The 72,089-nt window shown below is 35.7% G+C and overlaps 2 protein-coding genes across 2 annotated transcripts; one reads left to right on the plus strand and one right to left on the minus strand.

Moving 5' to 3' along the window:
• The first annotated feature begins 5,912 nt into the window (after positions 1 to 5,912).
• On the plus strand, positions 5,913 to 52,335 carry CRISPLD1 (cysteine rich secretory protein LCCL domain containing 1). The gene is made up of 15 exons (XM_005563573.4): positions 5,913 to 6,329; positions 7,339 to 7,658; positions 30,108 to 30,226; positions 30,553 to 30,685; positions 31,661 to 31,776; positions 32,496 to 32,596; positions 34,295 to 34,435; positions 34,610 to 34,670; positions 34,780 to 34,846; positions 35,042 to 35,172; positions 37,590 to 37,633; positions 37,727 to 37,799; positions 43,201 to 43,276; positions 47,067 to 47,197; positions 49,987 to 52,335. Exons 2-15 carry the CDS (start codon positions 7,401 to 7,403, stop codon positions 50,036 to 50,038), a joined length of 1,503 nt encoding a protein of 500 aa, XP_005563630.3. The 5' UTR covers positions 5,913 to 6,329; positions 7,339 to 7,400; the 3' UTR covers positions 50,039 to 52,335.
• Positions 52,336 to 53,799: 1,464 nt separating this feature from the next.
• Positions 53,800 to 54,321, minus strand: LOC102123991 (ubiquitin-ribosomal protein eS31 fusion protein-like). Its single transcript, XM_045398404.3, has one exon. It carries the CDS (start codon positions 54,286 to 54,288, stop codon positions 53,818 to 53,820), a length of 471 nt encoding a protein of 156 aa, XP_045254339.1. The 5' UTR covers positions 54,289 to 54,321; the 3' UTR covers positions 53,800 to 53,817.
• Positions 54,322 to 72,089: the final 17,768 nt, after the last annotated feature.

Genomic DNA, 72,089 nt, shown 5'->3' on the forward strand with positions numbered 1-72,089 from the left:
GAATATTTGAGTCCTCTCTCTAGAAAACATTTTCCTGTGGATGTTAAGAAGAGTATATTGAAAAGGGTGAATGGTCTAGAAATGGATTGTATTTCCCTCTCTCCTTCTTTAAAAGAAATATTTACATATATACATTTGAATCTCAGTGAATGGCTGGTGCAGTACTTCTTAACTGCTTACTGAAAAGCCGTTCATGGTAGTGGCTCTGCAGATACTGTAGGGAGCAATTATACTATGTCTGGTATAGCCGGGGACATGTGTGTACTTTTCTAAGAAATAATAAATATTCCAAAATTCCAAATTTATTTGTTCATTAAACACACATGGCAAGAAATACAAAGATCATATCATCATAATCTCTTTTCGCAAGGACATTTTAGCATTGTGGGAGAAAAACAACAAGTATATGAATAGCTACAATTTATAGAATAGAAAGTGATTAGATTTAGAGAAATGAGAAGTACCAGAAAAAAAAATGGCTGACTAGAACAATTAACATCTTTGCAATGGGGATGGTAAGGGTGTGCATACTCAGAAAAAATACATGGAAGAGATTTCAAGCTGTGAAAACAGTGTCAAGAAAAGCACAGAAACACATAGAGAAATTACTGACATTTCTTTCAGATGCACAGAGGACAGTAAAACTGCAGAAGAAAATTAAAAATGAATTATTACGTTTAGTGATTGAAGATCAGTCAAACTTCAAAGAACAGATGACAGAGTGGGTGTGCAAATGTAAAAATAAGCTTAAAATTATTACTTTCCACAATCAAGAAATAAGGAATTTTTGGATTATGGCATTAGTATAGGCCTCAGCAGTAATACACTTTTTTCTTCTTAAAAATTTTATAGATTTAGGGGACACGAGTGCAGTTTTGTTACATGGATATATTGTGTAGTGGTGAAGTCATCCGGATAGTGAACATTGTACCCAATAGGTAATTTTCCATCCCTGACCCTCCTCCCACCCTCCCACCTTTCTGAGTCTCCAGTGTCTATTATTCCACTCTGTATCTCCATGTGTCACCACTTGCTGTCTCCGTCTTATAAGTGAGGACATGTAGTATTTGACTTTCCATTTCTGAGCTATTTCACTTAGGATAATGGCCTCCAGTTTCATCCATGTTTCAGCAGTTATATTTTTAAATAATCCAGTTGAAACATCATAATAATTCTAGATTTAAAGAATGATGGCATTTTTTCTGTCTCTTATTTCTGGAACTTGAATGTTCTCCAGAACAAATTCATGAATTTTTTTAATAGTGATGACAAGAAATGTAAGCTTTACATATAATCATTGTAATCTTAAATTATTCCTTCTTCACATAATAACACAAAAACCTATTTCAGACAGATCAAAGATCTAACTGTAAACTGTAAAATAATAATGCTAGAAGATAACACAGGAGACTTTTCTTCATGATTCTAGGATAAACACATATTTCTCTAAAGGTCCTACAGAGCACTAGCCATAAAGGAAAAGACTGTTAAACTGGACTTCATTAAAATTAGGACATTCTGTTCATCAGCAGATAGGATTAAGAAACTGAAAAGGCAAAGCAAGGAGAGGAATAATAAATGTATGATATACTTTATGTCTAAAAAGGACATATACCAAAAACAAAAAAAATCTTACAAATTAATAATAAGAAGGTATACAACCTAGTTTATCTACTTGAGTTGTACAGAAGCATACCTTAGGTCCCAGTAGTTCTACTCTAAACTACATAGCCAATTTTTCAAAAAGTGTAAATATGTGCACAAAAAGACATGTATGAGATTGTTCTTAGCAGTACTATTTTTAATAATCCTAAACTGAAAGCAATCCTAATATTCAATAACAGAACGGACAAATAAATTGTAGTATGTTCAACAAAGAAAAAGCACAGAAGTACATATAGAAATTACTGACTTTTTTTCCAGCTGCATAGACCGAAGCAAGGGTAGTGGAAAAAAAAAAACACACACACACAAAAATGAAATTTTAAAGTTGTTTTTATTTATTTATTTTTTATTTAAAAAATTTTTTTTTTGAGATGGAGTCTTCCTCTGTCACCCAGGTTGGAGTGCAATGGCACAATCTCAGCTCACTGCAACCTGTACCTCTCAGGTTCAAGTGATTCTCCTGCCTCAGCCTCCCAAGTAGCTGGGATTACAGGAGCCCGCCACCACGCCTGGCTCTTTTTTTAATTTTTAATTTTAATTTTTTATTTTTAGTAGAGGTTGAGCTTCACTACGTTGACCAGGCGGGTCACGAACTCCTGACCTCAAATTATCCACCCGCCTCAATCTCCCAAAGTGCTGAGATTACAGTCATGAACCACTGTACCTTGCCAAATTTTTTTTTTTTAAATTGGCCATGTAGTTATTGCATATACAGCTACATACAACAACAGGAATAAATCTCACAAACATATTGAAATAAAAGAAAACAGACAAAAAAGAAGCCAGACAATGGGATTATTATAGACCACAGACTCTTTGGCTTCCAATATAATGAAAGTTAATACGGGCCAAACAGATTTCCCAGACAAGGCTTTTATTTGGGGCTAGTGCTTGAGTGTAAGGGAGACAGCAGAATCAAAAGAATCCTCCAGTTGACTCCCTGAAAAAGCTGGTATGGATTTTTTAAATTAGGCAGATCAAGGGAATTGACATCATGTGTAAGAAGTTATGCAGGCTAGGTTGGGCAAACCTTGTGAGGGGTACCGGATGCAGGTCAGCATCTGTGGTTGCGATGGTTATCTTGAATAATGGGGCCATCTGGAGGTCTGGCCAGAGGCAACAAGGATGCAAATCAATTTTTCAGCATTCCTTCCTGAGATGGGACACTCCACAACCTTGATTCCGTATTTGGGTCTTCTAAGGCCAGTTTCTGGACTTAAATAACATTTACCCTATTCAAGTACTTTCTACTTACTGTTATGTTTTAAGTGCTTTCGTGCATTAACTCACCTTAATACAAAAGTAACAGATGAGATAGCTACTATTATTTCCCTTTAAAGAGAAAGGATCCAGGGCCGTACAAAGTCCAATGACTAATGGCACTTCATGAATCTAATTTAGGCAGCTTAATTTAAATTCCATGTTTTAAAACATTGTCCTACACTGATTCTATCTCCTAACGCAACAGGAATTCTATTCTTACACCTCCCCAATAGAGGATGTACTTAACGAAAAAAGTGGTGATAGAACAGACATGGAGTCATGAAATTATACAGTGAACAAAATGTCTCTATATACCCACTTTTGCAAGTTCCGGGATAGGAAAACACATAAGAATAGATTTAAAGATAACTATGCACATAAGCAGAAAATAATAGCCACATGGAGAAAATACGATATTGACAGAAAAATGTATCTCTTTGTAGAAATGTATCTGTTAGAACGCTTTGTGGTGCACACAACCGAATACCCAAGTCACTGTGATTTAAACATTCGTTATTTATTTTAGCAAGAAAAATGGAAGATAGGTGTTGCGGTGATTGGTCAATGGCAGGGGAGTCAGGCACAGTTGTCTTTCTGTTTGGCCAGGGTAACGGGTTTCTGCCCTCAGGCTTGTCTGTCTTCTTTGCAAAGTAAGAGCTGCATCTTTCCGTTTCACAGACTTACACATTGGTACCTAAAGAGACATTTTCTCTTTTTGCATCTCTTTTTATCACAGAAGAAAACCTTTGCCAACCCTCCTCCTTACCCCCAAGTTTCCCTTTCAACAGCTAGGGTTGCATGACACGCCCATGCTAAATCAGTCACTGGTGGCAGGGATAGATTGTGATGCCTGGCTTTGACTAATCAACATTCGCCTCCTGAAGATGCCAGTTTGACAGCATGTGAGAGGGTGGATACCCCCAGTAAATTGGAGGCTATGGGCTTGGAAGGAAGAAAGGGGTGGAAGGCTGGTTGTTGGTTAGGCAACCACCAGTGTTTGCCACAAGAAAGTAGTAATGCTAAAAACAACCAGGGCTTTACAAGTAACAGCCTTAGCCGCAAACCAAAGTGCCACTTTTACATGAATTCTGTGTGAAGAAGACATTTTCTTATGTCTACACACAGATTTCTCAACAACAAATAAAAAATCTGAACAGTATCATCTTTGAGTATTCAAGAATATTGTGTTTGATTTTACTGTTCAAAATGGCATTTCCGACATATATACTCAATCAGGAATGACAAGATGTATTATTGAAAGGCTAAAGTTAACATGATGAATGTTTAAATCACCTGCAGTACCCAAACTGGAAGCCAAAAGAAATGCTGAGTCAAAGGATAATTTTTTCTCCTTGTTTAGAGAAAGATTTGGAATTAAAGCCTTAAAACAATTTTTATTTTCTTTAATGTAAGCCTTTAGGGTGTTGGATTTATCATACATCGTGTAAGAATGTTTATAACAAATATTCAAGGGTTACAAATTCATTTAACTTCACTTCCCTATCATTTTAATTCCCTTCTTCCTAATTTGAATTCTCTTTGCAAAAGTTTCAAGTAATATTATTACTTTCAATGGCTCTTTATTCAACATTCAGTATACTTTTCAATGCCACATGAAGATTGTAGTATAAAAACATAGTTTTCATCTGCTGTAACAAATGATAGTTATTTTAGTCTAAACTTTGGCGGTTTTCTATCAGTTTCTAGGAGGGAAAGCCAGTTTTCTCAACCCTGTGCATGGAAATTATGAATAGCTACTAGAAAAATACAAAGTTAAGAACTTTTCGTACTTAAAACTGCTATAAAATTGCAGAATTACACTTCTATAAAAGTCTTATGTGCATCAAAACTTTTCACCTTCTGCATCTCTCTAATAAGTGATGCTTCCCTTGTCTGTGACAGGAAGCTAGGTCTCACCTTCAGCTGAGGCTTACATTTGAGTTTTTAGGTTTGATAGACACGGTGTAGTTGAATGGTGGAAAGAGACAGGCAACAGCTTGGGATGATTTGAGTTATGACCACAATGTTGTACTCGATTTGATCATATGCTAGATACTCTAGCATTTAGAAAGAATGAAAATTGAGATTATGATTCACCACATTAGGGAAGCAAACATAGATGGATTAAAATAATTAAAAATAAAAATAAAAAACAGCTCCACACTCGGTAGGGTAAGCTGTTGTGAATTTAAAATTAGCAATTTTCTTACTCCAGATTACAACATGAACAAAGGAACGGCCTCTCTTTTCACTACCTATTCTGGCGTTTCAATTCTTGTCAACAATCCCTGATAAATTAACCAATGGCATCCTTTATATCAACTCCTTAAATGTATACATCATAAGAAAACAAAGTGCTATGGCCACCTTGAGAAGACAGTGCCTCATATTTTATGAATAAAGAGGGTGTCTCAACTGTCAGGCCATTCTGAGTCACATATTGACCCCAAATTCTATTGAACATCTTCCCCGCTTGGATCTCATCAAGGATGCGGACCCCTGGGAAAAATAAAAGGAAAAGACTTTCTTTCTCCATTTCGTCCCCTATTTCCCCCTTTTGTGCCTCCAAGATTGAAGGTGTTAACCCCATCCCCCACCCACTCCATGCTCTCTGGGGCAGCCCCTTCCTCTGTAAGGACCCTGAAAGGCATTTCAACGTATCAGCAGAACGGAACTGAGTGGGAGGAGGATCTTTGCATGCAGGGGAGCTGGCGGGGTTGACGGGGGTTGGGGCCCTCCTTGCACATATCTCCCACGGGGGGACCAGACCTTCCGGGCTCAGGTATTGGGAGCCCAAAGCACGCCTACAAAGGCCGAGCGCCCTGGCTTCGCAGCGTCCCAGAGAAGCAGGGCGGGCTGCTTCTGGCGGCTCTGGCGGGCCTCTGGCCAAGGCAGGCTGGAGGTGGGGGTGGGCGAGGAGGGGCGCTGAAGTCACGTGCCCGCGCTGGGGCCGCAATAAATGCTCTGGAGCGCGAGGGAGCGACGAAAGCGCTCGGCGCCTGGTTCTGCGCGCACCGGCTGCACCCAGCAAGAGCAAGAGGTCGCCTCCAGCCTCCGCAGCCGAGCCTTGCTGGTGTCCCCGCCCGTCGCTCCTGCAGATAATGCTCAGAGACTCTGGGGCGCCCACCCTGGCAAACTAACGAAGCAGCTCCCTTCTCACCCTAACTGCAGGTCTAATTTTGGACGCTTTGCCTGCCACTTCTTCAAGGTTGAGGGAGCCAGAGAGGCGGAGGCTCGCGTATTCCTGCAGTCAGAGCCCACGTTGCCCCCCTGACGCGCGGTGCTCGGGCCCTTCCCGAGCGGGGCTCTCGGTCTGCGGTCCCGTGTGAAGGCTCTGGGCGGCTGCAGAGGCCGGCCGTCCGGTTTGGCTCAGCTCTGCCAGGAAACTTCACACTGGAGAGGTAAGGCCGATTCTAAAACGCATCGCTGGGTCGTCAAGCTGCCACCCTTTCCTATCTCCCTTTTCCTTCTTAAACTGTACTTAAAAAAAAAAAAAAAAAAAAAAAAAAAAAGCCTACTGGTACAGAGTGGTTAGGCTCGAGGGGTGGGTGGGCTACTCGGAAAGCAGCGACGATAGAGATTAGCGGGAGCTCCAGTTCTTGTAAGTGACTTTGTTGGTTTCACCTCCTTTCTCTGTCGCGCTTTCCATTTGAATTCAGAGAACTGTGTGTGCCTTCACACTCGAGAGGAAAAGCTCTCAAGTTGCCGGGGAGCTGCTGACTTCTTCGGGTGCAGGCCACAGATTAGTCACAAACTTTCCAGGAAATACTGAGTTCTTGACCTGAGCCTGAGTAAGAAGAGACTTACCCCAGGGACCCAAACCGTTCATTTGCAGTAGTTCACGGGGCCCCCTAGATGTACCCTTGGATGCATATATGAATAGCCTTTTGTATTTCTTTGAAACATTCACTCTCAATTTTAGAATGCTGTGGACATTTTGAGTGTCTGTGCAACAGAGATGTGCCACTGGAATAATACCAAATAAAATACTAACACCTTAAAACTCTTCATAGAGAAACATGAACCTCTAGATTGAAGTCAAACATTCTAGGTGTATATAACATCTTTTGCAGAATATGTGTAATGTGTAGCCACTTAAAGTCTTGCAATTCACATAGTATTTTCAAGCTTTGACTCTTCTAGGCTACTTTTGCCATTTACGTTTGGCCTCAGGGGTATTATCTTGGACAATACAGTTTTCTATTTTGTGGAAACTGCATTGTGAAAAGTCCTCTGGAAGAAAAAAAAATGGGTTGGAGATAAGTTATTTCAAAATATGAGTGTCCATTTTCTGTTGTTAAATAGATAGATCAAACTGACACACTTCCTTTGTAACTTGTTTTGCTCGTGTTATTAGAAAATTCATATCTGCCGGTATTTTCATCTTAATCACATGACATGTCGTTATAGCCAAAAGGAGTGGAAGAGCCTGTCTTGGAGATTTTCCTGGGGAAATCCTGAGGTCATTCATTATGAAGTGTACCGCGCGGGAGTGGCTCAGAGTAACCACAGTGCTGTTCATGGCTAGAGCAATTCCAGCCATGGTGGTTCCTAATGCCACTTTATTGGAGAAACTTTTGGAAAAGTACATGGATGAGGATGGTGAGTGGTGGACAGCCAAACAGCGAGGGAAAAGGGCCATCACAGACAATGACATGCAGAGTATTTTGGACCTTCATAATAAATTACGAAGTCAGGTGTATCCAACAGCCTCTAATATGGAGTATATGGTAAGGACGTTTTTCAAGTGGTATGTACAAAAGAAATGTTTATTCATGCTTTCAGTCAGCAGTCCTCATGCTGTTCTTTACTCTTTAGTCATTTGTTTTATATGAATATTTTATATGTTTTAAGAAAAGATTTTCTTTCAGGGTATTTTCCTCTACGTATTCATTTATTAATAATGTTCCTCTTGTTTCTAAGAGCTCTTGACATTTCAGAGTAGGACTAAATGCCTTTAGAAACAATGTTCCTACTAAGTGCTGTAAATTCTACTCTTACCAGGAAGGTTAATATAGTGAAAATGGAAAACAGCTGGTATATTTGCTGTTAATTGACTTAACTGAAAATTTACTTCCTAATTCCTGATAGAACCTTTTTATGAATGGTGGATCTGAAAATGGACTAATAATTGGAAGAAATAATTGCTGGATTGCTGGTATATATAGTTTCTAATGGGTCTTTGTTTCTTATAAACATGTAAATGACATTGTAAAAGATACATTTTTATGGTTGCTTTATGTTAAACAGTGCTTTGGCAATGGCTTTTTTTCTTCCCTTGGATTTATTATTTGTGAACTTGAAGCATGAAAATAAGCCTGGGCAAAGGATTAATTTAAAATATGCAACTTATCCTTAACAACCTTATGTTTACTCTGAGTAAATTTGCAACTTTAAGGGACAGAATTACTTCTTTAAGACTACTAGCATGTAACTTATGAGTATACTGCCATTTCATACCCTAAACATTTAGAAAACTTCAAAAATCAGTTATTATATTCCTTCTATGAATGAGGAATGCACTAGCAAAGCCTGATAATAAATAGTTGTTGGTGATGGCAAAACTTACTTAACAAATGTTGGAAATGGCATTTTCATTGCAGTTAATTTTCATACATTAGTTTTTTTCTGCATTTACCTTAGTTTTGGTGGATATTCTTTATTTGGATAATTTTCATGAAGCATGGAAGTTCTGAGTTCCTATCACCCATTATAAAGTATGGCATTACACTATTTTAACTTTTACCAGAAAAAAATTATTTTACCCTAAAGAAAGTAGGTGGCACTCAAGAGAACTAATCAGGGATTAAGAATTGAGACTCAGGAATGAGGCTGTCTGGATTAAACTTCTGGCACTGACACCCTCTAGCTATGTGACATTGGGCATTTGCTAATTTCTCTCTACTTCAGTTTCCTGGTGCCTAGCATTATATACTCACCTCAAAGGATTATTGGGAAGATAAAAGGAGATAACCTGGACACAGTTTAGCTCATTATCAAACATACTTCAAGATCTCAGTAAATGTTACCAAGACATGTATAACTAATTTTATGTTTCCTTATATGGTTTAAATATAATATCTAAGGAAATTGCCAGCTCTTCTCAAAATACTGTGCAGGACATGACATCTGTCATGTCTTATATTTCTGCCTCTTGCATAGTGTTTGTCTAAAGTGAAAAATTCTATGACTTCTTCATCAATGAGACTTCAAACAGAGTGGCCAGTTCTGGAGCCTTTCCAACTAGGCTACTGAATGCTTATTCCACGTGAATAGGTATTCAGCTACTTTTTACTTAAGGAAGAACTTGGGAGTTCAAACCCACAAAATGCAATCTGAGAATATTTGTGTGTGTTTTCAGTAATATGGAAATCATGGAAGAACAGTTCTGTGATTCGTTCTCATGTCTGGCTTCCAATAATAATAATAATAATAATAACTGCCTATTGTATGATATCTGGTCTGGGATGTTTATATGAGTTTCTTTTTAGTTTCACTGGTTTCAGTCTGTCCTTGAAATGTAGATTCAGAAACCAGCCAGGGTTTATGTTGTGTTGCCCTTAGATACTATTAGCACTGGAACTGTGTCTTGGCCATTAACTGGTCTGCAGAGAAGTGCATTGCCCAACTGTAATACACATTTTCTAGAGTACACATTTAAGGTGAAGTCTAAAATACTATTTTATTTGAAATACTGTTGATTTAGGCATTTTATAACAATGTAAATGAGATGTAGATCATTCTTGTGAAAATCCAATTCCTGGGCGACAGAGCGAGACTCCGTCTCAAAAAAAAAAAAAAAAAAAAAAAAATTTATTTATTCTGAGAAAACAAACCTTTAAACTGGCTAAAGGGCTATTTCCTATAAAATCTGCAATGTCCTATGATAAGTACTACTGGTTTTGGCCCCTTCTACCCTATGTGTCTGTCATTTCATGTTAAATGTTTGAATAACCACTTACCTTATTTATACTTGGTGCATATTTTAGGTAACTCTTTGTCCTTAAACCTATGGGAGCCAGGCCGTATCCGGACATTATTAATGTTACATTTCTACCCCTACTCTTTTACTCATTTAACTTTTAGGGTTAAAAATTGAGTCTGGGCTGGGTGCAGTGGTTCATGCCTGTAATTCCAACACTTGGGGGCAGAGGTGGGAGGATCACCTGAGTTCAGGAGTTCTAGACCAGCCTGGCCAACATGGTGAAACCCCATCTCTACTAAAAATACAAAAAATTAGCCAAGCATGGTGGCATGCACCGGTAATTCCAGCCACTGGAGAGGTTGAGGCACCGGAAACGCTTGAACCCGGGAGGGGAACATTGTAGTGAGCTGAGATCACGCCACTGCACTCCAGCCTGGGTGACAGAGTAAGACACTGCCTTAAAACAAACAAGCAAGCAAGCAAACAAACAAACAAACAAAAAACTTGAGTCTGGAAAGCTTATTTTCTTTTAAAGAGCTTTAGGTGTTGATTGAGAATAAAGAAATAGACTCATTTGAAAATTTGCTTGTTAGCAAGGACACAGAATTCTTTGTTCACATCTGTGAGTAATGCCAGAGGAGCACAGAACAAATGGAACATTTCTAATTTTGAGTGCTAATCAGTGGATGAGATGAGGTATATATTGTTTCTGAAGGTGGTCAGAAACGTGAATCGTAGGAAAGAGTTGGGGGTATATGTCAATTAGAGGAAGTGGAAGAGAAAAATGCAGGGTGGCAGGAATTGGCAGGCTGGTTGTAGGGAACTGGAAGCAGATTAAGTTCATGGAAGCAGATTAGTTGATGAAAGCACAGACCTTGTGGCAGAGTCAGGATGAGGAGAAATAAGTTATTGGTGATAGAAACCAGTAATCCTAAGGAAGGAGATTACCTACATTTAATTTGGGGTAAATGGAGAAACTGGAACTTTTAGGGCATTCAGTGATACTGTTGCTGAAGTGGCAGTGGGTTTTGGAGGAAAAAGTATTGGCTTTGGACCTAGATTTCAGCAGGTTCACATTTTGCTTCTGCTGCTTATTGGCACGTGAACCCTGATAGTCAGCAAACATTCTAGGCGTTGTTCTTCTCATTGGCAAAATAAATGAAGGAATATAAACCTTATATGTTTATTGGCCATTTTTATGTTTTTGTTTTTTTTTTTGAAAAATGTCTGTTCATGTCCTTTGCACACTTTTTAGTGGGGTTGTTTTTTTCTCATTGAGTTCCTTGTAGATTCCATATACCAGTCCTTTGTCAGATACATAGTTTACAAATATTCTCTTCCATTCTGTAGGTTGTCTGTTTACTCTGTGGTTATTTCTTGCTGTGCAGAAGCTTTTTCGTTTTAGCACCATTGGTCTATTTTTGTGTTAGTTGCATTTGCTTTTGAGGTGTTTTTCATAAATTCTTTGCCTAGGCCAATGTCTAGAAGAGTTTTCCCTGGGTTTTCTTGTATAGTTTTTATAGTTTCAGGTCTTACATGTAAATATTTAATTCATAAATCATGCAATATCACTCAGCCATAAAAAAGAATGAAATCATGTCTTTTGCAGCAATGTGAATGGGACTGGAGATCATTATCTTAAGTGAAATAACTCAGAAACAGAAAGTCAAATCCCGTATGTTCTCACTTACATGTGGGAGTTTAAATACTATGTGCACATGGATATAGGAAGTGAATTAATAAACGCTGGAGACTTGGAGAGGTGGCAAGGGTGGCAAGAGATGAGAAATTATGTAATGTGTATATTACATTATGTAATATATGTAATCATGTAATGTGTATATTGTACACTATTTGGGTGGTAGTTACACCTAAAGTGCAGACTTCATCACTACACAATATATCAATGTAACAAAACTGCACTTACACTCCTTAAGTCTATTAAAAAAAAAAAAAGAATACAAACCTGACAGGTTGTAATGAGATAAGCCATTTGCTACTGTGGAACAGCTTTGCTTTCTTTAAGCGTTTGCATTATGTGTTTTAAGACTGCATTGCTTGGTTCTTCCATGTCCCCATGCTCTTGTTTCCCACACATCTCTGAAAAGTTTGTTTCCCAAGTTTTCACTTCTGTCCTTTTCCCTTTCTACAGGGACTTCTGTACTCCTCTGACTTTAAATATCCTGTATTTGTGGCTCCATATTCTGTATCTCCAGCTGACAGCGCTGTCTTTGAGCTTCATTTGAGCTTCATTTTTGTATTTCCTACTGCCTATTGGACCATCTCCATGTAATGTTACTCCACAGACATAATACTGCACACTGCAAGTGTCAAAAAAAAAAACCCAAAAAAACCTGCCTTATCCTTTTCCTCTACCCTCACCTGCCAGCCTCTTTGTTGATGATGAATATCACTAACATCTTCTCAGTACTTTCTAAGAAACATACAAAAAAAAAAAAAAAAACCAGAAAATTGGTCACATCCTTAACTTTTTACCACACATTTCCGTATATCATACACACACGAACATCAATACACCATTACTTGCCAAATTGTGTAGCTTCTGTCTCAAATGTCTTTTGAATCCCTCTCTTCTATTGCATTCTAATCTTTGCTCTTTTCATACCTACACTGGTACCACAGCTTCCCACCTAGCAGACTATACCAGTCTGTTCTGTTCCTCCTTTCTTTTTTTTTCCTTTTTTTTTCTTTTTTGAGACTAAATCTCGCTCTCTCTGCCAGACTGAAGGGCAGTGGCACAATCTCAGCTCAGTGCAAACTCTGCCTCCAAAGTGTAAGTGATTCTCCTGCTTCAGCCTCCCAGGTAGCTAAGATTACAGGTGCACGTCACCATCCCCAGCTAATTTTTATACTTTTAATAGAGATGGAGTTTCACCATGTTGGGCAGGCTGGTCTGAAACTCCTAGTCTAAAGTGATCTGCCCGCCTTGGCCTCCAACAGTGCTGGCATTACAGGCATGAGCCACCATGCCGGTCTTTGTACCTACTTTATTTCTAATTTACCTCACTCTCCTCACCATTAGTGAAGGTGACTTTTCCTTCAAACCAGTCTGTGCTGGTTGCTTAGTTGCACAACAGTTCTGTTGACTTCTGGCTGCTCACAATTTAAAGCCCACCATGATTAGCTTATAAATGGAAGCATGTTGTCCAATCTGCCCCAGAGTGGTCAACTCCCTTGTGTTTATTTGAACCTGTGTTCCCATTGAATTACTCAGTGTTCTTGAAGATGGGCATACCTCCTCATGCCCTCGTGCTGGGCTGGAGTGTAGTGGCACTGTCTTGGCTTATTGCATGTCCGCCTCCCAGGCTCAAGAGATTCTCCTGCCTCAGCCTCCCCAGTAGCTGGGATTGCGGGCGTGTGTCACTTCGCCTGGCTAATTTTTGTGTTTTTAGTAAAGATGGGGTTTCACTATGTTGGCTAGGCTGGTCTCGAACTCGTGACCTCAGGTGATCCACCCGCCTCAACCTCCCAAACTGCTGGACAAGTGTGAGCCACTGGGCACGGCCACAGACTCTTACTTTTCCCTCAAAACAGCTTAAACTTTGTCTTTCCTATAAAGCTCCCTCTGCTCTCGCCATTCCACTGCTGCATTCCTATTTATTTAAGCCTATTTATAGTATTAAAGCCTATTTTTTTGCAGTGAAATATCATACTTGTTTTCCTTTCTAAGACTGAATTACTAGAAGGATAAGTATCATACATTATTTATCTTTATAACTAAGCTTGGTGAATAGAAGGGCTACTCAGTAAACATTTGTTGATAGAATATTGTTGCTCAATAAATACTTGTTGAATAAGGGGATGGATGGATGAATAGGTAAGATTATATGAAACAAATATGGAGGACAGGTAAGACAGAGAAATTAAAATAATAAAAGTTCTGGAAGGTAGAATATCACCAAAACCAGGGATATTGATGTGGGAAATTAGAAACACTTGAGAAAAAAGTGTAAATGCTTCAAATAATTCAGGATTTTTTCCCTAGTTTTTCAAATTTTCATGAGCTGCTAAAAAATGTCGTATAACATAGAGCTACTAAACTGTTAGTAAATGTATTGAAATGTTGTGGAATTTAAATAATAAAACAGATTAATGAGTCTTTACCCCTTATTGCATATTTTTAACATAGTCTGTAAAATATTATAGATAAAGTTCAAAATAGTTTGTTACTATACAAAGTGTACCTAAGTGTAGAATGTACTTTAGCAACCAGGGAGGGCAGGTGACCTAAAAAGGACATGTGGGTCAACTGTGTAAACTGTTTCTTGCTGTTATTACTGTTTCCCTGTTTTTTTTTGAGAAGTGTTGGCAGACATTCTGCTGGGGAGTTGATTGCTATGCATGCCTCCTCTCCCCACATGTATTGGAGAGGCTATGGGCAGAACCTTCACATGAATGACACTTTTCTAACTGTAAAATGAAACACATCTGGTTTCGCTAGGGAACCAGAACCCAAGGGCCAAATAACTGGTGGTACTTTCAGTCCTGGGTGTATGTTGATGCAAACAATGTCTTGGTTTCAATTGGTTACTTATGTTCTTTCTAAGGCCATGCTTAAAATTAGAAATTATGTTTTGTTTTTTTCCTTCTGTGCTTCAGTACAGAAGATAACTCCAGAAACTGGACATGGGACAATCTAGTTTGTTGAACAGGGTAATGCTAATCTAGAATATGCAAAAGTGATCTTTAGCTTGTGAATTGCTTCATTTACTCTCATAAATTCACATTTTCTAACATTATTTGCTATCAGTGATATATGTCCAGAATAAATGTAGATAAAGAAATGATGGCCTTATGACTTCCTTACCCATAGCTTGTGTCCTGATCTTGGTACAAGTGCCAAGAATTCATTGCAATAAATATTTTATTGCAATTAAGGTTTAATGGCAATTAAGGTTACTGCAATTCTTAACTCCTAAAATAATAGTTTTCTCTCTGTATACTGTTGCTTGACTGGTCATTTTCAAAAATGAAATATTTTTATATCTTTGACATACGGTATCCACATACACCTAAAGGTATATGAAATTTCTGTTTATTTAAAGAATATCATTATTACTTAAAATTACTAAAGTTCCCTTATTCTGAATTTAAAATAGCTTATTTAATTTTCCTAAAGTGTTTTTGCTTTAATAGTAGTATTGAGATACAATAAAGTTGTTTTAAGTATCATTTTCTACAGAATTTTAAAGTTTACAAAACTTTATTTTGAATATTTTTAAGACTTCGACCTTTAAAGTGAGTGTATTTTTCTTTTTGAAGATTGCACCATAGATGGCAATACCTATAGAAAGAAAAGTGACATTACAACCCAGTTCTATTCTCCCTTAAATATTAGCAACATATCTATGGGTTTAGAAAGACAAGAGAAGAAAAGTAGTTTCAATAGGAGAATGGAACATCCAGAGCCTGAGATATGCCACAAAATTTTGGAATTGTGCTTTTATTCATTCCTTTATTCAGCAAGTATTGGGAGTTTACTAAATCCCAGGCACTATCTAGGCTCCTAGTAGAAACAGAACAAACATTCTTCCTTGCATGGAATAGACGCGAGTCTCCAGACAGCCAGGGTGCCCATGTGGCAGACAGACGGAGTATGAGAAGTGTGGTAGGAGATGAGGTTACAGGTTTAATTGGGGAAGAGATGCAGATCATCGTAAAAACTCTTTCTTTTAGCTGAGTTTATGATAAGAAGCCATTTGAGGCATTTCGACATATGAATAGCATGACCTTCCCTACATTTATTCAGAATCATTCTGGCTTTGTTGAGAACATACTTTAGGCGGTGCGAAGAGGAGCACAGCTGTGAACAGGAAGACAAGGCAATTGCAGTAATCGTACAATAGTTGATGGTGGCTAGGAGTGGGGTGACAGCCATGAAGGTAGTAAGAAATGGAAAGAGTATGAATATAAATCCCTATGTGATCATAAAATTCATCTTGGAAAATTAAAGGAGGCCTTGTTGCAAGATGAATGAAATTGACTTGGCTGGCCAGCCAGCCAGTAGGCTGGGATTTCCTGCATTTGATGCAAGATCTAAATCCATCCAAGCCTTGGCTGCCGTGTTTTGAAAACTGATGGCAGTTTCCCCTCTGGTTTGAATATCAGTGGAGAAGATTCTGGATCCTTCAACTTGCAAGGACTTCTGGAATGGTTGCAGAGATTCCAGAAATCACTGGTTACCCATTTTACCCACACAATTTCAAGAGATTAGAGGAGGAGGAACGCAACCTCTGTCTCCTCCCTTTCTGGGATAGATTTGCCTGCTGTTTCCTCACCTAGTCTGCCTTCCCTCTCAAAACTCAGTCTCCTTCCTCCCTCCATAAAAACAGAAGATGAGAACTTTTGCATGAGAAGTAGAACAGGAAATTGTCCAGTTTCTGCCCAGCAATCACTATTAATTGCACTGTCATGGGAATGTCTTTGGGATTTTATTTCATTTTGGCAGACTTATTTGGCATATGGGGTATAGCTGTACAGTTTGCGCCATTAGATCTTGGAAGCGTGGTAGTTGTTATTTTTTCTAAGATGGGGAAGAATATGGATAGACCAGTTTTAGGTAGAGAAAGTTGGGGCTCAGTTTGAGACATATTCAAATTGAGATTTAGCTTAGATATCGAAATGAATGTGTCAAGTATGCCATTAGATACAAAGCAGTTAATATATGGAGGCAAATCTTGAACATGAAATTAGGACTCACCATCATTTAGATGGTATTTAAACTCATGAGGAGAGATGAGGTCGTCAAGGGAATGAGTATACATACAGATGGTCAAGACATGAGTTCTTGACACACTTTAAAGTGTAGAGGTAGGGAAGATGAGAAGGAAAAACACAAAGAAAATTGAGAATTAGGAAGAAAACCAGAAGAACATGATGGCCTGGAATTCAAATGAAGAAAAGCAGAAAGAGTGATCAGCTCTGTCAAATGCTGCTTATAAAGCTCAAGTAAAATGCAGATATGACAATTTTACAACATATTTGACAATATAGAGGCTACTGAAATCTGATAATACAGTTTGGATGAAGTCATAGTGGTCTAAGACTAGTTCAAGAATGGGATCAGAAATATTATTCATTACCTATTTATCGAACATGCAATATCTCCTGTGGGTCAGGTGGTACCCACAGTCTTTTGTTTTGAGTCAGGGTCTCTGTCCCCTAGGCTGGAGTGCAGTGGCACAATCACAGCACACTGCAGCCTTGACCTCCAGGGCTCAAGCCATCCTTCCACTTCAGCCTCCTGAGTAGCTGAGACTACAGCAATGTGTCACCAGGCCCAGCTAATACACAGTCTTAACTCTCTTCCAGCCTAAAGTTTTCAACTTAGTTTTAGAATAGATAATTCAATCTGGGAATGTATCTCAAATTTTATGACAATAAATAGGAAAATGTAATTTATTTGCATAATTTTTGCACTTTACTGAATGCCTTTATTTAAATATGAAAATGTAATAATCATATAGTCACACTTAAGAGTTACATTTAGTTCAGGAAAATTCTCTCTTTGCTATTGTTCAGGCTGTGCTCTCTCACATATTCCTTACGGGAATTTATACACCAAATCATTGCACATGGCTTTAAAATTTTATTTGTAGTGATTTTTACTAAATCAAAGCCAAGTCTTTATAAAAATGGCTTTATAAAAATGGCTTTATAAAAATGGCTAATTGCTTTATTTATATATGCATAAATATACATATGTTATATTTATACACGCACATACATCATGGAGGATATTTATACATGTATGCACATATAATACATTTATATGTATGATATTTAGTTTACAGGAAGAAAAATGTGAAAATTCAAGTGGTAATGAATTATCTGGTGAAGATATTACAGTATGTCTAACCATGTTCTTATTTTCCTAAATATTTGTTGCCTTCATAATTTTAAAAAGCTACTTGTAAGGCTTTTATAATTGATTACAGTGATTTGTTATTATTGATAAATTTACGTTTAAAAAGGCATTTAAATCAGCAAATATTGACTGAGCACTTATGTGACAGGCACTGTTCTTAATGCTGAGGAATGCATTAGTTTATAAGGCGTTTGACCAGTTAATGAAAATAAGCAGAGTGAGGTGATAGAGAATGAGGGAGGTGGAGCTAATCCTATTGGGTAGTTGGAGAAGGCTTTTCTGAATTGGTGAATTACAAGGAGTCAGCTAAGGAAAGATACAGAGACCCATCATTCTAGGCAGGAGAAATACTAGGCACAAAGTCTTCAAGTCAGGAATAAGGTTGGAATTTAACAAAGAAGGACTGTGGGACTGAATTTTATTCCATAACAGGGTAAGTATTAGAAAATAAGGTAGACATAAAAACATGGACCAGAATCCTTTTTTTTTTTTTTTTTTTTTGAGACAACGTCTTGCTCTGTCACCCAGGCTGTAGTGCAATGGCACAGTCATGACTCACTGCATCATCAAACTCCTGGGCCCAAGCCGTCCTCCTCCTCAGCCTCCTGAGTAGCTGAGACTACGGGCACATACCACCACACCCAGCTAATTTTTAAATTTTTTGTAGAGATTGGTCTTGCCGTGTTTCCCAGGCTGGTCTTGAACTCCTGGGCTTAAGTCATCTTCCTGCCTCGGCCTCCTGAAGTGCAGGGATTATAGGCGAGAGCCACAGTGCCTGGTCCCAGAATCCTTTTTGGCCTTTTAGGTGAATAAAAATTTCTGTTTTATTTTGAATTTTTTTTGAGATGGAGCCAGTGTGGTGGCTCATGCCTGTAATCCCAGCACTTTGGTTGCTGAGGTGGGTGGATCATCTGAGGTCAGGAGTTCGAGACCAGTCAGATCAACATGGTGAAATGCCATCTCTATCAAAAATAGAAAAATTAGCCAGGTGTGATGATGCATGCCTGTAGTCTCAGCTAATGGGAAAGCTGAGGCAGGAGAATCGCTTGAACCTGGGAGATGGAGATTTTAGTGAGCCGAGATCGTGCCACTGCACTCCAGCCTGGGTGACAGAGAGACTCCATCTCAAAAAAAAAACAAAAACAAAAAACAGTAAAGTTCAGAGATTTAATAGCAGCGAAGAAGTTTACTATATTATTTCAAGGTATTGACAAGAATCAGAGATTTAAAGTAATAATTTCTTCTCTGATTTGCCATTGGTCACACCACTCTATCACACCACTGTATGTGGTGTCACCTGCTTTCCCTTTGGAGACATTTGACTAGGCAACATCTGGAGATTAGAAAGAGATAATCAAAGACATGTTAGTAATGGATTAATTTTTTAAGTACTCAGATATTAGATAATATGGATCTAGTACAGATACATACCAGATAGCTTGTTTGGGGTTCATATTGCAATTGAATGCTAAATACATATGGTTGTACAGGAATCTAAATTATGAAAATTATGGAACTGTTGACCCAAATATGTTACTTGGATTACCGGGTTATTAAACTGGCTAAAAATAAGAAGCTGAAACTGATCTGGCGAAGCTTACTTTTTTCTTCTTTTGACTTGTTAACAGAATCAGTAAGGTGTGATTAAGTCAACTACTTACACATACATGCTAATTGGGAAAAAGACAGCAGATTTTCTATATTGGCAGCTCATAAACCTCAAAGGCAAACATTTGAAAAAGGACACAGTCTATTTAGTAAGCCATGCTTTATATTTTAATTTTTAAGCCAAAACATGTTATGAAAATAGCAGAATATTAAAGATAGAAAGCATATTTTTGTCATGGCAAAGCAAGTAGGTATGATTTTGGGGGTAGAAATAAGGGGTGCTTTTGTCTAATAGTACTCAAACTTTAATGTGCATATGAATCCCCTGGGAATCTTGTTAAAATATATATTTCGATTCAATAGGTCTGGGAACCCCAATATTCTGCATTTCTAACAAACCCCCAGGTGATGTGGTGGCCGCTGTTCTAGCAACCTCATTTTAAGTAGAAGGCTTTATCCTTCCTGGAGGAAGTGAGGTTTAAATTGGGACATGAATAATTATAAAATACAGGTTCTTTATTTTCTCCCTCTTCAACTATCACATTCTCCTCCCTTTTTTCTTTATATAAGGTAGTGACTGTAACTGTTAAGGCAGGAAAATGGAATTTCTTTTTCATTTTTTTTTTTTACAAAGTACTTATAATGCATAATGTTGGAGAAGTTTGAACAATAAGATTCTCTCCTCTAAGGCCTAATGTTGAAGTCAGTCTAATTGGAGGAGAAATGGGAAATGAATCTCAAAGTTAGTTAATGGCACAATTCTGCTGGATAGTGAAAAGTGAAATACAGCCACTGACGGAATAAACCTTAAAGGCCATATGAGTAAGAAGGGAGGAAGTAGAATTTCAGTTGGGTAAGTATGAGGGGTTGGAGGGCAGCAACTAGATAAAAGGATAATGAGCTATTAGGCAAGACTGAGAGTGAACACGGGACTTAGTGTTTCTAGAATGTCCCCTGTATGTTGTTGCAAGTCAAACAATACAAAGTAACCACCAAAATGCTGGACAGTCTGGTAAAGGGGCTGCTGGTAATAAAACGTAAAACTGTATCTTATACTTGCTCAAGACATATTAAATCCGTATCTGAAATAATGAATGAGATCAGATGTTGTCCAGAGAAGGAAAATCAAAATGAAAAAAAGTGTTGAGGGAGGGGCAGCTCTTGAATGAAGATGGAATAAGAACATGGGAACTCCTGTGTGGAAAGAAAAGGCCAAGAGGTCTGCTAAATCAAGGGTACTGTGAATAAGTGAGTACAACCTGAACAAATACAAAGCAGTGCTATTTCACGTGAACATCTACCGTGTTATTACATGTGCCTTGAGATTTTTTATGCTAAACAGATCTCGCCAAGCCTGCTCCCCTTTGCAGACAGTGAGAATGCCTATCGCCCTCCTTGTTTTCTTTGTAATGAATTTCTACTTCCTTTAAGATTCACTTAGGGCCTAACCTGCTTTTGTCTAAACCCTCCATACAGAATTAGGTGCCCCCCAGACCCAGTTCCCTGGCTTCCATAGCCTCCTTTACATGCCGCTGCTTGCAGTGTTTACATCCTTGTCTCTTTCTCTAGCCTCACATTCCTTTGTAGGAAGGGACTGTGCCATGGTAATCTTTGCATTCCCCGGTTGTGTGGCTGACACATGCCCTAAGCTCAGTTTGTGTTAGCCGGAAGGAAAACAAAATGGGATGAATGAAAAAAATGAAAAGATGACAAGATTTTCAACAACAATTTAAAGTAGACAGAATGAAAAGGATTTAATTCTGTCTTGACAAAATAGTTTTATTAGAAAATTGCAAAAACATTCTTTTTAGTGAAAGCTTTTCACTAAAATGTTTTACATAATTACATATCATTGCAAGCTTGACATGATATGTAAATATTGTTTTACATATCCTGATGTACTCTATTGAAAAATATAAAATTATGTAAAATGTAATAAAAAATAAAGTTAGGTAAAACCATTTTATATATTTTAAACATGAATTTATGCAAACAATTTTACATAAAACAATTTTATATAAAACAAAATTTTATGTTTTTAAGTAGAATAGTTTTTGGCTTAGGGCAAACTCATTCATTTTGGGTTAGTGCAAACTCATTTAGTAAACATGACAGGTGGCTAAATTATCACTGGATTTCAGTGACTTTCTGAGTTGCACTGGGTTTCTGACATCTCTGTCTCACGATCTGGGGATGGTCAGAAGCCCTCTGAAGTTCACGATAGGATCTTCCAGGAGATACAGTGATCAGAATGCCAAAACTCTTGATGAACTGTTTTCAAGATGTAAGTCACAGTATGGTAAGAAGTACAAATTAATATATTTTACACTGCATATAAATCATGAAGAATTTCAGAATAAAGCAGTGACGAGTAAAGCCTCTTAGAAGAGGTATGTTTTGAAATAGTATTTGGTAGAGGTTACCATCATTGTGTGGAAGGGAATATGGTGAGACCCTCATCAGTAAGGGATTGTGGTGAAAATATGTGTCCAGCTGATTCAATGGGGAGGAAATGGCTGTCACAATCTGTGTGAATTGATTTAAGCCTCAATTATGGAGATATTTAGGCTTGGTCAGATTTTCCCAAATGGTGGAAACAACCTTGTTCTGTCAAGTGTGAATCATGGCAGACTTGAGCAGCACAGCCCTGTTCCATTGTCTTATCTGCTTCTTATGATGAAACATTTTATTTGAGGTAATATGACAGTATTAGTCTGACCTTTTAAAGTGAAACTTTATTACAAATTATTTACAAACTTTGAGTTTCTTGAGCTTTCTTGACCTAAAAAATGTTTTTTATATATAATGTATGTATATGTTAGTGTCACCTGAACTTCAGGGATACTTGGAGACTTCAGTTGGAAATGAATCTCAGAAAGATTTCTTTTTAACTAAGGTCTTAAATTAGTTAATTGTTAAGAATTTGCAGCAAAGCTAGGAGTAACTTACTCCAACCTTTGTTTTGTAATTCATGTTGTCTTAAACATGAATTATAAGATTGTTTACTCTCTCGTTGGAACTTTAGATAGCAGTGATTATCTTATTTTTCAATCATTCAAAATTTTGAATTTTAATTTCTCTCTTACTCATATAAATACCAGTAGTGTTCTAAATTACTGGTAATGTTCCAAATTACTGGAAGAGACGGGCTATGTTAATTACAGCAAATCAAACAGATTCTCATAGGAACAGGGGAAGAAGAGAGCATTCATTAAGATCTAGTATGTGTCAGGTAACAGGTTGTTAGGCAGTTTGCTAATCAAAATTCTGTGAAAGGTTTTCATTTTCAAATATTTGTTTCTCAACAGGAAACAAATGCCACAATAACTAGGGTTCAACAGTAAAAAAAAAAAATAATAATAATAATAATGAAGGGCCTATACGCAGAGTTGTGGGCAGGATTAAGGCGAGCCATGGGGTGTGGCAGGGTGCCCAGGCTTTTGTGGTCCTGACACAGGCTGGTGAAGACAGGTGCCTGGAAGCAGGGTCATGTGAGAGGACCCGGTCACCATTGCAGTGAGGCCTAGAGGACTCAGAGGGGCAACGCATTCTGAAATTCACCTCCCACCCTCGGAATTCCTGTTTGTGTGTTTTGTTGGCCAAATCTAACCAGAAGCCGGGGGCAGGAGAGCCTGAGGTAACTCAGTATGTGGAGCTATATTGTGAAGACACTGAACTTGGCAGTAAGGGACTGAGCTGACTGTGTGGGGTAAATGAATATTTAGCACTATCTTCTTTCTCAGAGTTTTAAATAAGGACTTTTGAAAACCATTCTTTAAAAAATCATCCTTTTAGTCATTGTTTTAATATTGAGGAAAATAATGCTATAGTCATATTCCTGAGGAATGTCTAAAAATCTGATTGAGGATGCTATGGTTCCTAAACCAGCTTTGAGCTTCGTGGCATTCAAGGAAAACGGGAAACTATGTTGTTTGTAGCTCTCACTGCCTGTTTGCAGGCACAGCAATTTATCATTCTTGAGGCAGGAATTATTAGTGGAAACTTATCGCAGAATTCTTAATATAGCAATATAGAGACACCAAGCAATGTAACATAGTCGTTTCATTAAAAGTATGTAAATATACATTTGAATGTTTCTTATAGTAGTCATCTTTGGTTTAAATTGAAGTTTGGATGTCAAATTGTAGATTTCAGTTTCTATGTCTCCATAAACTGTCTTCTTTTGTCCAAGAAGTTTTTCACTTGTTAGATCTTTTTTTATTTCATTTTGAAAATTTGATGTTCCCACATAAATACACAAAAGCAATTATTTTTTATTTACTTTCAAAACCTAAGTTATGGTTATTTTGATATTTGAATATGAAACATAAACTAATTCATAAGTAGATACTGCGGAGGGATTTTTTAATGAGTTTTCCTATCATGCATTTTTATAGACTTGACTTTTAGATCAATCCTGCATCTATATAAAATTTACTGGGTTATGAATAAACTGAACACATGTTTATTCTTATAAAATGGCATCATGTCTATAGATGAAGACTTAAAGATCAAGAAGTAAAGAATATGTATAGATCAGGACTTAAAGTACCATCAATTATATGAGACATTTGCAATTACTAAAGGATTTTCTTGATAAGCGAGGTAGGTAAGGTATGGTCAAACTTGGGGAGGGGGACCTTGACACTGAGATGAGATGAGCTTAATCAGTAGAAATTCTATGGAAAATGTAAGGACTGTAATTCTGTAGAAAATTAATGGCTTTGCTGTCCCACAAAGACTGTAAGCCCTATGTCATGCATCTGATGTAATATTCAATATGATATCTGTATATATTGATACAGTGGGTTTAATTGAAATAATCTTGTGAGTGTATCTGCATATTAAGTTTCCATTACAAAAGGTATTTTAATTTTAATAAAATATAGAGGAGTTTTCTAAATTGTTAGGGTGCTATTTTTTTAAGGTTTTAAGCCTTTGTTTTAGATTTTAAGTGAAACATTGCCACTCATGCCTCACATCTCTCAATTTGCAGGAGACCCTAATTTGTGCATTGCCTTAAGGTAATGCTTCTTTCTCAGTAGTTGGCAAAGTCACTGTGCCCTGTAACATAAGTGTTTCCTTTGAAATCTGAGCCTCGTGCATTTTCCCTATAACTACAAAGTCTATTCAGAATGGGTGAAGCACAACACTTAAAATACCTGAAGTAATTGAATTGTAAGGAGTGCAATACAGCTGCTTGCCATAGTGCATTTAATACCAGATGATTTAGTCACAAAAGCATCTCACACTCTTCCCGCACAGATTTATTTACTTATTTATTTCATTGATGTCTGGGAGAAAATTACATAGCTTTACAGATGTTATAATGAGTCATTATATTTGGAATTTGAATCTGATGTATTCTGAACTGTCCAATGTGTTATTTTCATAGAATAACGAACTATTGGGGTATCTTGGAAGTTAGGTTATTGCTGTAGTTAGGATCACATTGACAACTTACTCTATCAGATTCTTGGATTGTAGTTTCTGATTTAAAAAGGAAAACAAAAGATTTGGGGAGGGATTGAATTAAGATGGATGATTTACAAACCTGTTTTATTTCAGAAGTGGTAGCATAGCAAGAATTATATTTTAAAGCAGTATTTCTAAAAAGATAATTCTGTATGCCTTTGATTTTCTCAAATCACTTCTGCATTCATGAGCTGCTTGAAAAATTCTGGTATTCCTGATAGCTGTGCAAAAAATTATATTTAGAAGTCTGTGCTTTATTTCAAATATTTTACCATCATATTTTCAGTACTAAACTGAAGAAAGGCCTGGTTTTAAATTTTTATTAAGGTTATCTTCTTATTCAACTAAATGCAAAGTTTTATTAAGGTTCTCTGTTGCATTTATCTGTTATGAACAATATTAAAACAAATACTTCGAAACAATTGAGCTCTGCTGTCATGGGCTCGTAATTAGGAAATCTGAAATCTCCTTGGTTATCACAAAACCGCTTCTCAAACGGCTGTTTGAAAACAGCTTTTGCTTCTTAGGTAATAGAGATGCTCTTCGTTGTCATCTTAATTGTCATCAGATGCCTTTGTCACCAGAAATAGTATTTTACAGCTGATTCTTATGGGATACTACCAGCAATACAGGATGTCATCTAAGAGACCGTGATGTACAGACAATGGAATTGGAAAGCTGAGTCTTTTCCATTGAATTACAAAAGAATTTGGAAAGACTTATTTCAGCTCTGTAATGTTAGAGATAAGGAAAGAGAAACCAAACGATGTAATCAAAGATATAAGTTTGGAAATAACAATTTAAATGGGAAAGAGAACTCTTCCAGGGTGTTCCATGTATTTTATGGTTTGAGTCATTTGAACAATGCAAACTTTTGTCTCTGTCTGTATAATAAAAGAAGAAGAAAATTGATCACGAATGCCCTTGACTTATATAGGTCCAGAACACACAGCACTGAAGAAGGGGTATTTTCAGCACCATTGGAAACTAAAGCGTAATTCTGTCATTACTTCTGTCAGCCCCTGACTGCACAGAACTGGGATAGGTAGGGTTGGAGATATTGGAGTGCTTTTCTGAGTTAAGCATGTACACTTATGTGTCTCAAAAGAAGGATGTTTGGGGAATTTATTGTTCAAAACTTATTGCAAATGCTAAGAGACAGTTTTAAAAATAATTCTATCATTATTTTCAGCTTTCACTAGTGGAAAGGTAAGACTTGAGAGCCTCCAGCCTAGATCTGGACTTCCAGCATAACTGCCTTTGCAATGCTCTAAGAAGGAACAACTTTCAGATGTAGTTGGGAAATAGAGTTGTTTTCATTTTGGCACACCTCACGTGTATAGAAATGGGTACCCAACTACTCATTTTATAGAGAAATGGTAATTGTAGTGTGGTTTGACTTTAAATTAGTGCTGGGTGAATAGTTCAGAGGAAGAAAAAAAGAAGCTCTTTAGGCTATCTTGGTTTAATTTGCACATCTGATTTTAAATAGAAATGTATAGAGACTAACCTACATTTAATGGGGTGGGTATAACTTATTGGCAGTTTTAAAACATGAACTATGTTGTAGCTTTAAAAAATATGTACCATGCTTATTGTTAAGTCATGGTAGGATTTCTTTCAATAAGTTTTTAAGACTTGATTTGTATTCTTGAACTTGACCTAAACAGCTATGCTTTATTCGATTCTATGAATAGATAATTACTTTTCGTCACTAATTAATATTAATATTGATAAAGAACTAAATTTTGGTTGCATGCCCCTCTGCTTCAGCACTTATGTTAAAAATGTATGCCCTTATTTTAGCAATAGTATAGTTTATTCAGTATGCTTTTCCCACTATTTTTAATGGATTAAATAAAATCATAAGTCATACCTTAAATACAGCTTATGCATTGTATATATTCAACATTGAATTTTAGTCCTCAAAGTGATCTGAGTTGCCTTCTATTTCAGCTAACAAATTTACAAATAAGAACAATTAGCTCAAAGTATTTGAATGATATGTTTTACATTTTATTCTGATTTCTATACAACAGAAATATAAGCAAACTTGAAACACTTAGATACACTGTAGTGTATTAAACTAGTGTGGAACTAGTTGTATATCTTTTCTAAAAATGATCCATTTTCAATTTCATAGGGAAAACTGACACCTAAGATTGTAGAATCATATGTGAAACAAGAGTAAATTGAACTTGAGTAGAGGCCATAAGGATTGTTTTAAGAGCTCAGCTGAATGGTCCTCACTTGAGGTGTCTCACAATTGCCCTGACTTGCGTTGCCATCATCTGAGGGCTCGCAAACTCACAGGTCACATGCCTTGGCTAGAAAAACTCACATCTCTGGAGTATCATCTGCATCTCTCTCTGTGGTCTCTCCATATTTTCTTTCCAGCTACCTAGTCATGGTAACTGGACTCCTAATTCATTGGCTTAGGTCTATCATGATGTGTCTTAACAGGAAAAACAAACAAACAAAAACAGAAGCCTTCTTTCCTAACCTAGCTACCCAAAGTCTCCCAGCCTCTTTCTGTTTATTAGAATTGAGTCACTATTTAGCTCAAATTCAAGGGGAGAGTGGGGAATTCAACTCCACCTTTAGTGGAAAGGGCATTTTAAAACCATCGCAATTGTTTCAAAGCAATTATTTTTAGCCTTCTAGGAACTGTTTCTGTTTTTCCTATTTTCTGGCTACTCTTTGAATATGAGATTGATATATTAAAAAAAAAAACAAAACAAAACCCTTACAGGTAAGTGTAGTTATATCGTGCGTATAACTAGAGAACTCTGCAAGAATCTGATTTCCTGGATTGCAGATAATAATTTGTCCCTTAAAGACAACCTATGTCTTTAGGGAACTCCACCTGGAAACCTGCTTGCTTTTGAGAGACGATTACTTCTCCAACTTTCTAGATACAAAAGGAAATCAACATTTTGCTCATTTTCTGGGACTTTAGCCAAATTCATTGTTTCTTACCTAATTCTTCTTTGGACAAATAGTGACCACAACTTGAATTATACTTTTGTATAATAAACTTTATGTATAATTATAAAATTAGGTCAAAGATAAATGGTAAAGTTTAATAATATGCCCATAATTGGCAAATAAAGTGCTTACCTGATAATATTTGTTTACAGCATTTGTTTCTGATGTCCATATCTTAAAACCAGTCATCTTGAATATTTGACACTAATTGAAAGTAAAATTAAAACTTTTATGGAAAGCAACGACTCTTGCTGCTCTTATATTTTTAGTTGCATATAAATACACTATTTTTGTATTTTGCTAGAAAATTAAGATACGCTAATGATAAACTTATTCTAATTTTGTATAAATTTTCCTTTGTGATTTGATCTGTATTTCAGTACCACAATGGAATGGGGAGGAATGTTCACCTATGAAAAATTATATGAATGAATTAGGAATCTTCTTCTCCTCAAACATATATTTCTTTTTCCATGCATCTTTGTCCCTAGGGTGTTTTCCTTTTGGCGTATTGATGTGACTAGATTTCCTGTATCCTTTAAAAATCAAAGCAAGTGAACAAGTTCTCCCTAGACTCTGGCATCTCATCTATAGCTTCTGCCACATCTCTCTTCCTATCTAAAGTATTGAGAAAGTAGCTCACATTTGTTTTCCATACTTTCTCTTCACTTATTAATGCTCTGTGTTCTGATTTCTTCACCCATCATTAATCTGAAGTTGCTTTTAGTCATGAATTAGTACTTAGGAAATCTTGGTTTTCTGTGTTATTCAAACTTGTTACCCATTCTCTACTCCCAAAGTATCTTTTCTCTCTCATTACTTCTATAATTTCATATTAATTAGTTTTTCTTTAACCTCTTTTATTCTGTCTCACCTGGCTTCTTTTGTTATCTTGTTGGAGTTTTCTCCCTTTAGATTTTGACAACCCCAGAATTTTCTTTTTATTTTATTCCTCTTCTCATTCTATATCATATTCCCAAATAAATTTATCTCTGGTTGAATAACTTCACGATTCATATCTTCAGAGCACATTTTTTCCTCTGGATCCCCAGTCATATAGTTCTACTCTCTACTTGGCATATGTGCCCTCATACGTCACCCTTGAAATATGCATGGAAATACCTAGACACACACTTCTATTACAACCATCTGTTTCTCTCTCCCTATTTCCTTTCTTCCAATTTGGTAGTATCGTCAGTGTTCACCTTTTCTTTCCCTTACCGCCTACTCCAGCCATTTATCAAGTTGTAGGAATTTAAATTCCTAAACATCATTTCGCTGTCTACTCTTTTCACTGTCACTTAAGTTGTGTCCTCAGTTTCCATTCCCAGATTTGTTTTCCCATCTTCATAACATGTCCAGAGTCCTGTAATTGTAGTGCTAAGATTGAACCCAGGTCTACCTAACTCGGTGTTTTTACCACCACGATACTATACTGCATATTTTTCAAATTAATAACTTGAATACTAAGCCCAGAACTTGCAAAATTATTTCAGTAATCATTTCACTAAAATAACTTAGTGATTTGAATTCTTTTTAAATTATTTTTAAAAATGAATTATTTAATTTTATGTATATATTTTTATGAGAATTAGATTTGTTATTCATGTATTTAAGAAGCATTTATTAATCACCTTGTCCAGATGATAGACACTAGAAAATAGACCAAGGATACCAGCAGCACTGCCCCGTTCAATTTACAGTCTCATGAAAGAGATAGATATGTAAGCAAATACTAATATTACAATGTAATAAGTGCTAAACAAAGAAATGTAACAAAGCCTTAAGAGTCCCAAAGGAGTAGCTTACATCTAAGAAAATTGATATGATGTCACAGAAAAAGTATTTTATAAAGCTGGATTGTGAAGGAAGAGTAGGGACCTGTCTGACAAATAACTGGGAGAAGAATGCTTAGGCAGAGGAAACAATGTCAGCAAGAGCAAGGACTTGTATGCTTTATGATAGGGAAGAATGGGATCCCGGATCTTGGACTTTATGTGTATGGGGATTTGTTTTATGTGTTTAGACAGAGGAATCACTTCAGCATATTCGTGTTCACTTAAGTAATTCTAAGCATGTGTGGGGCAATTTGGAGGGTTAAGAGATAGAGACATGGAGATTGATTTGGAGGCCAGCACAAAAATTTAGATGACTTTTGAGTCTGATGAGAATCCAAACTATGATGTTGACTTTGTAAAGAAAGAAAGGAGGAAATGTAAGAACTGCTCAACGCTATATTCTGAAGAAGTGTCCAAATACTACATGTGCACATTTTGCTTTTGTTTTAAACTGTAGACATGGGATGTAGAGCTGGAAAGATCTGCAGAATCCTGGGCTGAATCTTGCTTGTGGGAACATGGACCTGCAAGCTTGCTTCCATCAATTGGACAGAATTTGGGAGCACACTGGGGAAGGTATCTTAAAGCACAACTTTTTGTTTCTGAAAACATTAGTGTTTAAAATGAAATCCTTATTAATTCATCAGTGCAGTTTTTCAAAGACTTGAAAGAAAAATCATCACAAAACAAGTAACAAAAAATAAATATCATACCAGAACAATCAGCATTTTTTTAGACTTTAAATCATCAATTTATTAGTAATGTAATGGGCATAAATATTTAAGTTTAATAATTTACACCAAAGTATCTTACTACCAAATTATACCAATGTATTTTGCAATATTTAGTTTTGTATTTTCTGCAACTTTGCTTGCCCTCTGTGACTGTTTTCTCTCTAATAGATATAGGCCCCCGACGTTTCATGTACAAGCATGGTATGATGAAGTGAAAGATTTTAGCTACCCATATGAACATGAATGCAACCCATATTGTCCATTCAGGTGTTCTGGTCCCGTATGTACACATTATACACAGGTATGTTTAGGGGGTATTATACTTAATTCCCCAAATTGAGTTAATGTAACTATGAAAGAAATTAGGCTAGTGAACTTGTCTTTTTTATATCATTTAATATGGTTATTAAAAAAATTATATGAATATTGATTATGTTGAATTGGCTTACAAATTTCTATAAACAATGAAAATAATTATCACACAAAAAAGTCCAAGCATCTACTTAAAAAGACATTATTTCAGTGATTTTGCATATCAAACATTTTTAATATGGCCCCAGTAATATGGGGAGAAATTTACCATCTTCAGTGTCAAAGTTTTATCTCAAGGAATAAAAATACAGTTTTATTTACCAATGACATTCAATATTTACATGTGCAACATGTATATATATATATTTATATTTCATGTTCACAATTGGTATGTTCTAAGTTTCCAAATCAAACAACTAAAGGCAGATTGAACTAGATAAAGCTCACTGCTGATCAGACTTATTATCAGTGAATATAAAGCAGATTAATTGTTCTGTATGCTTTTGCATGTGACAAGACTGACCAGCATCAAACTACCTGATAACCTGTGGCATGATGGAAAGATCATGTTGTATAAGAAATCTGGACATGTAAATTTTTGCTCCAGTGTTTGCTGTTTAGGATGTGATTTTCTGTTCCTTTGTCAGAAAAGTTTCTTCATAGACACGTTAATATGACATTAGGTTCGTGAGGATGTAACTTTTGAATTATTTACTAAGTTTGCATTTGAAAATGCCTGCATATTATAACCAGACACAGTTATTTTTCTGCAGCTCTCTTTTTAAAATTGAACTAGGTATTACTCAAAGACTCAGGGAAAAAACCCTTTTTGATTTGATCTCAGTTCATTTTGAATGATAAACATTGGTTTCTCACCTTCAAATTATATGCATTTTTCTCTCAGAAGTGTTGTCCTACTTGATTTCAGCCTGCTTTTTCTGAGCCTTTCATTTTTCTAATATAGGTGGTGTGGGCAACTAGTAGCAGAATTGGTTGTGCCATTAATTTGTGTAATAACATGAACATCTGGGGGCAGATATGGCCCAAAGCTGTCTACCTGGTGTGCAATTACTCCCCAAAGTGAGTAGACAAAACACTATTTCAAATGTACATTTTTCTTAACAAAAGGAAAATACCTTTATGTTCCTGATTGTTTCCCGTTTTCCGTGTGTATCACTGAATGAAGTGTATTATTTTAATTCTGTTTATTTAATATGGCAACAATTATAGTTGCCTAATGCATAAAATAAATGCATAAAGGGGGATATGAAATATGAATGTATAATCTTTGTGAATATGGGAAGCATATTTTTATGTATTCACTTTTACTCACTATACTATCCATAAATATTGAATAATTTTTATTTATTAGAGATAAAAACTGTACATTAATTGAGAAATGCATTTTCATCTGTGTAAAGACCATTTAAGGGATTATAGGATTATATTAACAATGTGACACAATCATATTTAGGGTCAAATTCAAGTTTAATAATGGGTTTTTATTAAAACAAATGGAATATAGTGAATATTCCATGGCAGAGTTTGGCTTTCTGCAAAAGTTTGTTGTCGTAATTTTTAACAATATGTGTTTTAATTTACGTGAGAAACTTTCAAAATGAGGCAGTAATTTATATTTAAACCTAGTAACCAAAAGGGGTCTGTAATAAATTATATAAATGTGTTAAATCTATACACCAAAATAATTACTTAGAATGTTCATATATAGTGATGTTTCACAATATTTTATAAATTATGCCGTTAGACTACTTTTTAATAGAGCGTATCATCTCTTAAAGGGGAAACTGGTGGGGCCATGCCCCTTACAAACATGGGCGGCCCTGTTCTGCTTGCCCACCTAGTTTTGGAGGGGGCTGTAGAGAAAATCTGTGCTACAAAGGTAAGTGCTATTGTGTTGTAGTGTTCATGTTGATTTATACTTTAATCCAGCTCCTGCATTACTTATGTTTAAAAAAGCCAGAAGTACACTTAATGATTACACGAAAAGTCTCTAGAACTCTATTTCAAATATTTGTATTATTTATATCATATTTATATTAATAAGAATTTTGTTATACTAACATGAAATTTTTAAAGTTCCATGATTATTTCAGGTAACTTTCTGATTCTACTTTGAAATAACCCCAGAATGACAAGTATATTTATATTCTTAAAAGTCATCTTCATGTATGGTTGACTAGAGTTATTTCCATAACTGTCATCTTTTTTTAAAGGATTTAGCAATTTAACACAATTTATTTTTAGCACTGTAAACATTTTTAACAAAATACCCCTTTGTGTATCTTATTGAACCATGCTCAATGAATTATATTGATTTTTCACTTCTCACTGCACACTATTCAATTTGTCATGCTAAAATAAGAAAAGTATAATAGTTACATAAAACTGTAAAACTAGTTTTATATTACTTGAGTAGTACATTGAGTAGTACTCTGAAATGCATTTGATGTCTTAAATAGTAAATATGGTGTCCTGTTTATAGCACATAAAGATAAACTGTTATGACAAAGCTTTGTGAAAAGTCATGCACTTGTGCATTCAAGTGAACATTTTTTACTGCCTTGTACTTTTTTTCTTAATGGTGACTGAAGGAGGAATGATGTAGACTGAGTATAATATGAAATATTTGAACAATTACAGCCCCTTTTCAGTGCTCATAATGACACATGTCTCTTTTTTTTCCCTTAATGATGCATTAACTAAAATGTGTAGAGAAGTGCCCATATATATCCCTGTGTTGTATAAGCCATTTAAACATTCCTGGAAGTATTTGCAGCATTTTTTCCTTGTGTGGGTGTTTTTCATATTCTCTATGTCCAAACCTCCAACCTGCCTGCCTCTTCCCCAGTGACCATTATCTTTTACTTAAAGCTGACTTTCCTGTGACTTCATACTTTTTTTTTAGGTTCTGAGTTCTTGGGCATGCATCAAAATAATACGCCTCTCCAAAATGTGCCATTGTCAAGCCTTTAATAAAGGCCAATCTGGAAAAAAAAAAAAAAAAAAAAAAACATTAAATTCAAAGTTTGAAATTATTCTCCATGGTCAAGTTTAAATTTCTGCACATTGACTTTTCTTCTAAAGGGAAAAAACTTGCTGTGGAGATGGATATTGTCATAAATAATAAGGGCATATCAGTCCTTCTTTAGGCCACATTTCCTTTTGGGAGAAGTCTAAATGTGATCCTCCTGAAAATATTAAGAATATGATTTTAATTGAAATCACATTTGATTTTGCTAAGCCATGAACTTATTAGATCACTTTGTAGATTTCATGATGTCATTATGAAAGTCAAACAATGATATGTTGAAATATAAGCAAAGTTTAGAAGCAGCTTCATTGAATATTAGTCAAACATTAACATAAATGAATCAAGGACTTAAAAGGCTTATGTGTGTATTTCATTTACTCCAATGCAGTACCTAAGATCACCACCTGAAGCCAAATCCTGTGCAAAAAAACAGTACTGATTTTTCTAGTTCTCAATGTTAACAGTAGTAACAAAGTATATTATTATTTGTAATTTGTGCACATGTAAAATAGGGTTAATATTTCCTAAATCTGCTTTCTCTAACAGAAGGGTCAGATGGGTATTATACCCCTCGAGAAGAGGAAACAAATGAAATAGAACGCCAGCAGTCACAAGTCCATGACACCCATGTCCGGACAAGATCAGATGATAGTAGCAGAAATGAAGTCATAAGCACACAGCAAATGTGTAAGACCTCTATATTACTTATAAAATTTCTTAGGTACCTAAATGGTATGTCCATCAAGATTTTATTAATTTGAACATTTATAGAATGGCAAAAATTTTGTCATTAGGCTATATATAATGAATTACAACTGCTTTTATATTATATGAGTTATTTTGGTATTTTTTTCTTTATAGCCCAAATTGTTTCATGTGAAGTAAGATTAAGAGATCAGTGCAAAGGAACAACCTGCAATAGGTAATATTTGTTATTATTTTGAAAACTAATTGACTGAATATAATAACTATTTGTATTTTGTACTGACATTCAGAGAAACTAAATTTTGTGCCCAATTACTTTTATTTAGGTACGAATGTCCTGCTGGCTGTGTGGATAGTAAAGCTAAAGTTATTGGCAGTGTACATTATGAAATGGTAAGTATTATAAATGTAATTATTTGAGGATAGGGTCCTTCCATATAATATTTGATTTTTATTGTGCAAAATAACTTACATAAGTATATTTTGCTCAGAAATGTTTAATTTAAAATCATATAAATGGTAAATAGTTTGAACTTATGCAGAACTCTTATATTTTTAACATCCTTTTATCTCCTACTTTTTTCCAAGCAATCCAGCATCTGTAGAGCTGCAATTCATTATGGTATAATAGACAATGATGGTGGTTGGGTAGATATCACTAGACAAGGAAGAAAACATTATTTCATCAAGTCTAATAGAAATGGTATTCAGACAATTGGGTAAGTACACAAATAATCTTTTGGACCAGATAATTTTAAATTGTAACAATGAACTAACACATTTTTAAAGAGCAAAGCATAGAATAATTTAAGAAGAAATAATTTGGTAATTTTCAAGGCTCATTTAGCTTGTAGTTTTATTAGACAAAAAGAAGATAAAGCATCTAAGGACAAAGTTGAACCCTTTTGCTTGTAATGGGCATGCTAAAACTCCAAATTTTTGAGTTGCATTAAAAATGTGTAAATTTATAGTTAATTCTTAATGTAAAGCAATATATTTTTTAGCTTGACAGAAAATACCCTGAGAAGGGTAATTAATTTGCATGTTCTTCTTGTCCTATTTAGGGAAAATGGCTTATTTCATGTAACATTAACTTCGTTGATAAGATAAATTACTTTACAGAAAAGAGCATTTTGAAAAGTTCTCTAAATATGTGTTATGCTATGTCATCTTTCTTTTGTCCATTTAAAAGTATCTCAATATAAAAGCATTTAATTTTATTAATGTTTCTCCTATGAGGTGTACCAAATACCTTATTCCAAAACACTGTGCATTTTTATATGTACTGTATAGAAAGTAGAAAAATGGGGGCTTTTGAAATACCTTTTTAGTGTCTTTTTCCTCTAAGTAAAACAGTAAACATTACTGAACTTCATACAGAATGCCTTTTCTTAGGAAATTTGACATTGTCTCTTTGTTACAATACAGTTGCATGATATCTTCACAGTGGGGTTAAGTTAGAATTAATAACTATAAAAAACTATTAGGAACTCTTAAAAATTTGTGGAATGATCTCCTATGTAGTCTTTTTTTTTTATTGTTGTTTTTCATTTGTTTGTTTTGTTTTTTTGCTTTTTGAGACAGGGTCTCACTCTGTCACCCAGACTGGAGTGCAGTGGCGTGATCTCAGGTCACTGCAACCTCCACCTCCCGGGCTCAAGTGATTCTCCTGCCTCAGCCTCCCAAGTAGCTGGGATTACAGGCATGCACCACCACACGCAGCTAATTTTTGTATTTTTAGTAGAGACAGGGTTTCACCATGTTGGCCAGGCTGGTCTTGAACTCCTGACTGCAGTTGATCCACCCGCCTCGGCCTCCCAAAGTGCTGGGATTACAGGCGTGAGCCCACGCACCCAGCTTATACAGTCTTATTCAAAGGCCTGATGGGTGGTTTTTAGCTGTTAGTGATAACTCTTTTTAGCAATTTTTGTTGTTGTTGTTGTTAAGACAGAGTCTCACAAGTTCAACTTTTCCTGCCTCAGCCTCCCAAGTAGCTGGGACTACAGGCACTCGCCACCATGTCCAACTAATTGTTATTTTTAGTGGAGATGGGGTTTCACCAGGTTGGCCAGGCTGGTCTCAAACTCCTGACTTCAAGTGATCCGTCAGCCTCAGCCTCCCGTAGTGCCGGGATTACAGGCGTGAGCCACCACACTTGGCCGAAAGTTCTATAGAAATATTCATTAATCTATTTACTTGGCAAACATTTATTAATTACTTTCAATAAGTAATAAATAGTAGTTATTAGCTTTAGTAAGCCAAGCAGTGGGTGTTCCATTAAAGGACATTTGTCCTGTTATTTACTTTCTTTCCTCTTAATTTTTAATTATCTCTCAATTATAGAAATTCTCTTGAAACTTGAAGGCTATATTTAATAGGTTGTATATTTTATGCCTCAGAGAATGTTATTTCTTTTGGACACATTGTAGATGAGGAATATTAAATACTGAATTTGAAGCTGACAGAAATAAAGAGTTGTTGAAATTTTACACCTTCAGTTCTGAGCTAATATATTCAGAGAGTGAACCACGTTAAAGTAGCCTTACCTTTTGCAATAGATATTTTTCTAAAAATTTGGATATATATAAACCAATTAAAATTTTGATGTGTAATTGTGTGCCTGATCTTATATTTCAGCATTTTAATAATGCATGTAAAGAGGAGAAGTTAATTCATTTTACTGTAGACATTTTGCTAGATACTAGGAGGAACCAAAAAGGAATAATATACACTCCCTTCGGTACTTATTTTTTGTAGTCTTTTAACAGCATTGTTTTGTATTTCCTGTTGTGAAAGAATAAATAGTTTGGTCTTGTGGAGGCAGGAAATTAGTATTTGAGGGTTTTAATTTTGATAGGAATCAAAATAGATATAGCTTTATGCTATTATCTATAAGTTTTTGAGATTAATAATGAAAAGAGATCACCTTAAGAATGGTATTGATTTGGTTAATAACTGATGGTAATATGGATTTAGCATAAAACTGATGATATATTCTTATATTGCTACTTGTCTAGTGTAATAGGTGTTTAAAAAGAAAATTAAGTGTTCATAGACTTGAAAGATTCCAGAAATGATGCTGCTGCTTATGATGACTATGTGAAAATAATGAACATTTCTGTATTTTTACCTTCAGCAAATATCAGTCTGCTAATTCCTTCACAGTCTCTAAAGTAACAGGTTAGCACATTCTTCATCTTATTTTCTTAGTACTATGTAATATGTTATTGCTTTCAAAGGATTCACTCATTGTTTTGTGTTTTAATTCTTCAGTTCAGGCTGTGACTTGTGAAACAACTGTGGAACAGCTCTGTCCATTTCATAAGCCTGCTTCACATTGCCCAAGGTAAACCAGTGTACACATAGGGAACTTTGGCCCTGCGATAACTGTTTTTGCCTGAAATTCTGGTGTCTCTGGGATTCAAAAGATGTATAATCTTGAACTGCTAAACTGGAGGGAGCAATGGAACACCATAAACTACATGCACTCCAGGCAGGCCGAGTGTACTTTCTCCCAATGCAAAAGTATTCTCTGCTATTTCATAATATCAGGGTTTATGCGTGTAATCTGTATATTCATCTGTGCTACAAAGAGTCCTTTATTAGTCTGCTCTGGCTGCTGTAACGAAATAGCACTGACTGGGTGGTATAATCAATAGAAATTTGTTTCTCACAGTTCTGGAGGTTGAGAAGTTCAAGATCAAGGTGCTGGCTGATTCGGGTCCTGATGAGGGCTCTCTTCCTGGTCTACAGATGGCCACCTTCTCTGTGTCCTCACATGGTGGAGGGAGAAAGAGAGCTCTCTCTCTTACATCTCTTCTTATAAGGACACTAATCCTATTGGATGAGGACCCCACCCTTATGACTTCGTTTAACATTAATTACCTTCATAAAGGCCCTGTGTCTCCAAGTTCAGTCAAATTGGGGATTGAGACTTCAACATATGAACTTTGAAGGGACAAAATCATTCAGTTCGTAAGTTTCTTACAACAGAAACTAAAGTGGCATAACTCATATTTTTAACATTATTATCCAGTTTTTTAAATTAGATCAATCTGATTGCATTTGGTAAGTTAAAAAGCCCATCTTTGCCTTTCTTTTATTTTTTTGTATATTCTCTTTTACAGAATTATAATGGAATTTATGTACTATAAAATCATGAAAAAAGCTTTATTTATCTTGGCCAAGCTAAGATGAAAACTGTTAGAAGTATTATGGTTTAATCCATAATCAGTAGATAGGAAAAATAAATTGTGTCTCCATATATCCAGTCTTAGTTCTATCTGCACTATTTCCATTAATGCAAATATCCACACTACTTCTAAAAACTAGTAATGAGATTTCAAGATATAATTGTAATTTGACAACATGCCTAAAAATTTAAGGAGCTTAATTTTTATGGAAAAGTTTATCTACTTTGGAAAAACGTCATTACTTGCCCTTTTAAAATGAAAGCAACATTTCACTTAAAGAATGGGACTGGCTGTTCACAAGGTACATAACGGAATCTTTATAATAGAAGACTGTGATCTTCATATAACAGAGTACTTCATTTTCTATCAGTTTCCAAGTTACAGATGTGATATAAACAATAGACTTCCTCACATACACATAGTCTGTTTCTTTTCAAATCATTTGTCTCTACTAATGCAGGACTGCTGTTATAATGTTTTTGGTCAGCTAACTTGGTGCATTTTAATTGAGAATTTTAGAAGTCCTCAGCTTGTATTTGCTGAAATCCGCAGATTACCAAGTATGCAGGATAATTTGAGGACCTCTTACTGGGTGAAGGGCATCATATACTTTTTGCCATTTGTTCACCAATGAATTATATGCTGAATATTTTTATGATAAAAATACAATCTGCTGTTACTAGAGCTTGACCAATTATGCTCTTATAAGGCCCACATATTTGATTAAATCATTATTTGCTGCGTAGTCTTAGACAATTTTGTAGAAATATTTTTTTTCAGATTTCTCAAGACCCCTACATTTACAAATTGCAGTTTTGTTTTTTTTTTTTTTTTTGAGACGGAGTCTCGCTGTGTCACCCAGGCTGGAGTGCAGTGGTGCGATCTCGGCTCACTGCAAGCTCCGCCTCCCGGGTTTACGCCATTCTCCTGCCTCAGCCTCCTGAGTAGCTGGGACTACAGGCGCCCGCCACCACGCCCGGCTAGTTTTTTGCATTTTTAGTAAAGACGGGGTTTCACCATGTTAGCCAGGATGGTCTCGATCTCCTGACCTCGTGATCCACCCGCCTCGGCCTCCCAAAGTGCTGGGATTACAGGCTTGAGCCACTGCGCCCGGCACAAATTGCAGTTTTAAAGAAAAAAGTAAAGATGTATTGCTAGGTGAAGATGGTAAATTTTAGCATCATAATATGTGGAAAAAAACCAGGAACTTTAGAATTTAAATGTATAAATATTTATTAAATACCTACTAAGTACCAATAGTATGCCTAGCCTTATGTCAGCCATGTGACTAGGTTTATGAGGACCAAATAATAAGGATAGTCTCTGTCCATCATTCTAACATAAGGCTCTCAATAGCAGATGCTCAATAAATGGTAATTTTATAAGTACAAAACAAACTATATCAATATTGTTGCAAAAGGGATAAATCAAGTAAAGCATTAATAAACAACCTCCCTATTTCTTGGCTTGTTTCAGAAAGCAAAACATCAAAATAGGGAAAATGATATAAATTTTTAAAATTTAATTTTAGCCTTTACTGTTACCAATATAATAAATCCATAGAAATGACAATTTTTACATAATATTGACGTTAAGTAGTCTGAAAAGCTTCTCCCTTTTTTTTTATTTCAGTGAAACAAAATTGTCTTTTGTTTTTCCCGTATGAAATTTGTAATAGTTTCATAAACTAGGTTATGATATTATGTATATGACAGGTTATAACTTTTAGGGAACCATGTAGTTGGTACATTTCTTTTAGAATTTCATATCACTTAAGTAGGCTGAGCCATAGTCTATTATGGAGAAAAAATGCCAATAAATAAATTAAATTAAATTAGCTCAAGAAGACCTTGAAGAAACAAGATTTACCTGCAAGTCATGTCCTTGAAAGTTTCCATGTCTGGTAGAACAATTCAAAATAAACTCTATCTTAAACTATTATTTAGTAACCATTTGGTTACTCTGTAGTAATTATTACTTAATATCTTATATAAGAAGCATCCAGTTTTATATATATCTATAAACAATTAGATCTTTAAAATTTATTGAATGCTCAAGATGTAAAAGTAGATATTAAAGTATGTCAGTATTTTCATTCAAAGTTTACCAGCAAATTGTGGGTGGAAAAAAAAAAAAAAAAAAACATTTACTGGACCAGTACCTACCTTCTCAGTAGTACATAACAAGCTGTTAAAAACAGATTGGAATACAAACAAGCAAAAACTTCCCCCAATCTTTGTTTTACCTGAACTCATCTGAGTAGAAACTAACTCAACTTGGATTATTGACTTTGGCATTCCGGAAACCAACAGCTGAATATGGGCAAGATAGAGTTTGCAGAGCATGCAGAGCAAGTGATTTTACAACCATAAGGATTGCAGTGAATGCCTAGCAGTTCTCAAATACAGTAAGATCAGTTTCCAGTCAAAGGGGACACCGTTCCTCCTGCAGAAACCCCAGACAGCATCTTTTATAACAATGAATCCTTTAATTCAAAGTTATAGAAACTCAGGTGCATTTATTACTTATATTTAAATGGTTCTGGTTTCCATGTTATGTGAAGTATATACACTCTAGAGTATACAGCGTTATACAAATTTTAGAAATAAGAACTATAACTATTTCTTAAAAGCTATCTTAAGGAAGATCTGCTTCAATTGGCAAGGGTAGTTTCAACTGAAGTATATTTATTATACTTTCAGGAAAATTGTTGATGCTATCATCCACCAATGATTGTAACATAATTATGTTGAGAGTCTCATTTACTACTTAAAATTGTGTTTTTTCCAGTTTTAGTTTGTATTTCCTTTTAGTGATGGGTGTGTGTGTGTGTGTGTGAATGCAGACGAGCCACTTGATTAAAAGTGAAGTGCCATTTGACAGTTTCTTCAACTTTGGGAGTAGATTTTTAAAAATATCATGTGATTGATTAAATATTGATAATTGGATCCTTTGTTTAAATGAAAAGCTTTTGGTCATATTGTATTAGAGCCTAACAACAAAAAAAAGTGTTGGGAAATGTCTTTTAAGTGAGCTAAGCCAACCAGATGTCAGTAAGGCAGTAGGATTTCTAGAGGAAGAGCATTCCATGCAGAGAGGAAGATAAATGCAAAGGCTCTAAGGCAGAAGGCTATTGTGTGCATTTGAGGAATAACCATTAGGCCAGTGTGACTGGAGCAGGGTGAGAAAGTGGGAAAGGAGTAAGATATAAAATTGGAAAGGCAGTGAGGTTAGAAGATACAGGGCTTATTGACCTTCCTGAGGCTCTTGTCATTTACTCTGAATGTGATGGAAGCCACTGGAATATTTAGAGTAGAGGAATGATGTGTTTGAAATTGTACATTTTTTGTTGTTGTTTCATTTTGAGATGGAGTCTTGCTGTGTTGCCCAGGCTGAAGTGCAGTGGCACGATCTCAGCTCACTGCAACCTCTGCCTCCCAGGTTCCAGCAATTCTCCTGCCTCAGCCTCCCGAGTAGTGGGATTACAGGCACCCAGCACCATGCCCGGCTGATTTTTGTATTTTTAGTAGAGACGGGGTTTCACCATGTTGGCCAGACTGGTCACGAACTCCTGACCTCAGGCAATCCACCCACCTCGGCCTCCCAGAGTGCTGGGATTACAGGCATGAGCTACCGCGCCTGGCTGGACTTGTATGTTTTAATATAAGTATGGAAAACAGATTGAAGAGGGACAAATTGGAAGCAGGGAGACCATAGAAGCCTAGAAGAGCCTATTGCAGTAAGTTAGAGAGTAGATGATAGAGCCCAGAGTTACCATGATTGAGGTGCTTGGGGATGCTCTGATCTTGGATATGTTTTCATGTACAGCCAATAGAAATTGCAGATGGGTTGAACGTAAGGTGTGAGATTAAGAGAGGGATTGAAGATAGAAAGGTTTCTGGCCTGAGCACTTGGAATCATGGAGGTGCCATTTATTGCAATGGGAAGCCTACAGAAAGAACAGATTTGGGAACTAGAGAAGGAGATTAGGAATTTGGTTTTATACATGGTAAGCTTGAGATGTTTATTATAACTAAGTGGAGATGTTGAACAAGCAGTAGGATATTCACGTTTGGAATTAAGAGAGGTCCCAACTGGAAATGTAAATTTGGAAATCAGCCATTTAAAGATGATAATTAAAACCATGAAACTGAATGAGATTCCAAAGATGTGAATATAAAGAAGAGAAACTATGAGATATATGAGGCAGACAATGATTCAGATTTTCCAAGTTATTGGTTTAGTAAATTCTACAGATATATTGAGTACCAACCTCTCAGATACATAGAGATGCTTTCTGATGTTTCTTTTGGCTCGAAATCCCCACATTAGACAGCTTCCTAATTTTTTTTAAATCACATTTGTGCCAAAAGATAGAAATAGATAAACAGAAGCAATTGTGTCTACTGCCTGGGCTTGTACAATTGACCTATTTCAGGAGAAAAAAATGAGTAAGGTTTAGAATGTTGAGCTTACTTTGTGTATACATATCTGTGGTTTTACTAACAAGAAAGACTTAAGTAACCAGCTTAATATATATATTATTTTTTTCAGAATATACTGTCCTCGTAACTGTATGCAAGCAAATCCACATTATGCTCGTGTAATTGGAACTCGAGTTTATTCTGATGTAAGTATCCTAATTTATACAGCTTTCAACATTCATGTATATATATAAATGTATAGCCACATTTAAATGTATATATGTACATTTATATACAGAGCAAAGAAACAGACTTTGTTAATAGGCATTCTCAGAAGAGTTAAACATCCATATCACCGAAAAATTAATATCCATATGTAAGATATGAGTGTATAATTATTTGACAAAATTTTTCTTCACATTCTCCCCATATATTTTATATAAGACACATAATGAAATAGTCTATAGTCATTGTTGGGAAGGAAAATGTGTTTCGTTTTTCTTTTGATTCTTTCGTATTTGAAGTCTAAACTGGATAATTAAGATTTTGTCAAAAGTCTAAACAATATCTTCAGTGCCAAACGGCCATTTAAAATGTAGCATAGAGTCATAGACATGCTACATTAAAATATATGCAAAAGAGAACTAATTGAGGGGATGTTTTAAGAGATGACTTTAGTGGGGTTGGACAAGGAATGTGAGCTGTGATGGCCCAGGCTGGAGTGCAGTGGCATGGTCATATCTCAGTTTAACCTCAAACTTGGGCTCAAGTGATCCTCCTGCCTCAGCCTCCCAAGTAGCTGGAAGAACAAACACATGACACCATGCCTGGCTCTTTTTCTGTTGTTGTAGAGATGAGGTCTCACTGTGTTGCCCAGGCTGGTGTGACCTCAAGCAGTCCTCCTGCCTTGGCCTTCCAAGGTGCCAGGCCTGTTAAGTGCTTGTTGAGCTAGGTTTTTAGTGTCCATTGGTAAAGAGGATCAGGGAACATGTTCTAGTGGGATAAGTGACATTTACAAAGTAATGGAGTTAAGAGTAAATGAGCTGTACATCAGTCTAGCAGATAGCTTTGTTTCTGATCTGCTGAAAATCGGAACGAAAAGGGGCTTCCACCAAGTTAGTCAGAGAGAGAGGAACCCAGCTCACATCAGTGTGTGGACAAAGTCTGAAAGCGCACGCTGATGAGTTTATGTTTTATGAGGCAAACACTTAGAAACCATTACAGATTTCTAAGCCAGAGAATTACAAATGCAAATTTAGGAAATGTCTTATGCACATACTCAATAGAATATTAAGGGAATTTGATCATATAAAGAGGACTGAATATGTATATTACCACCTATTTCTCTTGGTGAGCTTTCTTAGGTCCAGATTTTTTTCAGTTCAGCTTTACCTTTGCAGTTATTCTCCAATTCTGAGTCTCTCTCAAGCTCCAGATTTGAACTAGTCTTATGTGCCACTGAAACATCCTGCTGGTATCTTGAACGTGCTAGTCTTCACATTTGTGCTTATATTCTTGCCTCTGTTGAAATGCAATATTTTTGAAAATTTTATGTCAAAATTGTGGTCATTCTTCAAAACCTAAATTATTGCCACTTTCTCTGAGGGTGTGTTGCTGGACCTTCCAACTCAAGTATGAAGTTGCCCCTATTTCAACCCCTATCACTTCATTTTCTCCTTTTGGCACTTAGCCTGTTGAATTTGATATTATGATTATTACCCTATCTCTTTTATTAGTTAGTAAGTTTCTCAAGGGCAGCAGCTGGGTTATTCATTCATCGTTTTTTGATCACGAATTTGATGTCTGCCAAGCCGTGAACAAGACAGGCACGTCCTGCCTGAACAGAGCTTAGAGCACATAGTTACGTCAGATATTAACCAAGTACCTTGCACATAAATATTTGTTGAAACAAGTAGATTAACAAATATATAGGAATGTGCATATCTGAACTCAACAGAGATTTCCAAAGAAATTATACTTTTCAGATTTTCCCTTTAAGCAGGAGAACTTTTAATTTTAGTCATGTCTAGTGAAAATCTTTCACAATATCCTGTATACTTCTATACCTTTAAAGCCATCTATTTGTTAGAGTTCAGGTTTTGTTAGAACTCATATCTTGAGATCATTTTATCTTTCTACCCTCAGTGAAATGGGTGTGTAATGTGTGTATCATATAGGTCGTTTGAAGAGTAAGTTGGAAATACAAAGATTACTGTCAAATGGCAAGTACGAAATCAGAGATCCAATCATTAATTGCCAGTCTTCCCTGGCCCGACAAAATACATTATCTCTCCAAATAAAGTATGAAAATGTGAGAACCAATCAGCCAGACTCCATCCCTCCTTCCCTCCTTCCCTCCCTCCTTCCTTTCTCTTTCTTTCCTTCCATTTATAGTTAGACCTTGTACATTCTATTTATTTGAACTTTTATTTATAGTTTATTGTATATTTCTGCATTCATTAAAAATTCTATTTTTACAGATAAATAATTCTTTTCATCACATATTAGAGTTTATGAAGTCTGAGTATGAAAAGAAAATGTCTTCTGACCTTTGAACTCAAATAGGGATGCCTGCTGAACGCACAACTGCAGGCAATACAATAGCCTCAAAACATATTAAGTACTTGGACTTTAAGTAAACGTTGTATCTAAGCACTTTTGTTACCTTGGGAAAAATGCTGATTAATACTCTTTTAACAGAACAAATACTGAAATGTGCACAGAATTATTTTTAATCCCATCTGTTAGGAACCATATTGGATGCAAATGTAATTCAGTGGGACTTTAAATGTTGAAGAAAATGCGTTTGAGTAAGGATGGAGGTTTTAGATACATGGTATTTTGTGATACAGCAAAAGCATGGAAAGGATTAAACAGCTTGGCATTCAGACTCTGATCTAATAAATACTGACTGATGCTCTAGAGTTCACAGCACAGTAATAAAGCAAGGTCATGTAAGATATACATGCTTATGCGAACTTAAAAAAGCATATTAAATCACTCACATGTGCATAGAGATAAAAGAACACACCAATGGAATCAGAAAAGACTCATGGGCATTTGACATGGATTGCTTTATACTGAAACAGTTAAAATATTTTCTTTGGTCGGATTTCCTTGGATTGTACTTAGTTGTTGACAAAGTTTGGTAAAACATTTGGACTAAAGCAAATGTTAAAATTGAAGATTTTAATGGGCCAAAAGAAATGATCTGACTTTTAGAATTCAGTAGTTTTAAAAATTTGAAAGTATTGGAACTGAAACAATAATTTTCTTCTCCATAGAAATCCCATTCAGTTCAGATTATATGACTAGTACAATGTAATCAGAGGACTTTCCTAGTATTTCATGTCAGACCATTCAAACTAAATTGACAGGCATTACAAATCTAGGTAGAAGCTATGATGATTCTTCATTTTTTTCTTTTTAGGGTTATTAGGCAAAGTTTATCTGTGTAGATTACATTATTTACTAAGAAAAAAACTACCCCATTTCTTGTATTTTGGAACAGGGGCCATAGTCATATGCAGAACTATGGTGGAGTTTGTATTAGGCAAAAGTGAACATACCTGAGGGATGAATAATCTAACCTGTGAGCATTTAGTCAGAGTGAGCCCAGTATAGAACAAAGGCTAAAACTGAAGAATGACAAACAGGCGCTAGAAGAGATAAAAGAAGCTAATTTGCTTTCTATTGCTTTGATACTCTAAAGCCTACTGTTTGGACAGAACAGGTGTTTGCTAGATTAGACTGGGGAGGGGTCTTACCATTGCATCACCCTTAAGGTTGGCCTTCAGGCTTGCTCCGAATTGGCTTTGACTTTGTGACATTTCAAACACTCCTTTCTGCACAAAACCTCATCCTGTAGCTGCTCACTGGCTATCCATGACATCAGGATGTCAGCGACTTTAGTCTATTAATAACGGAAGAATAGGCTGGACAAGTCCAACAGGAATTTCCAATAATGGCAGTTTGTTTGTTTCCTTGCCTTCTCAGCTGTCCAGTATCTGCAGGGCAGCAGTACATGCTGGAGTGGTTCGAAATCATGGTGGTTATGTTGATGTAATGCCTGTGGACAAAAGAAAGACCTACATTGCTTCTTTTCAGAATGGAATCTTCTCAGAAAGGTAAAAACAAAACATATGTATGTATAATTTTACGTACCATCTATCACTGTATTCATGATTGCTGCACAGTTGACCCACTTTAACATTTTTAATTTTTTTCAAAGTTAAGTGGCAGAGTCAGTGTGTTCCTTTGCACACTTGTGTACCAGTCAGCCTTCCAGGGATGGGAGAAGCTGTAGTACCAGAGGTGCCTGTCTCCTGCAGGCTTATAAAAATCAACATGAAAATCGGATTACAAGTCAGAACTACTCTTTTGTTAATTGATCTTATAATTAGGAACTTTCTTTCATCCTCTTTTGGATTTTCTAGATTAGTTTTTATATTTAATTCTTTCTAGGTGAGCAAGGCACAGAATATTTCTCTAATCCAGTTATCTGACAAAGTATTTGACAAAAACAATGTCTGATTTTCCCTAGAACCAAACTCTCTAATTGATTTGAAGTTGGATGCCTAGTGTGATATAAATGAACTCTTTCAGGTCATTTTTCATATTATTTAACCCACCCACTAGTGTCATATATTTTGGTGATGTGAGAAAATTCTTGTAACTCACTTTATCAGGTATCACTAAATATTAAAATAAATGAAGCAATGGTGATTTTTTAAATCATTGTTACTTATAAAAGTAATATTAAAAGTCCTATTTATTTGTATATAGAAAAATCCCTAACTTTTAGGTATTTCCTGGGTTCTTCAAAATTGCCAGTGGAGAGCACACATATGTACACCAAAGGATGTGTCATGCAGGGTATCTAGATTACCTTCCACGTAACCATCTGGGTGTCATCCTCTCAAAAATACAAATCTGCATTATCTGTTTTCATATTAGACTATATCAAGAGGTGAGTGTTGAGAAAGTGACATCTCTACAACCTGCTCATGTCCTCTTTAAGCAGAATAATACATAAAATGGATCTTTGAGTTATAAAATTGGATATGCAACTTTATAAGCTAAACTGAGTGATATGGTTTTATTCATGCCTTGTAATTCTTAGATTTAATTTAAAACCATAAAATGATAGGTGATATCCTAATAAAACGGTATAATAATTATTTTTGAATACCTACTATGAATATTCCAGATGTTAGATGCTCCTGAGCACTCTAAGTATGTTAGCTCAGCTTCAACATCCTTGAAATGTCAGGCCTATACCCGGAGAGAGAGAGAGATATATATATATGTATGCATGTATGTGTGTGTGCGTGTGTGTGTATGTATATGTATGTGTGTGTGTCTGTATATATGTATGAGTGTGTGTATATACGTGTGTATATGTGTATGTGTGTGACTGTATATATGTGTGAGGGTGCATATGTATATTTATGTATATATGTGTGTTTCTGTGTATGTGTGAATGTATACATATACACATATATTTTATATATACATATATACACATATACATACATATACACATATACATATGTATATATATGTTAACTGAGACTCCGAGGGGTTAAATGATGTGCCCAAGTTCATATAACTTGTAAATCTCAAAGCTTAGATTCAGTCCGTAGGCTCAGAGATATGTGTTATTCCAGTATTTAACTGTGTACAAAAAGGAAACACAGCAAACACATTCACTTCCTGAGGCACTCAGTCAGTCTGTTTCTCATAAATAAAATATTTGGATTGGCCATCTACTTGCGTGAAAAACCTGGCATGCATGCATGCCCATGTGTGTATATGTTGTGTGTGCACCCTTGTGATACCCTTATTTTTGCTCACTCAAAAATTCTCTCCCTTTTTTCTTGTACGAATAAATATATAAAAGATATTTCACTTTCTCTTTCTTAGCATTTATTTTATTGATCTCCAAAAGTCTTTTGTAATTATTAAGGAAATAAAACTTTATGTAAAAGCTTCAAAAGCTTACAGTTGATTTGAATAAATAATGATTAATGGTACTACCAATCTGTTTTAACTTTTAGACTTTTAAACAAAACATACCTTGATTTATGTTGCTAAATAAATATAACCAATTTAGTAAAGAGTAAAATTTATGAGTCTGCATTACTTTTAACTTCTATTTAAAAGTACTTTCAAAATGAGATTGAATGCTCTGTGTGTGTGTGTGTATGTGTGTGTGTCTGTGTGTGTCTGTGTGTGTGTGTGTATGTGTGTGTGTCTGTATGTGTGTCTGTGTGTGTGTGTGTGTGTCTGTGTGTGTGTGTGTGTGTATTTTTTCATTTCAGTGAAGATATTCTTAGGTCCTTTCAGATTTGACCATTAAATATCCTTACTAATATTTTTCTTGTAATTATAGATGTTAAGAGTATTAATCGGTATGATAGCAATGTAATTTAAATTTTGTCAGACTTGGGCAATGATGATAAGCTAGTGGGCAATGATAATAAGCTAGTGCTCTAGAGTATTGCGTAAGTATCAGCTGTATTTTAAGCTTGTAACCATGCATATCAGTTGTAAATCTGAGTCTCAGTATTCCCCATTAAAACTGAATAATAGCTGCCAAACTCTACTTTATGAGAATGAAAGGAGATAATATAGGAAAACATGATGTAGAATCTATGAAGTTCTGTAGAGACTACTATTATTACCATTACACATCTTAAATGTTGTTAGTACTTGCAGCCCAGCATGGAACCAAGAGTTAAGCTCTTTCGTTCAAGCTTTCCAATAACTATAAATTATAGTAGCCTAAGAAAGTTGACCATCTGGATTCGTAGAGCTGCTTTCTTGACTGTCATAAGAAAGCATGATTTATAAGAAGGATTATGTATAGAGATAACAATATACCTTGTGTTTTTTTTTTTTTTTTTTTTTGCAGTTTACAGAATCCTCCAGGAGGAAAGGCATTCAGAGTATTTGCTGTTGTGTGAAATGGAATACTTGGAAGAGGATTGTAAAGACTATTCCAAATGCAGTATTTCTGAATTTTGTATAAAACTGTAACATTACTGTACAGAGTACATCAACTATTTTCAGCCCCCAAAAGTGCCAAATACATATAAATCTTGATAAACAAAGTCTATAAAATAAAACATGGGACATTAGCTTTGGGAAAAGTAATGAAAATATAATGGTTTTAGAAATCCTGTGTTAAATATTGCTATATTTTCTTAGCAGTTATTTCTACAGTTAATTACATAGTCATGATTGTTCTACATTTCATATATTATATGGTGCTTTGTATATGCCACTAATAAAATGAATCTAAACATTGAATGTGAATGGCCCTCAGAAAATCACCTAGTACATTTAAAAATAATCGACTATAAAACTGAAAGAAACTATCACATTTTCCTCAGTTCAATGCTATGCCATTATCAACTCCAAATAATCTCAAATAATTTTCCACTTAATAACTAAGGTTTTTTTTTCTTCTGTTAATTTAGGCATATAGAATATTAAGTTCCGATATTGCACTTCTTATTTTATATAAAATAATCCTTTAATATCCAAATGAATCTGTTAAAATGTTTGATTCCTTGGGAGTGGCCTTAAAAATAAATGTAATAAAGTCAGAGTAGTGGTATGAAAACGTTCCTAGTGATCATGTAGTAAACGTAGGGTTAAGCATGGGCAGCCAGAGCTTTCTATGTACTGTTAAAATTAAGGTCACATATTTTCTTTTGTATCCTGGCAAATACTCCTGCAGGGCAGGAAGTATAATAGCAAAAAGTTGAACAAAGATGAACTAATGTATTAAATCACCATTGCCACTGATTTTTTTTTTAAATGGTAAATGACCTTGTGTATAAATATTGCCGTATCATGGTGCCTATAATGGTGATATATTTGTTTCTATGAAAAATGTATTATGCTTTGATACTAAAATCTGTAAAATGTTAGTTTTGGTAATTTTTTTTTCTGCTGGTGGATTTATTATTTCCCATAAACATATTAAAATTAATCATGTTTCAAAGTTTTATTTTCAGTTCCTTTTCCATGCTTATTTTGATTTACAAATCACTTTAAGATAAATGAACAAAATTATTGTAAGTCTTCTAAATTTGGTTTATTGACGTTAGTATGATAACATACTTAATACCAGATGTCTACAAAATCGACCTAATTATTTCAGTATTTGCATGTGAAAGAGAAACACATATTTAGAGACATAGCAAGGGAGATTTTGAATAAAAAGAGATGAATTTATAAAGTAGGAAAAAATCTGAAAGATACAAAGTGATTATAAAAGAATTGACAGAACAATAAATACTTCAAATACTTTTAGAAGGTAAATGATTAGGAGCTTAGGAGGAATAAAAGAGATAAATACCATGCAGTGATCAAGGAAAGCAAGAGAGAGGATAATACAAAAGTAAAAGAAGAAGGGCTCACATAAATAGCTTCTGGAGTGCAAATTATAAAGACATCAACATTTTTGATCATTTAATAAGTATTGGCTTATAGCTAAGTGGTTCAAAATACTGGTAATTAAAACAATGATGTATACATTAAAGATTGCAAAACTTAAAAGCAGATTTTTATGGGAACATTTTTTTGAAAGGATACATTACCACCTTCTTAAATAGCGTGACTTTACATAGACTCTTTTTCTGGTCCTTACTGCCCCTCGCACAACAGGGACGCCCCATCAGTTCTGTCAGTGTAAGATTTTCTTCTATTTGCTCTTAGTTTAGATCTCCATCATCAATTCCCCTTACTATTGTAATGAGCTGGAGCCTCTTCTTTGTGTCTTTCTCCATTCCTTTTTAATGCATTCGTATTTCCCAGCACCAGAACCCTGGAAATTAACTCTTCCGTGAGTTTCCATTGCTTAAGAAAAACCAAACACCCTTGTAGAAACATTTGAGAACTTCCATAGTCTTGTTCATATTGTTTACCTCTCTTCGACACAAGGCGTGGCCTCGGGTAAGTTATTTAGCTTCAATTTACCTTACCTGTAAAATGGAACAAATAATATCTCCTTGAGATTGCTCTACGAATTAATTGACACATTATGTGTAATGTACTTAAAGGAATAATAAACACATGTGGTCAGTGGATGCCATTTTCTATTATTATCATAATTTTTGTTATTTAGTTTGGGGAAACTATTCATCTGTCATATGCTATTGATCCTTTGGCACTTAAGTAAATGTGAAATCCTCCATGAATTTTCCTGTGATTCTCCTTGTAAGAATTAAATGCTAATATGATACCCTTTTAATTTGGCCATTTTAATTATTTGTGTTTGATTATATTCTTTAAAAGATAAGCTCTTTGTGAATGGTAATACTCATCTCTCTACCCAAGAGCACAATTATCTCAATGATTTTTACGTCCGTGGACTCTACAAATGGTATATCAGTATTGTTGAGTGAACATTCCAACAATTCATAATTTTTTATGAAAATGATTTTTTTCCACATTATAATGTGATGTCAACACAAACATAAAGTACTCTAGCTAGTGAAAATAATTTATTGATAGACGTGGATTTAAAACAGATCAATGCTTATAGAATAGTATTAATATTACTTTAGCATTTAAAGTTTACCAGACCATGTGTTACTTTAATGCTCTTCACGTATTAAAAATTATTATGTATTTCAAGCATAGTATTTTGAAAATAAATTACTAATATTAGATAATTTGCATATTACAGGGTCCACTTTTCAATACTGTACTCTAAAATCTTGACTGTTCTCTAGCCATTCTAAAATGTTTTTAAAGAAATGTAAACTCTTCTAAATAGCATAGTGAGCCAAGCAAAGAAACAGCTATCGTTTTTGCAGACATACCAAATTTCAGATTTGAACTTTAAGCTAATTCATTGCACAAAGAATTACATTGTTAGAGTTGATTTAAAAAACTTATCTGAGGTGATACTTCTACCCTGGCACCACAATATTCAGGAGCTGAAGAAATAGTTTAGTGAAATAATCTGATCCTCTTTTATTAATTTGTTGTAATTAAGTCGAAATTATATCAGTTTGAGATTTTAAAAAGGCAGGCAAACTCGTTAGAACACTGCTCTTAACAATTAGATATTCTCTACTTCCTCTTATCCCCTAATCCTTATGTCACTTTGCACAGAATTACCAGAGTATGACACAATGCTAGTAAGCAAACATCCTTGCACTGGACCATTAAGTTATGAAAACTAATTTTCCAATGATTACTAGTAATAGTGAATTGGCAATTGTGTTTACCACTATACTGATGAAGATGAAAAGCAAAGGGGCCTACACATGACTGTATCTGATAAGCTCAGTTTTAAAAAGAAACATGTACAGAAGATGAAGTAGAAATTAGAGATACATAATTAAAAGGCACAAACAGATTACAAATATCATTAGAGGCTGGGTGTGGTGGCTCAGGCTTGTGGTCCAGCACTTTGTGGGGCTGAGGTGAGTAGATCACTTAAGCTCAGGAGTTTGAGACCAGTCTGTGCATGATGAAACCCCGTCTCTACAAAAATTAGCCAGGCATGGTGTTGCCTACTTCTAGTCCCAGCTACTTGGGTGGCTGAGGTTGGAGGACCACCTGAGCCCAGGAAGTTGAGGCTACAGTGAGCTGTGATTGCACCACTGCACTCCAGTCTGGGCAACAGAGCAAGACCTAGTCTCAAAAAAAAAAAAAAAAATAGAAATGCTTTTTTTTTTTTTTTTTTTTTTTTTTAGTTCGTGTCTTTTATTAACTCATACAGTTACTTGTCTTCTGGCTTGTTGAAGCAATAAGTCAGACAACATTTGTCACAATAATGTCTGTCAAAGTGGCTTGCCATAAACACCCCAGCACCACATTCATCAGACGGGCACTCTCGACGAAGGCGACTAATTTTGCCCTTCTCATCCACCTTATAATATTTCAGGACAGCCAACATAACCTTCTTTCTCTTGTGCTTATTCTTCTTGGGAGTGGTGTAAGACTTCTTCTTCCTTTTCTTAGCACCACCACGAAGTCTCAACACAAGATGAAGAGTAGACTCCTTTTGAATATTGTAGTCAGACAAAGTACGTCCATCTTCCAGTTGCTTGCCAGCAAAGATCAGTCTTTGCAGAGCAGGAGGAATTCCTTCCTTCTCCTGGATCTTGGCCTTTACATTTTCTATCGTATTCGAGGGTTCAACCTCGAGGGTGATGGTCTTCCCCGTAAGGGTTTTCACGAAAATCTGCATTTTGGTGGCGACTCCACCACAGATGGCGGATCGAAAAGGGAAATGCTTTTAAAAAGCCTAACCTGATTGAGTCCTTATGCTAACACAGATAAGAATTTTTTACAAAATGATATGAGATCAGCATGGTCAGGGACAATATAACGAAAAACAAATAACCCCTTCTGAAGCTTTCTGCTTTCATTCATCCAAAAACTGAGTTCCTACAATCTGCTATAGGTTTGTGCTGATCACTGTAGATATGTTTATAAACAAAAATGTCCTCAGGAAATTAGATTCTAGTGAGGTAAACATTATTAATTAGATAATCACATAAGTAAATACAGGAAACAATGGAGATTATAGAGCTTTGTTACTACAAAGAAAGTCTATATAGTGCCATGGCAGTATTGAAAAGTGGGACTTGACCTTGGGGGAAGAGTAAAGATGACTTTCCTGAGGAACTGACAAAGTTCAGAAGAACTTAAGGATGAGCAGAAGTAACTTGGAAGGGGAATAATTTCTTACATAAATAAACACTATGCAAAATACCTTATGACAGGAATACTCCAGAAACAACAGCAACAAAAAGCCAAAGGCATGCTGTATTGAGTCTGGACATGTAAACGGGGAAGCAGACAAAGGTTGAAAGAATTTCTTTAGGGTTAAAAGGCACTGTTGGTGCTCTAACAGATGCCCAACATGAATAACACTATGATGTGACACATACCAGTATACTCAAAAGGCACTCAGGAATTCAGATTTTGAGCACAGGAGCAAAGTATGAGATACATTCTGTATTAATAACAAACTGAGTTTTATAGCCCTTTATAATAAAGTTCTTTAATACTCCTGGGATCTGGAGTTTGATTCTTACATGATTAATATGTCTATAAGCAATGAATTGAAATTGATTGAGAGCAGGAGGAGAGGATGACATGTATTGAGAACCAACAATATTTTAGAAACACTGCTATACGTTTAATGCATTTGCTTCTCACAACAAACTTGTGAGACAATATTATTTTCCCATTCTTATGTCTTAGAATGTAGATTCTAAAAGGTTAATCTACACTGTCTAAGGCCTTGAGTTTGGGAAACGTGATTCATGTTTCCGTCTCTCTAAATCCAAAGCCCATCTCTTGCTATTGGATCACTCCTGCTGGACATTTCCATGGGGACAGGGAATAATTTCATTAGCTCTCCTTACATCAGCTTTAGAAATACTCTTATACAGAATTCTGTAATCTTTGAATATGCCATACATTTGTTAGATGTAGAAAGATCTGTAGAAGAGGAGTAGAAATTTAGCTTTCTTTAAAGGTAGACTACAAACAATTTTAAAAAGAACATTGATTCAGGGAACACCAGGAAAGGATGGGGTTTGTGTTCTGTAGATTTGGAATTAATAAACTACTTTTTCAAGAAAATACACTGAATTACTTCCCTTTCACCAATTCATAAAAAGGGAGATAAAGACAAATAAAAATATTGTGCTCATAAAAGCATGGATATCCTGAAAGTGGATGGCAGTTGAAATCATATTGACAATTCAGAACACATGGAGCCTCAGCTCAGAGCCCACCCAAGAGAAGGGTGCAGTTGAGGAGAAGGCTTCTCTTTAGGCACAACCATAAAGCAAAGTGCTTGAAGAATCTGCCTTCTGATTTTCATTCAGGTGGACTCCTGGATTTCACTCTACCCTTCAACCTCACCCTGCCCACATACCCTCAAATGAGTCCAACTAATTAACATGCCATGATACACATAAAAAACTTTAAGTCAGACCTCTCTTATCCAGGTGACAGGTTGACAACAAGAGATACCACTTTAGTCAATCCAGTTCTTCAAACAGATACAAAAACAGACAAAATGAACTGTCAGACAAAAGCACAGAAAAGCAAGCATCACATCAACTGACACCAGAAGCAGATGTTTTAGAGAAAAGTACCTCTTAAAATCTTACCATCAATATCCTCAGGGAATACAGTACACCCATAAAACAAGAACAGACTAGTGTGGAAAAGAAACCATCAAAGAATAAGAAAACCATATTTTGGAAGACATTAAAGTAGTTAAAACTTAGCCATTGGACTTCAGGAAGCAAGAATGATGACACGCTTGGTGGTTGTATTTAGAATGTAGGAATTTTGGGAGAAGTATTGAAGTGAAAAACATAACAGAAAATTTCTTGTTAAAGATAAAAATGTAAAATGCATATAGATATCCACATATATAACATTAGATATTGTTAATAATCATGTAAAATTAGGCATAAACTGTGATATAACAATGCATTTCTAGTGAAAAATGTTGTGTTTCCAAGTCAGCTTTGCTTCTTTCTAGTTGGCTAATGCCATTCAAGTTTCATTAAACTTTGCTTAAGCATATTTTGCTCATATGTAATATGGGAATTATAATGACTTCCTCATAGGGTTGATAACATAATTAAATTAAATGATAGAACATGGCTGAAATTAGCTAGTACTTGCTGAACACTAACTAAATGATAATTCCATATGTATATTGCATTTTCTTAGAGGTTGTGTGGATTTTATTTCAGATTTTCATGAACCATGTTCAATCATTTTAAATCAAATGTATTGAGGAATAATTTAAATACAAAAGATGTATGCTTTTAATTATTCATTCTGATGACTTGTATTAGTTTCCTGGGGCTGCTGCAATGAAGTTCCACAGACTAAGTGGCTTAAACAATAGAAATGTATTGTTTCACAGTTCTGGAGGCTAGAAATTCAAGATGAACGTGTTGGCTGGGCCACGCTCTCTCTGAAGGTACTAGGGAAGGTTCTGTTCCATGCCTTCCTCCTACCGTCAGTTGATTTGCTGACAATTTTATGCATTCCTTGGCTTGTGGCATTAATGTAATTTTCACCCAGCACTCTCCATGTGTGTGGGTCTGTGTCCAAATGTCTCTTTTTTTATAAGGATACTGGTCATGTAGGATTAGGGACCCATCCGACTCCAGCAGGACCTCATATTAGCTAATTACATCAGCAATAACCCTATTTCCCTATGAGGTCACCTTCTGAAGTACTGGGACACTTAAACATATGAATTTAGTGGGGACACAATTCAAACCATAACAAGAGTATTGGCAAATGTACACATTTGTATATACCACCACTATAATTAAGATATAAAACATGTTCATAGCCCCCCCACCCCAAATTATCTGTTTCTTCTTCCTGGTCAATTCCCCAAATGCCCTCAGATTCAGGCAACAACTGTTGCACATTTAGATTTCTCTTTTCTAGAAATCTATTAGATTTCTCTTTTCTAGAAATCTATTAGATTTCTCTTTTCTAGAGTTTTATATTAATATATAGTATTACTGTCTTCTGTCTTGCCTTTCTTGCTCAGCATAATGTTTTTGAGATTTGTTCATACTGTTACATTTAGTAGGAATTTTCTTCTTTTTATGATTGAGTGGTATTTTATTATATGAATATCCATCAATTGTCTTATCTTTCACCTATTAACAGACACTAAAATTGCTCCATCCTTTCAGTAACACAAGTGGAGCTGTTATAAACGTTCATGTACAAGTCTTTAGGTATACAAATATTTTCATTTTTAGAGTAAATAAGTAGAATTTCTGGGTCATATGGTTAATATATAATTAACCTTAAAAGATTTTGCTGAGCTATTTTTCAAAGTGGTTGTGTCATCTTGTATTCTCACAGTAAATGTAACAGAGCTTTCATTTGCTCCACATGTTGGCGAACTTGTTTTTCAATTTTAATTAGTCTTTTAAATCTATTAAATTAATTTAAATAAACTAATTTTAATTGATCTTTTTGATTTTAGTGACTCAACGGGTGTGTAATGCTATCTTATTGGGGTTTTATTTGGCATTTACCTGATGAATAATACCATTGAGCATCTTTTCATGTGTCATTTGTATATCTACTTTGTAAAATACCTGTTCAAATATTTTTCCCATTAAAAAATTGTTTGGTTATGTTTTTATATTTAGATATACATATATAAATATATATGTATATCTTTTTAAGTATATATATAAATAATATATATTTAAACTATATATAGAAAGTTTGAATATTTTCTTCCAGTTAGTGGCTTAACCTTTTTTTAAATTATGTTTTTTAAAGAGCAAAATGTTTAAATTTTGATGAAGTCCAGTTTATCTTTTGTTTTGTTTTGTTTTGTTTTGGGATTTACGCTTTTTGTGTCATATCTAAGAAGTCTTTGCTATCACCAAGTTGCAAGAATTTTTAAATATGGTTTTCTCTAAGAGTTTTATTAAGTCTATGATCCATTTGTGCTAACTTTTGTGCATAGTGTGAAGTAAAGGTGGAGGTTTATTTTTTTCCATATGGATATTCAATTTTTCAAGTACCATTTGTTGAAAAGATGATGCTATCCTATTGAATTACTATTACTGTCTGTTAAATAAATCAATTGATCACTAGTATATGGATCTATCTTCAGACACACTATTCCAGCACCATCTAATAGAAATTTAATATGAGCCACACATGTGATCTTAAATTGTCTAATATCTACATTAGTAAAAGGAAAAACAATTCTTGTGAATAATACATTTTATTTGATCTAACATATCCAAAATATTATTAACATGTAATTTGTATAAAAATATTTGGTAATAATTTTGTTGTGAAGACTATTTGATATTAATATTGCCACTCCAGGATTCACATGTAGTGACTGAATAATTTCCATCCATTCACTTACTTTTTTTTGAGACCCAGTTTTTATGCATTTTAGTGTATACATTACGTAATTTGTAGTGTTATTCTCAGATTATTGGCACATGCATACAGTCATCTAGCAAGCAACACAATCAATCCACAAATTCTTTGGTGCCCCTTTGTCTTCAATGTCATCCCCTATTCTCAGTCCCTGTAATCCACGTTCTATTTGGTCAGATAGTTTTACCTCTTTCAGAATTTCATAAAAAATAACATCAGTGTAATATTTTGAGTCTGGCTTCTTTCACTCAGCACAAACGATTAGAAATTCATCCATGCTGTTGTGTGTCAGTGGTACATTGCATTCTTCTTCTGAGTGGTATTCCGTAATGTGGATGTACCATAATACATCATTCATTTACCAGCTGAAAAGTATTTCGATTAATTTTAGATTTTGGTGATCACAAATAAAGCTTTGTAAGGATTCCCTTATAAGGGACATTGTATGGCTAACTTTAAAAATCACCAATATTCCAAAAAAATGTGGTTGTACCATATTTTGCATTCCTCCCAGCAATGTCTGAAGGTTCTTCCGCATCCTTGCTAGAATGTACTATTAGCCATTCTAACAGGTGTGCAGTGGGATCTCATTGCTAAAGACTTACTTTTAATCTTATCATTGCTTTATATTTAACATAGTCTTCTTGTAGGTAGCAGAGTTGGGCCTTTTTTTTTTCCCGTCTGATAATTTATCCTATTAAATTAAATATTTATGTAGTTTACATTAAATATAATATTGAAATGATAAGGCTTAAATCTCTCAGCTTAGTATTTGCTTTTTACCTGCTTTAACTCTTTCCTGTATTTTTTTGGATTAATTGAAATTTTTTAAATATTCCATTTTATCTCTGCTTTTTGCTTACTGGCAAGTCTATTTGTTTTAATTTTTTAGTGATTTTCTTACTTGAAAGGGGCCCGGATCCAGACACCATGAGAGGGTTCTTGGACCTCATGCAAGAAAGAATTCAGGGGAAGTCCATAGAGTTAAGTGAAAGCAAGGTTATTAAAAAAGTAAAGGAATAAAAGAATGGCTACTCTATAGGCAGAGCAGTGGCATAGGCTACTCAATTTAGTATACTTAGAGTTATTCCTTGATTAAATGCTAAACAAGACATGTATTATTAATGAGTTTTCTGAGAAAGGGGCAGCAATTTTCTGAAACTGAGGGTTTCTCCCCATTTAAGACCATATACGGTAACTTCTGGACATTGCCATTACATTTGTAAACTGTCATGGTGCTGGTGGGAGTGTCTTCTAGGAGGCTAATGCATTATAATTAATGTATAATGAGCAGTGAAGACAATCAGAGGTCATTTCATTGCCATCTTGGTTTTGGTGAGTTTTGGTGGTCTTCTTTACTGCATCCTGCTTTATCAGCAGGGTCTTTGTGACCTGTATATTGTGCTGACCTCCTACCTCAGCCTGTGACTAAGAAAGCCTAACCTCCTGAAATGGAGCTCAGTAGGTCTCAGCATTATTTTACCTAGCTCCCATACAAGATGGAGTCTCTCTGATTCAAATGCTTCTGATAGTTTCTCTAAGGCTTATCATATGCATGTTTAAATAATCGCAGTTATTCTGCAAAACATATTGTTCTATTTGCATATAACATAAAAGCCTTACAACAAAATGCTTCCATTTACCCCTTTTCATTCTTTGGGCTACTTGTGTCATAATTTTGCTTTTGCATTATTATAAATATCATAATTTATTATTATGTTTCTTGAAACAGTCAAGTGTATGTGAAATTTTAAATGATAAAATATATTTACACACAAACTTATTATTACAGGTATTCTTCAAAGGTTTTTATTTTGCTTTCACTTTTGGGAAATATTTTCACTGGATTTAGGGTTCTAGGTTGATAGTTGTATACTTTTAGCACTTTAAAGATGTTATTTCATTGTCTTCTGGCTTATGTAATTTCTGAAGAGATATCTATAGTCATTCTTGTATGTATTTGTCTCTAGAAATGGTTCTTTTTACTTTGGCAGCTTTTAGGACTGTCACTTTGTCACAATCTAGAGATAGTTTACTCTCATATTAAGATCTCTATTAACTGTTCCAGGTGATGAGCCAGGAATCTCCACTCTTGTTGATCAGAGCTAAGTTGTCTCCTAGTCTGGGGTGAGCTCTAAAAATGGTTCTGTTTATTCTTCTCTGATTGCTGTTTGTCAGTCATTTGGAGTATTACATTATACTTGAGTGGCCTAGTATTCAGCAAAAACTTAAGGTGACCTCATGCAAATGTTTGGACTTCTTTCTCTGAATAGTTTCCTCTTTTCCAAAACTCTGCATTGCAATTTCTGATTGTCTCAGCTTTCTTGAACTTAATTCTTTTTCTGCTCAACTCACACAATGATGCTCTGCTTGGGAACTTCCTCTCTGGACTACAGGTGGAATGATTCTCAAGACCCACAGATAGGTGATCATGGGGATCACTTTGCTTGTCTCCTTTCTCTTAGGCACTACAAGTGTTGCCTAGTGACAAATATCTGAAAACAGTTGTATCATATATTTTTTCCTCCTTCATATATATGTATGTTGGGAAGAGAAGTTTGATCCTTGTTATTTCACTATAGTAAGAAAGAGAAATCTTCAATTTTTTTAATAAAAAGAATGATAATCTAAGAGAAACTCTCATTTTTTAATTTGATTAGCTTAAAAAATTAAATAATAGTATACAGATTTTCTTTGAAAAATAGTATGATTTGCAAGAAGTTTAGGAGTTTGGGTATGATTTCAAATATGTGGATTATTAATTCTGATCAAATGTTAGTGGATTCTCACAGAAAGCACAAGCTTATTAGATCCAATATTTTGATAAGAAAAGCAGGAATGCATGCTGAAGGCCTAATGGAGCTTGGAAGAACAGAAAACATATGCTCAACATGATAATTTGATCTCTAAACAATAAAAAATGTTGCCTTAAAAATAAGCTAAAGGCATAAGCTGTGAACCACAAATGCTTTGAAATATTATAATCCTGAAATGGAAAAAATGAAAAGGGCAAAACTAAAAAAAGCTAAAATATATTAGATAGGGTTATTTTAAGAGCTTAGAAGTTGAGCTGATTTCTTTAATATGTTTTTGACATTTACAGTATTATTTCCTTATAACACCATCTTGAATATTTGATACTATAGATATATTAATGTATTCTCCAAGTAATGTTGATAATGTACCTTTTTAATCTTGTATAAATTTACCCAGTTTTAGATTTTTTATTTTTTTCCATGCAAATGGTATCAGAATGAGTAAACATATGATCTAATACCTAAGATAATAATAGGACAGTTTAATATGTCCCAGATGAGTTATTTTTGCCAGGAGGATTTTTTTTCTTATAATCTGGAAAATATCTTCAAATAATAGAGTTCTCTACTGTTAACGAAAAGCTTTATTTTGCAAGAATGACTTCCCAAATGAATAGGAAAAAGAATCCACAGCAAACATTATCTAGAATCCTGCCTAATTATTTTCTATAAGCCTCTAGTAATAATATTATATCTACAAAATAATAACACTTCTGCAAAATTTCACAATTATCTCTGCACTGGAAGCATAGACCAAATTGGATAGTTCATATGAAGAACATTATTACCAAGGCATATAGTCACCAGACTGTCCAAGGTCAACACTAAGAAAAAAATCTGAAAGGTAGCTAGGGAAAAAGGTCAGATCACTCATGAAAGAAACCCCAACGGTGAACTTCACAAGTCAGAAGAAACTGGGGACCTATTTTGTTTGTTTAAAGAAAAAAAAAATGCCAACCAAGAATTTCGGATGCAGCCAAACTAAGTTTCATAAAGAAAGGAGAAATAAAATCTTTTCCAGAGAAGCAACTGCTAAGGGAATTTGTTACCACTAGACCAGCCTTACAATGGATCCTTAAGGGAGTTCTAAACATGGAAATGAAAGAATAAAACCTGATAACACATGAAAAAAAACACTTAAATACATAGCCCAAAGACCTCATAAAACAACTATACAATCAAGACTATGAAGAACTGCAGGGGAGAGGCCCCCAAATCTGGCCATAAACTGGCCCCAAAACTGGCTGTAAACAAAATCTCCACAGCATTGTGACATGTTTGTGATGGCCATGATGCCCATGCCGAAGGTTGTGGGTTTACCAGAATGAGGTCAAGGAACGCCTGGCCCACCCAGGGCAGAAAACCACTAAAGGCATTCCTGAACCACAAGCAATAGCACGAGAGATCTGTACCCTGAGGACATGTTCCTGCTGCAGATAACTAGCCAGAGCCCAACCCTTTGTTTCAGCCCATCCCTTTGTTTCCCATAAGGAATACTTTTAGCTAATCTATAATCTGTAGAAACAATGTTTATCATTGGCTTGCTCTCAATAAATATGTGGGTAAATCTGTGTTTGGGGCTCTCAGCTCTGAAGGTGTGAGTCCCCTGATTTCCAACTTCATATGCTATATTTCTCTCTGTGTGTGTTTAATTCCTATAGTGCAGCTGGGTTAGGGTCTCCCGGACTGAACAGGTCTCACTAAGTGGAGCCCACACGTGGGGATCGAACCCAGGTTGAAAGGTTGCCGGAGCGACAGTTGGAGGATGTGGAACTAAGCTAGAGGACACCTGAGTACTCTTAAGCAATCCCCATGGTGAGTAAGAAGGGGAGCTCAGAAGCATCAGGGTAACAATGTGACGAGTGTGGGCTCTGGTTCATTCCACCTTGGAACCTTTTCACACAGATTATAAGGAAAAAGGAAAGCATAATGAAGTAACAGAAGAGGTAACAGGGCCAGTTTGTTTGCCAGCTAAAGCTAAAGCGGCAAAGGAGGAAGAGGTTCATCCCTACCCTTCTGCACCCCCTCCTTATTTTGAAGAAAAAGAGTGGCCTGACCCTCCAGATCTTTCTTTTCTGGAGGACACTGGGTGAAAAGTAGTGGCCCCAGTGACTGTTCAAGCAGCACCTCGAGTGACAGCTCTCAGTTCTATTCAGGCAGGAATCCAGCAAGCTAGACATGAGGGTGATATAGAGGCTTGGCAGGTCCCTGTTAGAATACAACTCCCAGATCAACAGGGAAATATTATAGCTATATTTGAGCCTTTTCCTTTTAAATTACTCAAAGAATTGAAACAAGCTATTAATCAATATGGACCAGGTTCTCCTTTTTAATGGAACTGTTAAAGAATGTTGCTATCTCCAGTCAGATGTTGCCAGCAGGGATGATGGGATTACTTCTAGGTAGATCTAGTTTAAATTTAAAAGGAGTGCAAGTACAAATAGGAGTCACTGATTTAGATTACAATGGGGAAATTCAAATTGTTATGTCTACTTCTGTTCCCTGGAAAGCAGAGCCAGGAGAGTGAATAGCACAGCTCCTGATTGTGCCATATGTGGAAATGGAGAAAAGTGAAATTAAACCAACAGGAGGATTTGGAAGCACAAATAAACAAGGCAAAGCAGCTTATTGGGTGAATCAAATTACTGATAAACATCTTATCTGTGGAATAACTATTCAAGGAAATAAATTTAAAGATTTGCGAGATACAGGAGCAAACATTTCAATCATTTCTCTACAGCACTGGCCAAACACGTGGCCAATTCAACCTGCTCAATTTAACATAGTTGGAAAAGGTAAAGCCCCTGAAGTATGTCAAAGAGTTATGTTTTCAATTGTGAAGGGCCCAATGGACAACCTTGGACTATTCAACCAATTGTAACTTCTGTATTATAAATTTATGGGGGAGAGATTTATTACAATAATGGGGAGCACAAGTTCTAGTTCCAGAGCAATTATATAACCCTCAAAGTCAACATAGGATGCATGAAATGGGGTATGTCCTGGTATGGGACTAGAAAAAAATTTCAAGGTTAGAAGGAACCACTTCAAGTGGAAAGACAAAGTTCCCACCAAGGTTTAGGATATCATTTTTGATGGCGACCATTGTTAAGCCTCCAGAACCTATATCTTTAAAATGGTTAACAGATAAGACAATTTGGATAGAACAATGGCCACTGAGTAAAGAGAAACTAGAGGCTCTGAGGACTTCCTTACTGAACAATTAGAAAAAGGACACATAGTTCCAACATTTTTCCATTGGAATTCTCTAGTTTTCATAAATAAGAAAAAATCAAGTAAATGGAGAATGTTAACTGACTCAAGAGCCATTAATTCAGTTATACAATTTATGGGGACATTGCAGCCAGGACTGCCTTCTCCTGCTATTATTCCAAAAAACTGGCCTTTAATAGTCATAGATTTAAAAGACTGTTTTTTTACTATCCCCTTAGCTGAGCAAGACTGAATGGTTTGCATTTACAATTCCTGCAGTAAACAATGTACAATGTGCTAAGCATTTTCACTGGAAAGTGTTGCCACAAGGCATGTTAAACAGTCCAACAATTTGCCAGACTTATGTAGGGCAAGCAATTGAACCTACTCGTAAAAAATTTTCAGTGTTATATCATTCATTATATGGATTATATAGTTTGTGCTGCTCCCACTCGAGAAATATTACTCCAATGTTATGATCACTTGCAAAATTTGATTTCTTGCACTGGTTTAATTATAGCTCCTGACAAAATTCAGACTACTACTCCTTACTGCTACTTGGGAACCTTAGTAAATGACACTACCATTGTGCCACAGAAAGTAGCCATATGTAGGGATCAATTGAAAACATTAAATGACTTTTGAAAATTACTAGAGGACATTAATTGGACATGTCCTGCTCTAGGCATTCCTACCTATGCCATGAGTAATCTATTTTCTATCCTTAGAGGAAATCCTAGTGTCACTAGCCCTCTTCAATTAACAAAGGAGGCTAAGGTAGAGCTACAGCTAATTGAGAAGCAAGTCCATAAAGCTCAAATAAGTAGAATAAATCCAAAAAAAGCTTTGGATTTTCTAATTTTTCCAACTCAGCATTCACCTACTGGTGTTATTGTTCAAGAGCAAGATCTTGTAGAGCGGCTTTTTCTTCCGCATACTAATTCACAGACTTTGACTACTTATTTGGATCCAATCTCTACTATGATAGGTAATGGGAGAACTCGGATTGTTAAATTACATGGATATGATCCTGGAAAAAGTATTGACCCTATCATGAAGGCATGAATACAGCAAGCTTTTATAAATAGTCTTACTTGGCAGACCCATTTAGCTGACTTTGCGGGTATTCTCAATAATCATTTTCCTAAAATGGAACTGTTTCAATTTTTGAAATTAACTAATTGAATTCTCCCTAAAATCTCTAAATTTAAACCAGTTGAAGATGCTGAGAATGTTTTTACAAATGAGTCTAGTAATGGTAAAGCTTCTTATTCTGGCTTCAAAATAAAGTTTTTCAGACGCCCTATATTTCAGCTCAGAAAGTGGAGCTTGTAGCTGTAGTTGAGGTATTGACTGCTTTTAATATGCCTATTAATGTGATTTCTGATTCTTCGTATGTGGTTCCTTCCACACAGTTAGTTAAAACTGCTCAGTTATGATTTCACACAGATGAACAACTGATGACTTTATTTACACAATTGCAAAGAGCAATAAGGAGTAGAATGTACCCTTTTTACATCACTCATATTAGGACTCATATACCTCTTCAGAACCTTTAACTGAAGGGAATCAAATGGCTGATAGCCTAGTTGCTACTGCAATATCTAATGCTACACACTTTCACAATTTAACCCATGTTAATGCCTCTGGTCTCAAATGCAGATACAGCATTACCTGGAAAGAAGCTAAAGCTGTTATCCAGTGATGACCAACTTGCTAAATGGTACATTCCTCATCTTTTACAAGAGGAGTTAATCCTCGAGGATTAGAACCTAATTCTCTTTGGCAAATAGATGCCACATACGTTTCCTCATTTGGGAGACCAACTTATATACATGTATGTGTGGACACCTTTTCTCACTTTTTCTGGGCTACATGCCAATCAAGAGATTCTTCTGCCTGTGTTAAACATCATCTTTTGCAGTGTTTTGTGGTGATGGGCATTCCAGCTTCTATTAAAACGGACAATGCCCCAGGCTATAGTAGCCAAGCTCTAGCTACATTTTTCTCTGTATGGAATATTAAACACATTGCTGACATCCCATATAATTCTCAAGGACAAGCCATTGTAGAATGAATGAATCTCTCTCTAAAACGACAATTGCAAAAGCAGAAAGGGGGAAACAGGGACTACAGAACACCCCATATGCAATTGAATCTAGCATTATCCACTTTAAATTTTTTGAGCCTGCCTAAAGGTCAGATGCTATCAGCAGCTGAACAGCATCTACAGAAACCAGCTGCAAAGACAGAAGTGGAACAACTGGTTTGCTAGAGAGATCTGATAACAAATAGTTGGGAAATAGGTAAAATAATAACTTGGGGTGAGGTTATGCTTGTGTTTCTCCAGGCCAGAGTCATCAGCCGATTTGGATACTATCAAGACACCTGGAACCTTGTCATGAGCCCGATGCCAAGGAAGAGATTCCAGGAGGATCCCAAGGACCCCCGGTTGCAGCCATGTTGAGACTGATGCTGAGGAGGACCCCAACTGTCATGAGCAACACCCATCGAACATAGCCACCTACCTGGGGACAGATTAAGAAGCTGTCACAGATGGAAGAAGAAAACCTGAGGAAAACAGGACAATGAGTCACAATGAGTAATTTAGTGATACCTATGATAGCAGTGATCACCATTGTCATGAGTATTCTTTCAACAAGGGTTGACACAGAGAACAATTATACTCATTGGGGCATATTTATCAATCTTGGCTGGCAATAATGCCTGGTTGTAATCACTCTATGACACAGTTACACAAGCTTTCTGATCTCAGTATTTACCATAATAAATCTGCTCCTTTAATTGAGACATACTACCCTGAAAAATCTATTTGTAAATAGAATTGGACCTGGCCAGAAATAATGAACGTACTGATTTGGGAAGATTACACTGCAGAACAGGCAGAGGTGCTATGCAACAATTTCTATGGAATCATTATTGATTGGTCCCGTAAGGGGATGTGTAGCTTGAATCGCAACTCTCAATTGGCATGCCATGGCCACACTATGTTCAGCTGATCTAAACAAAATGGTCAGATGGTAGAAATAGTAAGAAATATGGCAAGAGTTCCTATTATCTGGAAACATGGCGTATAGTGGCACCTCGACCTCAAATTATATGGCCTGCTCTAGGAGCTAAACATAAGAATTTGTGGAAACTATTAATGGCTCTTAATAAGATCAAAATTTGGGAAAGAATACATAAGCATCTAGAAGGACACTCTACAAACTTGTCTTTGGATGTTGAAAAATTAAAAGAACAAATATTTAAAGCATCCCAGGCACACCTGACCTTAATGGCAGGAACTGGAGTGCTTGAAGGAGCTTCAGATGGATTAGCAGCTAGTAACCCATTAAAATAGATAAAAACACTTGGAGGCTCTGTGATTTCAATGATGATTGTGTTATTAATCCATGTTGTTTGTGTCTGTAGAGTCTGCAGATGCAGATCCCGACTCCTGTGAGAAGTAGCTCTCTGTGATAAAGCTGCCTTTGCTTTTATTGCCCTGCAAAAACAAGAAGGGGGACATGCTGGAGATAGGCCCCCAAATCTGGCCATAAACTGGCCCCAAGACTGGTCATAAACAAAATCTCTGCAGCACTGTGACATGTTCATGATGGCCATGATGCCCACGCTGAAGGTTATGGGTTTACTGGAATGAAGGTGTTCCTAAACCACAAACAATAGCATGAGCAATCTGAACCTTAAGGACATGTTCCTGCTGCAGATAACTAGCCAGAGCCCATCCCTTTGCTTTGGCCCATCCCTTTGTTTCCTGTAAGGAATACTTTTAGTTAATCTATAATCTATAGAAACAATGTTTATCACTGGCTTGCTGTCAATAAATATGTGGGTTAATCTCTGTTCAGGGCTCTCAGCTCTGAAGGCTGTGAGTCCCCTGATTTCACACTCCACACACTATATTTCCATGTGTGTGTCTTTATTTCCTCTAGCACTGCTGGGTTAGGGTCTCCCCGACCAAGCTGGTCTCAGCAAATAACTTTGGCAAACCTTAAAATGTGTTGCAGTCCAAACAAATTTATAACAACTTCTAGAAGACTTCTAGAAGCACTCTTCCTGGGTTTTATCTTGATTTCATTGGGAAGGACTGATAAGCTGTAACTAAGCAAGATTGCTAGTGGAAAACAAGGACCAAGTTTTTCCTAGGAGATCTTATCTGCTCTCATGACTATTACCTAACCCACAATGATATCCTAATCTGTTTCCGGCCAAGATCTCTGCAATAATATCCAGGCATATAAGTATAACCAACTACTGTATATCTTCACATAGTTAAGCCATCTTAAAGTCAACAAATCAAATATATTCTTCTCTTCCCTAACAAATCTGTGTTGTTTGTATTCCATATACAGCTGAATGGTAACACTTTCCTTCAGCCAAAAACTTGAGCTACTTCTGAATCAGTCTTTTCCTTTATTATGTTTCATCCACCAGAAAATTACATTGACTCTACGTTATGCTCCTCTCTGTTATCACTGCTTTTATCTTACTTTAAATCCTCAGGCTTTCTTGCTTGAATTATAGCAACACCAACCTAAATCATCTTCTTGCTAGTCTTGCCACTTTCAAATTCATTCTTTACAATATCATAGGAGTTATTTTTTACAATATATATCTTATATAATTTATATGCCAAAATTCATTAATGGTACCCCAATATCTGTAGGATAAAAATCTAAGTTACTTGGAAAGATAAAGTATTTGCTTAGCTGGACCCAGAATATCTCTCTAAATTCATCCCTCTTCAATCTTGTGCTACATCTGTTCTTAGAATTCTATGTCCAGAAGACACAGTATAGTTGCTATTCACTTCATACTTTTATAATAGTAGTTTCTTGCCTGTAATACTACATGCTTTTTACAACTTGCCAACCCCAATTTGTCCTTCAAGACTCAGTGTAGAACTTCCACTTCTGACTATAATAGTGAAACAATGCTTACCAAGAATTAGAATAGTCAGATTACATTTTTCACAACCAATCTGTTTGAAGACAGATTAGAATTGCTAAGGCAGCTAAGATACAAAAGACCAGTTAATGGGAAAAGAAAGATTACTGAAGTAAGACCATCTTTACACATACTCCTCTTTCCCACAGGACAAGCCCAACTTTCCTGTTGAATGCAAAGCTGGACAGCTAGGCAGAGAGTGATTGTTGAGAGACATAAACTAACAATGCGTTTTTTTACTCATTGAAGAGAAAATTTCAGATTTACGGATGCAAAAGCAGCCAAAATCTAAGGGGTCATGTCTGGCAAAGAAGAAAGGCACAAAGTAGTAGTAAGCCCTGAATAATGTTCCCCTTGAGGTCAGAGAATTTGCTGATTATACTCTGAAAGACAAGATGCTAAAAAACCAAACATGGAATAACTAGAAAAAAAAAAAAAAAAAAAAAACTTTTGGCAATATCACAGTGGTAGACAATGGGAGTCAAGACTTGCCAGTAATGAGGACCCTAGGAAAATTTGAGATGCCAAAAATGCTCCATCTTAGGAGTGGAGATAAAACCAGAGGTGGTGTGAGGCTGATGGAGACAGTCCCTGACTGGTTTGAAACGATCTGCCTTTCTGCTCATTGCCAGAGGATATGGTGAATCATTTCTGAAAGGAAGTAACAACATCAACAACTTTTATCATTTTAATGCAAAATACCCAGCACTTAACAAAAAAATAAATGCCAAGCCACGAAAAGAAATAGGGCCAGGCACAGTGACTCACACCTGTAATCCCAGCACTTTGGGAGGCTGAGGTAGGCAGATCACATGGTCAGGAGATCGAGACCATCCTGGCTAACACAGTGAAACGAAAAAAAAAAATTAGCTGGGTGTGGTGGCGGGCACCTGTAGTTCCAGCTGCTCAGAAGGCTGAGGCAGGAGAATGGCATGAACCCGGGAGGCGGAGCTTGCAGTGAGCTGAGATGGCGCCACTGCACTCCAGCCTGGGTGACAGAGTGAGACTCCATCTCAAAAATAAATAAATTTTTTTTAAAAAAGAAAAGAAATAGAATAAAAATAGACAGACACACAACCAGATACATAGATGACTCAGTTAATAGAATAATTAGCCATAGACTTAGATGAACTGTGATTAACAAGCTAAAAAAAAATAGATGACAAGATGGACAATCTCATCAGAGAACTAGAATCGATAAAAGGTAATCAGGTGGCTATTCTCTGCAACAATGTAATAATTGAAGTTAAGATTTAGTAAAAAGGTTTATAAGCAGTTTGAACACATGATGCTACTGGTGTCTGCCTCCAGTTGTAGATATCAGAATGGCTAAGTATTTTAGTAGCAGTAGTCAGCACAGAAGTAGCTGGGCCATCCATGGCATTTCCCTTTTCCATGTAAAACTGACTTACTCCATGTACAGTACATCTACTTATGTAAGAAGCTATAGGAAGGTTTGAGATGGAGATATTGATTCAGGCTGTTATCAGTAATTAAAATTGCATATGATATATTGATGCAAGAAAATTCCTAACCATGTTAAACCAGAACAAGATGCTATATAATTGAAACTTAACTTTTGTTCTATGACCATTTCTTTAAAATGAGTTCAGTGGGGTAATTTCCCCTGCCTGTGGATAGACACTTGGGAAGAGTTCATGATTTTTCTGCTCAGTCTTCAGAAATAAATAGTCAATGCTTATTTTATGTTGTAAGTAAGGACTTAATTTTAAAACAATAGAAGGTATTTAGAAATTACCTAAATGTCAGTCAATGTTCATCCAAAGGTAAGACTTTTCCTTTCTCTCTCATGTGCAAACACCAATAGTTGGTGGCTACCCAACTTTACAACTGTGGTCATCTTCTGGTCTTTCAACTTACTTCTTATCCTACTTTTGAGCAGTTGTTTCCAACTCCATTGGGGTCATTCTTTTTTGTGTATTCTATAGTTTTTCATTCCTTGGGGTCTCTTTTATAAATGTGTATAAATATGTACATATTTATTCTAGTAAATAGAATAAGATGAGGACCCGTTTTTCATCTCAGAATCAGGAATCTTTCTGCAAGT

Source organism: Macaca fascicularis, chromosome 8 (genome assembly GCF_037993035.2).
Source record: "Macaca fascicularis isolate 582-1 chromosome 8, T2T-MFA8v1.1".
Lineage (NCBI taxonomy): Eukaryota > Metazoa > Chordata > Mammalia > Primates > Cercopithecidae > Macaca > Macaca fascicularis.

What these genes read in the sequence shown, in the direction of transcription:
- LOC102123991 (XM_045398404.3), bottom strand. Translation starts at nt 54,288, where the DNA reads ATGCAGATTTTCGTGAAAACCCTTACGGGGAAGACCATCACCCTCGAG.
- CRISPLD1 (XM_005563573.4), top strand. Translation starts at nt 7,401, where the DNA reads ATGAAGTGTACCGCGCGGGAGTGGCTCAGAGTAACCACAGTGCTGTTC. An exon ending in AGAAAATCTGTGCTACAAAG is followed by an intron (nt 32,597 to 34,294) that starts GTAAGTGCTATT and finishes TTTCTCTAACAG; the next exon opens with AAGGGTCAGATGGGTATTAT. An exon ending in AATGGTATTCAGACAATTGG is followed by an intron (nt 35,173 to 37,589) that starts GTAAGTACACAA and finishes TTTTACCTTCAG; the next exon opens with CAAATATCAGTCTGCTAATT.